Below are 72,089 nucleotides of genomic sequence, written 5' to 3'. Positions count from 1 at the left end.
GCTGACGCCATTGCGAAAAGATAAGTTGAAATAATTCATTTGATGGAACGGATGCTGAGCAGGCGTATCGCTCCCGGCCACTCAACCAGAATTGGCAGTGATGTTTACGGCGAATATTTAAATTCTTCAGCGTGTTGTGCAATACGACAGTGGGCAGTTGATGTTTACGGTTAGCTTGCGTGCACCGCTATTGTTTGTCTTCGTAGTACGTGGAACATACAGCGGAATGTATTTGCTTGAGGCGTGGTTCTGCGCCATCGTTAATAGCCTGCGGGTAAGGTTAGCACTATCATTACCACTAGCCGCGCATCGCATCGTGTCAGAAGCATTGATCAATATTCATAAAATGGGCTTTACGTGCAGCACCCTCAATGTGATTATGAGACATGAGGTAGGGGAATAAATTTGACCACGTGGAGTTATTTAACGTGCACCTAAATGTACGTACACGACTGTCGTCGCATTTCGCCCCTGGGGAAATGCCGCTATCGGGGTCGCGGTTCAACACGCTACCCCGAGCAACGACATAGCCACAATGCTACAGGGGCGGGTACAGAAATGTTCGTTTCATGGGCGGCCTCTTTGAAAGTGTCGTCTGCACGCTGCGGTGTTTTAATGCGGCTTTGTGTCTGCACGCCCTTTGTCTATTGTCCGCTTGACAAATTGGCACGAAGTTTGTTTATCAGAAATAGCAGAAACGTACCGTACCTTACGTTAAATATGAATTTATGCAGTTCCTTCGCCGGTCGCCGCCATGTCTAGCAGCCAGCGTTTCCTTGCTTTGATGCGTCGCCTTTTCCCTCTCCCGCGCTACCCCCATGTATGCAGGCTGCCACGAGCGGGGAGCGGCAAGGCTGTTACTGCGTCCCTTGTATCCGCCTCCTCTCTTTACCTGCTCTCTACTAGAAGCGGTATTGCGCAAGATTTTGACGCCACACACAGAAGAGAAACACAAAGCACGGCGCTCTGCTGTGTGTCCCGTCAAACTGCTACGCAGTCCCCATTTTTGTATGCTATACCAACACGCCTAGTCTTCAACCCTCTCTACCATTTTATGTGCCTCCCCTCTGGACTGTGGCGCGTTTGTACAAAGGAAAGCGTTGCAGCTGCTGCCGTGCTTTTTTGGCAGGGCTCACTGATCACTACATCCGTCGAGAGGATATCGTGACGACGCCTACGGAGCTCCAGAGGACATCGTGGCGACGTGGTTGAAAGGTCTAACGGAGTTTCTCACGTCAAAATACCGCAACAACCTAGCAGCAGCTGTAGGATGAGGAGGGAAGCCGCAATGAAAGCTTCGCTTAAAAAAAAAAGGGTCGGTAGGGCACTACCACTGACGCCTTAAACACAAATTCATGGCCAATTACGCTTTGGGGGTAAACGCAAGTCACTCAGAACGACAACAACAACAAGCTGTTCGACAGAAAGGCACGACCCGCGTGCCTTTCTGCTGAGCTGCCGTGACACTACATATTGTCACGTGGTAGTGACGTTAAAGAACACAGTAGCAGTACTGTGACAGAGAAAACTTGCTTTTATTGGGCGAACCTGTGCCCACAAAACAGGCTACACTTAAAGCGCAACGATAGCGGCCAACACAGTCGGCGATCGTCGAAAATCTGATATCAGCTGGTCAAACGCGACAGCTTTTATACAGTAGTCATCAAATTTTTTAGACTAATCGTCGAGACCCGCATGCCTTCTACAAATTTCTACACCATTCGCGTCAAGGGATGAATTCAGATAACCCAAGGTTCGGCGACAACAGACTGCGGATAGAAGCATCGATAACTTTCCAGAAAATTCGGATACATGCAGGCGCGTCCCGGGCTGTGCGATAACATTTGTTCGGCGGCGAAACGTGGTCGCCCGACAGAGATAAGTACACGTGTCAATACCCCCCTCTTAAAAAGCATCGACCCGATGCTACATACAAGCGAAATAAAAGCACCCGTAGCAAAGAAAGCAACAAAAAATAAGGAATTTCGCCAGCGTCCGTAAAAGGGTTTAAGGCGCACCACGTGGACCACTTCAGATCGTGCGCAGCACCGCTGCGAATGCGAAATGCCGTCTGCCACGACCTCATAGTCCAGAGCGCCAATACGTCGGATGACCTTGTAGGGTCCGAAATAGCGTCGGAGTAGTTTCTCACTGAGTCCTCGTCGGCGTATCGGGGTCCATACCCAAACACGGTCGCCGGGCTGGTACTCGACGAAGCGTCGTCGGAGGTTGTAGTGTCGGCTGTCGGTACGCTGCTGGTTTTTGATCGGTAGGCGGGCGAGTTGTCGGGCTTCTTCGGCGCGCTGAAGATAGGTAGCGACGTCAAGATTCTCCTCGTCAGTGACGTGCGGCAGCATGGCGTCGAGCGTCGTCGTCGGGTTCCTGCCGTAGACCAGCTTGAACGGCGTGATCTGTGTTGTTTCTTGCACCGCCGTGTTGTAAGCGAATGTTACGTACGGCAGGACGGCATCCCAGGTCTTGTGTTCGACGTCGACGTACATCGCTAGCATGTCGGCGAGGGTCTTATTCAGCCGCTCCGTAAGACCATTCGTCTGCGGATGGTAGGCCCTTGTCCTCCTGTGCCTTGTTTGACTGTATTTCAGTATGGCGTGGGTGAGCTCCGCTGTAAAGGCCGTTCCTCTGTCGGTGATGAGGACTTCTGGGGCGCCATGTCGCAGCAGGATGTTTTCGACAATGAATTTCGCCACTTAGGCTGCGCTACCTTTCGGCAGTGCTGTAGTTTCAGCGAAGCGGGTGAGGTAGGCTGTCGCCACGACGATCCACTTATTTCCGGTTGTTGACGTCGGAAAGGGTCCCAGCAAGTCCATCCCGATCTGCTGGAATGGTCGGCAAGGAGGCTCGATTGGCTGTAGTAATCCGGCTGGCCTTGTCGGCGGTGTCTTGCGTCGCTGACAGTCTCGGCATGTTCTGACATAACGAGCGACGTCGGCGGTCAGGCGCGGCCAATAATACTTTTCTTGTATCCTCGATAGTGTCCGGGAAAATCCGAGGTGTCCAGTGGTCGGATCGTCATGTAGGGCGTGCAATACTTCTGGACGAAGTCCTGACAGGACAACAAGAAGGTAGTTGGCGCGGACTGGTGAGTTCTTCTTCGCGAGTAGATTGTTTTGAAGCGTGAAGGAAGATAATCCGCGCTTAAATGCCCTGGGGACAACGTCGGTGTGCCCTTCCAAATACTCCACGAGGCCTTTTTAGCTCCGGGTCTGCCCGTTGCTGTTCAGCGAAGTCTTCCGCGCTTATCATTCCAAGGAAGGCTTCGTCATCTTGCGGCGGCGGGTCAATGGGGGCGCGTGATAGGCAATCGGCATCGGAGTGTTTTCGTCGGGACTTGTAGATTACAGTGATGTCGTATTCTTGTAGTCTGAGGCTCCACCGCGCCAGTCGTCCTGAAGGATCCTTTATACTCGCTAGCCAATGCAACGCGTGATGGTCACTGACGACTTTGAATGGCCTGCCATAAAGATAAGGGCGAAATTTAGCTGTAGCCCAAACGATGGCGAGGCATTCCTTTTCGGTCGTAGAATAGTTGCCTTCCGCTTTTGACAGCGACCGGCTAGCGTAAGGTATCACCTGTTCGACTCCGTTTTTCCTTTGGACTAGAACGGCACCGAGGCCTAGGCTACTGGCGTCAGTATGGATTTCTGTATCGGCGTACTCGTCGAAGTGCGCAAGTACCGGCGGCGACTGCATGCGTCGTTTGAGTTCTTCAAATGCGTCGGCCTGCGGTGTTTCCCACTTGAACTCAACATCACATATAGTTAGACGTGTCAACGGCTCGCCGATGCGTGAAAAGTCCTTCACGAAGCGCCTGTAGTAGGCACACATGCCAAGGAATCTACGCGCTGCCTTCTTGTCGGTGGGCTGCGGGAACGTTGCGATGGCAGCTGTTTTCTGGGGGTTGGGGCGTACTCCGGATTTACTGATGACGTGGCCTAGGAACAGAAGCTCAAAACTAGCTTTTATTGGGCGAACCTGTGCCCACAAAACAGGCTACACTTAAAGCGCAACGATAGCGGCGAACAGAGTCGGCGATCGTCAAAAATCTGATCAGCTGGTCAAGCGCGACAGCTTTTATACAGTAGTCATCGAATTTTCCAGACTAATCGTTGAGACCCGCATGCCTTCTACAAAGTTCTACACCATTCGCGTCAAGCTATGAAATCAGATAACCCAAGGTTCGGCGACAACAGACTGCGGATAGAAGCATCGATAACTTTCCAGAAAATTCGGATACATGCAGGCGCGTCCCGCGCTGTGCGATAACATTTGTTCGGCGGCGAAACGTGGTCGCCCGGTAGAGATAAGTACACGTGTCAATATCTACTATGGAAGCCACATAAACTGCAAAGAAACGATGAGTTGAACGGGAACGTAAAAACTGTACATTGCCCTCTATACCCCCCTTCATATTAGGTCCTTTTGAAGGAATTAGAATGGTATGCATAGCAGCCATTCAAGTGTGTTTGCTCGTTTCAAGAAAATATGTTTCAAGAGCTTTTTTACGATCCTTAAAGCCAATAACCGTCATGCATTAACAGGTTACGTGTAGCGTTAGGTATCTTTAGCGTAAGAAACTCCTAGGCACTATAATAACTTACGGCGTCTGGAGATAAAGGCACGGCTGTCGTGTTTGATCCTCATTGCATCCGCACAAAGTAAGAACGAACAGGAATAACACATCGACTGTCCATATGCTCCAACAGCCCATGACCGTGTGCGTCACAAGTCTAGCATCTATGATCGATGATGAGGCTAGTTTATATTGCTTTTTTCACTATAGGTCATTAGAAGATCTATGTCTGCTATTGCCCCTTGTTAAGACGGGGCTCACACCTGCATAAAACAATCCTGATGTCTTTTTGAAAATGTATGACTCAGACTATGTTCAGCAGCGAAGAGTGTAATGCCTCGTATTACATTTCTGAATGTACGAATAAACATTTTTTTACAAAACACGATCGTTCATAAGCTTAAGTGGGGAAAGGTAGAAAAAAATAAGCTGTCAAATCATTCTTGCCATGCCGGTCCCTCTCTCGCAAGAGATATAATACTGGCACAAAATATTTGTTAGCCGTTTTTTGAAGCCGAATTTTCTTTGCCTTTTGCCTCTGCATTGTGGGTGCTATCCCCGGCGCTGTTGGCGATTATACAACTTGAGCCAGTGTGTATTTGCCAATGCATGTGCCAATGCGCATGAGCCAATGCGAATGTGCAAATGGGCGTGTGGCACCGGGCCGTTCAACATCGTTGACCAATACCCAAGGATGAGTGTGTGCCTCTGGGTAGGTGCTGGAATAAATAGGCAGAACAAGAAGACATGAATAAGTCGGCAACAGAAAATTGAAGTCAGCTGCAGAGGAGAAAAGAGCGAATCGACGGCAGCCGAATTTGAGAAAGAAGTAAAGAAGTCTAGGGTTTGACGAAAACTCGTCTGGCGAGGAAATAACATGGCTGAATAAACGTACACTCGCCAACTGAAAAAATTTTCAAAACACGGATTGACGTTTCGGCGCCCAATACGGGTGCCTTGTTCACAATGAGCGAATGCATGGTGGTCTTTATTATATATGCATCGGAAGACGTAATGCGCTTGCGTACAACTCAGGGAGGGGTCCCCGTGTCCGGCTTATCGTGTTAATAGTAGGTTGTATGCAGAATGATTCAAGGAGCAATCGGGACGATAATTTTTTCTCTCTTTCGATGACAGAAGCCGGATTCCAGTTAATACTGTGTCCAGTCTTTTCGTGGTGCTCTGCCAGGGTGCTGGAGACCGTGTGTCCTTTGGCTACATCATTGCGATGCTGCTGTAGCCTTCTTTTAACGTTCGCCGTCTCGCCTAAGTAGCACGCATGGCAGTCCTGGCAAGGAATTTTTGTAGATGACGCCCGGAAATGTTTCTTTTTTGAGGCGGTCTTTCACTCGGACGAGTTGTTGTTTTAGCTTGCTTGAAGGGACGTGGCAGATTTGTACATCATAATCTTTGAAAATTCTTGATAATGACTCGCTTACGCCTCGTGCATAGGGGAGAGACGCCCGTTTTCTTGTTCTCATCGGCCTTACAGGGGGTTCAGCTGCACGCTTTTCTTCAGTCTTTATAATCTGGCCGGTGTAGCCATTGCTGACCAAATCCTGCGTCACTCTCTTCAACTCAGCTCTGCGTGCGTCAGTAGTCGAGCATAGTCGGAATGCACGGGTGAGCAATGTGGAGGCAACAGATCGTTTTTGTCTAAGGGGGTGGGCCGAATCAAAGTGTAGATATTTCCCTGTGTGTGTAGGCTTTCGGTAAACACTCGTGGAAAGGCCGGATGCAGTGCGCATGACTTCAACGTCAAGGAAGGTCAAGCGACCATTAACTTCTTCTTCAACGGGGAATTCTATTGTGCTTTGGAAAGAGTTCAGGTGCTGCAGAAAAGGTACGACGTCTTCGCGGCGGATAATAGAATAACAGTCGTCGACATACCGCAGCAACACCATTTATATCCTACTCACTCTATGTAGCTGATATACAGATAAGTTTTAAATCATGCAATCTGTCCATATGCGAGAGGCAGATTCAGCTGGTAGTGAACAGGCTTTCAATATGGGCGAACAAGAATGGCTTTCGCTTTAGCGAAGAAAAGACGACATGTGTGTTATTTTCTCGGAAAAGAGGCATACATCCTGAACCGAATATTACGATGAACGGGTATGTGCTTAGTGTAAAAAAGGAGCAGAAATTTCTCGGCGTTATATTGGATGATAAGCTCTCGTTTGTGCAACATATAAAAAGCATAAAAATGAAATGCTTAAAAACTATGAATATCCTCAAAATTATTTCGCACCAGTCGTGGGGAACTGACAAGAAATGCTTGCTCTCGCTGTATAACAGTTTGATTAGAACACGTATCGATTACGGGAACATTGTTTACCAATCAGCTTCACGTTCTGTTTTAAAAATTCTGGTTCCTGTACATAACCTTGGAATGCGGCTAGCCCTAGGTGCATTCCGTACTAGTCCTGTTCCAAGTTTGCACGTAGAAGCTAATCAGTGGAACCTAGACCGACAACGTAACTACTGTAGTTTTATGTACGCACTTAAGATTAGTTCCAACCGAGAACACCCGTGTTACAAAATGTTGAAGAGCACAGAAACGCGAACCCTCTTTGCAAAGCGCCCATCATTAGCAAAGCCACTTCCACTGAAAGCACCGTCGCTATGTCAAGAAAACAACATATTGCTGTCGGACGTTCATTGCATAACCCTAACGAGTTAGTAGCACCATGGGAATCAGTCACCATACATTGTAACTTCTCGTTCACCGAAATAAACAAAAAGCATACACCCCAAGAAGCTGTAAAACAACACTTCTTATCACTACAGAGTAAGTACAAGTGTCCAGAATTTTACACTGATGCTTCAAAAACTGCTGAAACAACATCATGTGCTGCAATTGGTCCAGATTTTGTAGCGCATTTAAGATTAAACAAATACACGAGTATCTTCACTGCTGAAGCTCACGCTATACTCCTCGCAGTTAAAGAAATAACAACCAAACAGATCAATCAATCGATAATATACACAGATGCCTTAAGTGTGGTCCGGTCAATACACATTGAAAAACAAAGAAAGAACCCGGTGATAAACACTCTCATCAGTAGCTTAACCTGAGCCTACAAGAGAGGGCTACATATTATAATCTGCTGGGTACCTGGCCATACTAGTATACTTGGTAACGAAGCAGCAGACGCAAATGCGGCCTTAGCAGGTCTAAGGCCCCAAATAGATTTAAGTTATGTACCATATACAGATATGAAACCTGTCGTTCGAGGAATACTGCGTCACGCATGGCAAGAAGCTTGGGACACAGAAAATAATAACAAACTTCACATCATCCAACCTTACATTACCCAAACACCTGTATACCGGCATAGACAGGAGGAAGTAATGATGTCGAGACTGAGGATAGGACACACACATGCAACTCACTCATACTTGCTAACCGGTACTGATCCACCGGTCTGCATTATATGTGGAAATCAACTCACAGTCATCCATGTTCTTATACAATGCCCTGGCATGGAAGCTACGCGAAAAAAATATTTTCCTGAACTTTACCGCACCAATTTACCTATGCATCCTGCATTTTTCCTATCGGCTAAGCTGATGTTCCCCCTCGACCGGCTGTTAAGTTATCTTAATGATGTGAACTTTTTGAAGAATATATCTTACCGCTTTTAAACTCATCTTCTCTACACTGCCTGAAATCCTACATGATCATTCTAAATTCTCCCAAGAAATGCAAGCCTCGTGTTTTTAATTCCTAGGCCTTTACAGCCACCGCAGTACATCACAGGCATCGCAAACCACTCTACCCGCTGGCATGTTTATAACATTCTACTGCACTACTAAACATCGTTGCTGGCGCTCTTTGGCCGTTGTAGCCCTTGCGCCATAAATACTAAATAATAAAATAACAGACGCTGCGGTGCACTCAAAAGGCGTCCCATTGAAGTTGATCACTCGTTCTGTGGCCCGAGAGAGTCTACGACTGTGTAAAGCACTGGCTTGAATTCACCCTGCCGAAGGACAGATGCAAGGTACTGCACACACGTTTATCTACTTCTCCAAATCCAAGTTGTAGTTGTGTCGTCGACCAAGTCGGCAACTACTTTAGTGAGTTGTACCTGTCCTATGACCGCAAGTGCCCAGCCTCACTCAAGAACAACATTTCATTGTTTCTTAGCAAGTAAAGATATTTTTCTGGGAATACGTTTGTTGTAACCCTTGTCCTTGGAAGTGATCACGGTGTTTTTATTTACTTATGCTATGCAGTAAAGTTTTCTCCGTCAAAGCGATGTCCGATTTCGTATTCAAAAGAAATCAAACATCGATTCCTTTTGCGCGCTGTAATTTATGCGAACTGTATTTCTTATCTTTCTAAATACGTCTTTGTCTAGCCTAGAGAGTTTGTTGAGAAGTCATTTATTTTTCTGCGTCTATTGAGTCGTACTAAGTCACAACGATAGCTTAGTGGCTATTGTGTTGCACTGCTAAGCTCGATGCCATGGTTTCGACCCCGGCCACGGCGGCCGCGTTTCGATGGGGGCGAAATGCAAAAACACTCGTGTACCTAGATTTGGGTACATGGTGAAGAACCTTAGGAAGTCATGATTATTCCGGAGTTCCTCACTACGGCGTGCCTCATAATCGGATTGTTGTTTTGACATTTTTGTAACTCGTAATGCCATTCGCTTCCTACATTTATTAGTCCGTAATTTTTCTTCACTTAAAGGGACACTAAAGTGAAAAGTGATTTCTTCTGCATCAGTAAATCACCGTTCTACAACACCAAAAACACCACTCTTACAACGATAAGACGTTTGGTAAGCCAGAAAAAGCGCAAGAACGAAATACGGGTGGCGACGCCTACTTAAGTTCCCGCACCTGGGGGCTGTGACGTCATGGATTTTGATGGCATCTTCTAGGGCCTACTAATTATATATAGCGGTACAGATTGACTACATTGTGTTCTAAAGGAACCAAATGTTAAACATGCCAAGTTTCGGGAACCTTTATTCAGCCAACGCGGCCCAAATGCGAAAACAAACTTTGGAATCCCTGACGTCACGCTGACGTACCGGCGCTGGTGTTTCGGCGCGAAATTCAAATACTGATACTTGGACCTTCATTTTCTCATCTAATATTCAAACTATTTTCTTTAAATGACTGCCTGCAGGGTTCTCAAGCAATGCTTTATTAGTCTAAACTGATTTATTGTTTCCCTTTAGTGTCCCTTTAAAAAACATAAGCGTTGACATTCAAGTCCTGTTTGAAGCTTTCATTTTCTGTGCGTAATATGGCTTGTTTTAATTTTTGTTTTGTTTTCGTCTCGCAGTGTGTTCTTCCACTATGGCATTTATTTGAGGACGAAGTATCGCGCGCGTCATGGCTGACTTTGATACGCAGAAGAATGTCAAGTTCATCATCAGGCATGTCAGGAGCATCATCAGGAATGTCAGGAGCATCATCAGGCAACTACATCAGGCAAGACTGATGTAGTTTATCCCGCTATTCCGGGAACTCTGCTTTGAATTCAGGCTTCTTCCGGAGGACAGACTTGCAGGAGGTAGCTAATGGACGTGTTCATAGAAACATAAATTTTCGTACAGTCATTACTAGACGGAACTCTGAGGCTATTGTCTACGGAAGCTGCGAGTGGGGCGGTTAAGCCAGCATGGAAATGATGGGTAGTAGATGGATTTGTCTAAAGTTCGTCTTTCTAGCTTCAAACGGCTTTGTGACTTTGCAAATTCATAATTTTCAACGAAGTACTTTGTAATAAATATTTAAATAAACGTTTTTGAAGATTTCTACTGGCAGGGTTCGGGCACAGGACCTCTAGCACAGAAACCCAATATTGAAAGCATTGCGCCCTAGGCGCATGCATTGATAAGCCTGACAAGTTGCATATGCAAACTCTGAGAAAGTAATTAACCGGCGCCTTATACGTTTTCTTGAAAGCAACAAAATTCTCGAACCCTTACAGTTTGGTTTCAGCGAAGGTAAATCCACACTCGATCACCTTGTCCATATTGATAAGAATATCCGAGATGCCTTTGTGCACATTTTTTTCTTGTGAGTGTTTTTAGACATGGAGAAGGCATTCGACAAAACACGGCATTTTGGAACTGTCCGTGACATGGCTGGAATGGGAGTTCGATGCAACTTGCTGATCATGGTTCAGAGTTACCGCTAGGTTACAAATCATGTAATCTAAGTACGAAAACGCTACGTCAGTGAGTTTTAGTGTCACAGCTGGAAATATCCCCATTCCTTGCCATAGATTTAAAGGCTTATATACGCCGGAAACTGAGGAATCATTGGCAAGGAGAGTGGGATATACAAGCATTAAATAAGCTACACATGACAAAAACGCAACTAGGCAACTAGATAAGTGAGAAAACTGCATGGTACAGGGAAGTACGCCTTTTCCAATTAAGAACAGGACACGCATACGGTACTAACTCTTGCCTCTTATCTGGGGAGAATCCTCCGACTTTTAAGTGCGGCAATAATCTCACCGACATCCACGTTTTTATTCAATGCCCTGCAATAGGTCGAAACAGAGAGGAAGAAGTGTTTCCTTTCTGCATATCGCGAAAATGTACCTCTTAACCCCGCATGTTTTCTTAACAATGAACCGCTTTTTACCATTAAATTGATCTTAGACTTTTTAGCTGAAAGAGACACGCTGCAAATAATTTGGCAGGGTAGTTTTTAGCACACGATTAGCAGCTCTTGTATGCAACGGCTCTATTGAAGCCCTTGTGTCACTGCTTGTTTTATTCTATCATGTTTTAACGAAACCAATTGTCATAGCCTACATCACTAGTTAGTCAGTCTCATTAGTTTAGTACCTATATATTTTACTCCATCTACGGCGACAGGTTTTAGGCCCTTTTCAGCCATGTCAGATCTACCATAAGGAGTTCACTGACCACATCATCTACAATTCATCAATAACATAAACATTTGTCATGGTGCTTTTTGGCCATACCTGGCCCTTGCGCAATTAAACACCACCTATCATACGTTACCATGTCTTGCATTACCACATACCATACGTTACCAGAACACATTGCTCTAGTTTTCTGTTTCACTCTACTGCTTTGTAACCACTCCTCTCTTCAATGACATATGGCCTTGAGGCAGTGGCGTAGCCAGAAATTTTGTTCGGGAGGGACAGAGGGGGGGGGGGGGGGGCTCACTTTGCAGCTCGGCCTCCTCGTTATAGAATTTTTTCGAGAGATCAAATACATTAAACATTGATAATAACTGCGTTGCCATTGCCAAAGGTGTTGCAATGGAATTCTTGAACGCTACGCACTGTCAAGACAAGTAAAATATTTATGTTTTCATAAAGCAATTTACTGGTATGCCTCAAAATTGTGCCCGACATTACTGATATCAATGCTTCCATGTTTTCTGTATATTTAATAAGTGAAGTGAATATCACACGAGCTTTAGAACTATATGAGTTTGAAACAAACAAAACAGTGCATGCCGCTGATATGAAAACTGTAAAGGCCATGAAATGAACAAGTTGACAAATATTTTATTAAAACTTTGTTAGCCTCCCTGCCTTTCTATCAATTGCATCTCTATCTCTCTCTTTCTCTCTCTCTCTTTCTGTCACTGAAGAGCCTTGTTTACATTTTTTTTGCTCTGCAACGATCAGAGAAAAATCTCAAGGACGCCCTTCTTTGTTAGCATGTATTGCGCAGAAGCAGCTGTCCCCGGTCGTGTATTTTGAGTAATTGCTTCGAAATTAGAGTCGCAAGAGAGAGCACATATAAAGAGCAGGCGTTCTGCGAAATATACAAGGGCGAGTCAAATGAAAGTGAGCCAATGCGAACATATGACAAACGGGGTACTTTATTTAAAACTAGTCTCCATGAGCATTTAGACATTTGTCCCACTGACTAACGAGTCGCGTGATTCCCTTTCATAAAGCTCCTTGGGTTGCTGCTTCAAAAAGTCTGTAACTGACTCTTTCACGCACTCGTTCGACACGAATCTGGTTCCCTTGAGGTGTTTTTACAAATGCTCCAAAATGTGGAAGTCGTAAGGCGACAGGTCTGGACTGTATGGCGGAGGTTGTAGCGTTTCCTACTTGAAGCTTTCCCATTTTCTGTTACCCACATCAGCGACGTGGGGACGGGCATTGTGGTGGAGCAAGATGACCCCATTCCTCAATTTTTCATGTCGTGTGTTCTTGATTGCGACACGCAACCGATCCGACGTTTCACAGTATCGGAAACCATTGATAGTTTCTCCAGGTTTACCAAGCTCGATAAATAATGGCCCCTGACGATCGACAAAAACGTCAACAGTGCCTTTCCGGCAGTAATGACGGCCTTTGCTTTTCTTGGGGGTGGTGAATACAAATGTTTCCGCTGTAAAGTTTGCCGTCGTGTTTCAGGCTCGTAGTAGCGGCACCATGATTCGTCCCCTGTCACAATTGCAGACAAAATGTCGTCACTCCCATTGTGATGCCGGATTAGATGAGTGAAAGCCGCGCCGAACCTCTCCCTCTTCTGGCGGTAGTTCAAATTGTCGGGCATTCATTACGCATACAAGAGCCGATAACCATGACATATGGTGTGACGTGAGCTGTGACTGAAGTTCACACGCCCTGCCAATTAATCGATGCTTATTCGTCGTTCTTTTCTAACCAGCCTAGGGAATTGTGTTGGGCGTGATTGCACGGTGGCTTTGGCCCGGTCTTGGATCATCTTTTTAATTTTCACGGCTTTCTTTGAACCGTTTGCTCCAACACTTCACAGTGGCCAATAAAATGCAATGTTCACCGTACACGGCAGCCATACGGCGACTAATAACTTTTTGGGAAACATCTTCATCCGTCAAAAACCTCACGACACCACGCTGTTCAACTTTTGGAGTGTCCATTATGTCACGCAACCATGTTCACCCCAGTGCATGAGAGCATTAGAGAACCTTGGTCCTCACACCTGCGTGTCAGTTTTGTAAATAAGAGATGCCTCCGTGTCACGCCCATGCCGCGCAGATAATGAACCGGACTATTATTCCGCATAGTGGGTTGGCTCACTTTAATTTGACGCTGTTACCAGTTGTAGGAGTTGTCGGACGATCTCGCCGCTTCCACCATATGTAAGATTTGGAGTCGGGCTTGTAGGACGATCGGAGGAACCTGGGGCGACATGACTAGGCGAGCAGGATTTATCTACATTATGTACATTTGGAACAAGAGATACATTCGACAGTCTATGCGTGGCTCCCAAATGGAGCACGCAAGACGAGCATACAGCACACAGCTTACGAGCACACAGCTCACGAGTACATTGACGAGCACAGAGCACGACGTCGAGCACGCTCTAGCAGCCGACAATCGCTGCTTATAAGCACTCCGTTCGACGTCATAATTCGACATCATCGCAGACTACACGCCTTTTTGGAGGAGGAGGGCTCACACACGTGCCGCACAGGTTTCAGTGCTCTCTCGAGGGCAGACGACCTTTGCAGCGCAGTATCCATTGTCCTGTGACCCCGTAGTCATGTGGTCACGCCCGACCCCAGCCGGCGCCTCTAAATTCCATAGTGAACCTAGGCCGCAGTTTTCCAAAGCGAGTTCATGGTTGGTTAGCGCTGTCCTCGCTGGTTCTCTGAAGGGCGCCACCAGCCCGGATCGATCGACGCATCTGCAGCGGGCTGAAATAGCTGCACGCCGATCCTAACAACATATACACAAAACCTCGCAAGAAGATATTTAAATATACGTATAAGTATTCAATAAATCTACGTATCTAAGAAAAAGTCACTATATATGATGTGCCAAAGAAGGCAAATAAACATGTGGCGCACCCACAGATTCACATATCACAGGCCCCACTATCTCCACTCCCCCGATGTATCGCGCGCGACGGAAGGTGGCAAGCTTCATCGCCGCTTTTCTCCCTTGCGCACACAAGACTGGGCAAACATTGTCGGCTCACCATCGTCGGCTAAGCGTAAGACCCCCTCCCTGCACCCTATGCTTTCGCTCGCACATACAGCATGCGGCGCGCGGTCACGATCTTACTACCCCTGGACATTATACGAAATATGAGTGCGATGCCGACGGCAGGAATGCTCCTGAAGTGCCCATATAACTATAACTGCTATCGAAATAATATAATAAGAGTATCCAACAACTGAAGCGTCACTTGGCCTATTGATTTCCTCTAAAAAGAAGTAATAAAATCGAACTTTCACCATGCGACAATTCGCTGTGCCACAACGTCTTTTTTTTTGTTGGGCTGGAGGGGTCGAACATGAAATAACGCGTAGGAAAGCATGTTGGCTACAATCGAGTGCCTACTTTGGGCACCTAGTGTGTCTACCAACGAATATCGAAGAAAACATGAGACGCTTGGTCCACAGAGAACCATACGCGCACTGCTCGGAATTCTACACCGGCAAGAAAAAAATTTCCGGAGAGGTTGTGCTCAAGTGAACGCACTGCCATCCGTCGAGTCCCCGTAGTGATGGCGGCGAGTGATCATGCATTGTTTCTTTTTCTCGTCTGCCAGCCAGAAAGCGTCCAAACGTCGCCCAGGCAAATACCCACTCGGCCAGAGAAAAACGAACGCACATCCAAGTGCGCCGCGCGGTGGTCGATGCAGCACGAGAAAAACGCATGCACTTTGGCTGGTTGGGCAGCCCGCGGGTAGTGAGAAAAGATAAAAAAGAAAAAGAAGAGACACAGCGTGTCCTCGCGAACGGAAGCCCCAGTAGAAAAATAAATAAGAACGTAGTTACATTTGCTGGCTTTAGTGTCTTGACAAGGATGCTTTGGCGCAGGTGAAAAAAAAAAGTTGATATTCGTTTCTGTGACATGACCGCACAAACACACCACTACAATGCTTCGTCTCATCGGACCTCACTGCATGCTTTGTGAACTTGTCTGACAGTGTGTTGATTTCGCTTGTCTCACTGTATGGTCCGATTTAGGACTTTAGAAAAGTCAATGCACCTTTGGCGTCAAATGCTTACAACAACATTAAAGCCACATAGTTCCGGAATTGAAAACTCAAATCACGACTTTGGACATGTCAATGCACCTTTCGCATCAAAAGTTTCAAAACTTTATACCCATAAAGTTTCAGAATTCACATCCAAGCGCTCCCTCACCCTAGATCCCCTAGATGCTAGATCCCCCTAGATCCCCTAGATCCCCTCCCCCTAGATCCAGCGGCCTTCGTGAGATGCTGCGACGAGCCCGCTGGTGATCCAAACGCCTTTTAAGCTTTGTGCTCGGATGGAGCTATATGGGGGGGGGGGGAGCATTACGATATCTGACTCCCGGTACATTGGCATCGCTGTGAAATCCTACACAGTTTCGCAAAGTTCGCGTTGAAGTGTCTTTCGGGGCGTAAAAAGGACATTCTAGACAAAATCAAGCATGATTTCCGGCGCCGGTGGTTGTTTTTGTCGGTGGCGCATGACAGCTCAAAAAAACTTCGGGGAGGGGGGGGGGGGAGGGCTGAAGTCCCGCAAGCCCCACCCCCTGGCTACGCCTCTGCCCTGAGGGTATCTTAAATAAAAAATATAATAATAAAGTGAAGAGTGACTGCCAGAGTTACAGTCAACATGAAGCATCATTTCTTCGAAATTGGATTGAGCGATTTTGAACGTTTTATTATTCTGTGCAGTTTCATGTAACAAATTAACGCTATGTGGGAACATGTGATACTTGTTGGTAATGCGCGTCAATCTGATTTGCAAAGAGCAGATGACAGAGTTTGTGCATTAGCAAGTACGAGCTTGCTACATAGTCTTTGTTCTGGTCACATGGCTATAATGACTTGAAAAGAAAGAAGTTGGGACTCAACATGTTACTTCTCCGATTGTCATAAAACGTCCCTTAAAAGCAAGTGAGCCTGTATGCCAAATTTTTGCATTCTCGCTCGGTACGGTACAAAACTGCAGACTACTGTATTCCTGATAGGGCTTACACCCCTCTCTGGCAAACTTGCAATCATTTCATGATTAGGCACTTAGTTCAAGAATACTTGTTGTCGTTGTGGTAACCGTTGAGATTCTCATGGCTTGGCCTGGGCAGCTTGCAAACCAACAATCTCTCTTTTGCCCTTCTTGCCGAAAAGAGAAATCATGAAACCATGACAAACATGCGATCAAAAAATGGGGAAACAAAAGTTAGTCGAATGAATGAACAAATGACGGTCCAGTTGAAGTGTTCAGAAACATACGTTGGGATGATTCTGGCTCTGTCTTGATCCATTCACTCTTGACTTGTACGTCCAGTGATAATAGATTCCAAAGGGTGAACAAACATGAGCAGCGCCTTGGAGACTGCAGTCGAAAGAAGAAAGAAGTTGTCCACTAGGAATTCGCAAACACTGGTCTTGACACATCTGCTTGGCCCATCGCCCTGTTACCCACCCGGCTTCTTTGAGTCCACCCCGTCCCGCATCTTATTACCCACCACGTTTCCGCAACCCTTCTGAATGGCTCAATGCTGACGACAAGCCCATTTGTTTTCACTTCCGTAAAATTTGGCACATTTCGAGGCACTGTCGCATTCGCTGGAGTTCCTCGACCTGGTATACTTATACTGCCTACTCTCGCCCCTCAGGTAGCCCTTCTCGTCCCTATGCCGCACGCTCCGATAATGCCGCCACTGATTCTCCTGCGCCGAACCGCCCCTAATCTCGTTCGCCTTCACCGCAACGACGGCAATCTCGCTCTCTCCAGCCTCGTCGCTCCTTTCGGACTCCCTTCGGACGCCGCTCCCAGCCGGAAAACTAGACGACCCAGCGCCTCGAGGTGACGCTGCATTGCTCCCTACGCCGCCAAATCCTCTACTGACGTTGCCCACTCATCTGAACCTTCTTGACGTGCAAGTCGACGGTGTTTCTGTGTCTGCTCTTATAGACATTGAGGCGCATTTGTCGGTAATGAGCGCTGACCTTCGTAACCGCCTGAAGAAAATAATCACGCCCGCCACGACGCCTGTTGTCCGCATCGCCGATGGCGGAACAGCGCCAATAATTGGCATGTGTGCAGCCCACGTCGCCTTCACCGATCGCTCCACTGTCGTGCTATTCACAGTCATCGCCCACTGTCCCCACGACATCATCCTCGGCTTAGACTTCCTCTCCACACATTCTGCTCTCATCAATTGTTCCACCAGTACTCTCCGCCTTGACTTGCCTGCTCTAGATCCCGCTGAAGCACACCCCAGTCGCCTCAGTTCAGTCGAATGCGTTCGCTTGCCACCTTCGGCACTGACTTACGTTGATTTAATGTCATCCCCACCAGTCCCCGATGGTCACTACATCGCGGCTCCTATGCAAGACGTCCTACTTATATACGGGATCACAGTACCTTATACAGTTTTATCTATCACAGCGAATTGCGTCTGCCTGCCAGTAGTCAATTTTGTCTTGACGACCCAAGTGCTGCCCCGCGGGATGTCTCTTGCCCTGCTTTGCTCATCACTCAGTAGCATCTATTGCAGTAGACGACAATTCAGCTGATCCTCCTCTACCATCGCAGTCGGCAACTTGTACCATCGCCGACTTACAGAAAATGATTGTGCCCGACATGCCGTCCGAGCACGCTCGTGAGCTCTACCCCGTTCTGTTTTCCTACCACGATATTTTTCACTTTAATGATCGTCCTTTGGCCCAAACTACAGCTGTTAAGCATCGCATTAATACCGGCGATGCCCCTCCTATGCATCGCCGCCCGTATCGAGTGTGGCCGGCTGAGCGTCAAGTTATTCGCGCGAAAGTTCGCAAAATGCTTGCCAATAATTAGTAAAGGCAAGGCGCAGCAGACCAGGACTCAAGACGAACACAAACGACAGGACCGGCGCCACTCACAACTAAGTTTATTTCCCCAACAAGCCTGCCTTATGTAGGTTAATCAAGCCGAATTAAACACAAACTTTAGAAGTAAAATACAGCAATCTATCGACCACTCAGTAATCATATCTGGCACAAGATATCAAATGAGCAAACAAGAACCACACGTGGAGCAGCACGGGAAACAATTCATCGAGCATAGTCTTTTTCAAGCCAACGGAGAAGAAAGGAGACATAAAAAGTACTGTGTACGCTTCACTATCACACTATCCACAACGTAACACACTTCAAACGCCTAAGGCCCAGACAGTGATAAACCCCGCACGACAATGGGAATAATGACCAACGAATAACACGGAAAAAACATGAATAAGTGTGTTTAAGTACAGCGTCTGCGTCAAAATTAAAATCTCTAATGGTCACTCACCTAAACAATTGATAAAACGCGCGAAAAATAAACCATGTGACAAACAGTGAAAAGGACAGAACAGTTGAACGACAAAGGACCTAAAGAACAGTGTCTGCGTCAAAACAAAAAAAAGCGCAAAAAAGTTTAAAAGCCACTAGAAAATTGTCAACAAAATAAATAAAAAAAAATGGCTGTGGCTTAGGTAAGGTTAAGCCCAGGATGCGAAGCATACTAGCCTTTATTTTAGTTGTTGAACCACTGTTTAGCCTGGTGAACTGCTGTTGCTTGGCTATATTTGGTTCGGCTAGACGAAGAAACAACTCATGCATTACTTCTTCGCCTTCAAGAGTGGAACGCGACAGCGTTCCCGTCGACCCGCCAAGGGGTGTAAGACAATGGGCTACAGGGCAGCGACTACGCGCCCCGCATTGGACGCGGTGAGCGTCGAGCAAAGCAGCGTTCGGCGCGGCAACGAAATGTGCGCCTGAGCAAGAGACGCACGCCTTAGAAACAGCGCGTTTCTAAGGCAACACCGCATTCACTAGAGGCGCTTTTGTACCGCTTTGAAGCGTTGTACTCGTGGCTCAGTGGTAGCGCTATTCCGAGCACGACAACGAACGCTTCCTGCGACCTTCCACGGCGACGACAAGATCACCACCGATGCCGCAGGGACGCTCGCGGCGTCTCTGAGCCGTAGTGCTCAAGCTAAGCCTCAGCGTGGTCAGGATCAGCGTCCAGGGACTGCCGACCTTGTCCAGCACCGCGAAAACCCGTTGACCACGATCATGGATGTGGAAGCTACCAACGGCGATGATCCAGCAACAGAAGGATATCCAGAAGACCCGGCGGATGGATCATGGCTCACTGCTCGCGGCCGGCGGAGACGCCGCGCCGACGATACGTCTGACCCAGCAGCCCGCCGCCAAGAGACGCAGCATTCGAACCAAACTGTACCACGACGACCCCAGAGACCACCACATCTGCCCATTGATGATTTTAAAGTCATCCTGCGCCCGAGAAACGGTCTCACATTCGGTGAGTGGCCTCGTCACACTCTGACTCGCGCCGTCGGCATCGAGGCGCGCCTCAAGGAACAAGAGGTCGACGAACTTCACCTACGTGTTCAACGTGCCCAAAACATCGCCCTCATCAGCACGCCAAGTGAAAGAATAGCGACCAGCCTTAACAAGATGACATCGCTTGCACTTGGCCCGCGTCGCTACCCCATCTCAACATACATCGCCTCCCCCGATAATTCCTGCAAAGGAGTCATCACGGGTCCCGACACAGGGACTACATCAACCGAACTTTTAGACCACCTGTTGGCACCTGGGGTGGAAATCCTCCATGCTCGCATGATGGGGCGAACAACACGGCCATCATAACATTTGCTGGCCTCAGGGTACCGCGCTACGTTAGGTATTATGGGGCCGAGTACCGATGCTACATACACACCCCGAGGGCCCAGGTATGCAGCGTATGCCTCACAGTGGGCCACCGTGCGGACGTCTGCCCCACGCCAAGCATCAAGCGCTGCACCACATGTGGGACTGAAAACCCATCCACCACCGAACCTCACCAGTGCCAGCCCCGGTGCCTGACGTGCAAAGGGGATCATCCGACAACCGATCCCAGCTGTCCGGGCCGGGCACGAAAGCCACCCAACAAGCAACGAGTGCGCCAGGAACTCGAGAAACAAAAACGGCAACAGCATCGTCCTATGGCCCAATCTGGAGAGCGACGAAGCCGATCGCGTTCCCGTTCCCGATCTCGGTCCCGATCCCGGTCACGATCTCGGAGCCGAGGCCCCTGCGAGTGTTCTAAGAACCGCGAGCGGGTACCGCCACCATCGTCATCATCATCCTCATCACCACCGTCGTCACCACCACCAGTGGCACCACCACCGGCCAAGAAGAAGCCGCCACCACTACCGCAACAGCTACCATTAGTAGCGCCCGAAGGGCCAGCCGGACCTAAAGGGGTAAGTTGGGCGGAGGGCCCGCCACCTTCACTGCGCAAATCTCCCTCACACTCATCCGAACCTCAGACCCTACCACAAACTCAATCCCAATCCCAGGCGCCTCGCGCGAAGATCCCTCCCCAGTCCACAACTTCATTGTGCCGCGACCTCCAGCAGGAGCTTTGAAGAGAATTACACCGAGCTATACAGGAGATGCGAGAAAGCATTCTCACGGAGGTTAAGGAAATGATCCGAGCCGCCTTTGTAGACTTCCAAACCACCGTGCTGAAACCAATGCTGCATGAAATTACTAACGAACTCAAGCAGAGCGTGAGAGAGCTCACGGCACAACCCCTTCCCCCTAAATCATCCTCCTCCTCCTCATCTTCACTAGTCGCACGCGCTACACTAACCTCAGCGCCGTCACTAGCGACAAGCGAGCGCGCTCACCCGTACGTTCGCCCAGCCCAGCTACAGAATGATGGCGCCTGCAATGCAAATGCAAAATAGAACGGCGGGACTGACGATGTGGCAGTGGAATTGCAGGGGGTACCGTTCTAAACGGGGCTCGCTGCAACAGTACGTTGCCGCATCGTCAGAACCGCCGGACATCATACTTCTCCAAGAGCCGGGCGCCACCCCTGTAACTATCAGTGGCTACGAGGCCATTAGGGGCTCGGACGAGGCGAAAGTGTGCGCGCTTGTGTCCAGGAAACTCACATATACCCATAGTACTCTCACGTCAGATATCCCTCATCAAATCATCGAGGTTGTCCCCGCGGACACGATACAAAATAGCCTGTACATCTTAAATGTATACAGTGCACCTCGGGCTCGGTGGGACAATTTTCAGTATCTACTCTTGGAACTCATCAAGTTGGGCCCGGTTTCCGTAGTGTGCGGTGACTTCAATGCCGCACACGTGGCCTGGGGCTATCGCAGTAACACACCAAAGGGCACGCGGCTTTGGGACCTCACACATAATCGCCGATTCACCCTCATAACAGATCATACCCAGCCTAGTCGCCAGGGAAATAGCGTCGAGAGAGACACTTGCCCGGATCTCACTTTCACCAGGGGGGTCCAGGGCGAGTGGCTGAACACTGGCGAGACGCTGGGTAGCGATCACCATATTCTCATCATCCGCATCAATCACACAAGTTACAAACGCCCTGAAAAGAAAATTTGCATCACAAATTGGACCAAACTTCGCGTAATCCGTAAGGATCGAGCCTCAGGAGATGACAGCCCCAAAACTTATGCCAGTTGGCTCAGTGATTTACGCAATGATCTAAACAAAACGACTAGCCGCATAACCACGACGACAGAGACCCCCGAGGTTGACCCGCATCTCCTACATCTGTGGGACGCGCGCCGAGGTCTCACGAAGCGATGGAAGCGGCAAAAGTTAAATCGAAAATTGCGCTGCAGAATATCCCAAATTACGAGAGCAGCTCAGGAATACGCAGACCAGCTAACCAGTGCTAACTGGCAAACGTTTTGTGGTAAGCTAAGTGGTACGCTGGGCACCGCGAGAACGTGGGCAATCCTTCGGTCACTAATAAATCCGACAAACACGACATCCCATAAAAACCGGCAGCTTCAAATTTTCCTCCACCAGTACGGAGGAGACGGAGACCAGCTCCTGAAGGACCTTGAACAAAGGTATCTCTCCCGTGGCTCTAAGCCAAGCTATCCGGACTATCCGTATAGAGAAGAAAGTGACCCGCTAGGCACTGACATAACTGTCCAAGAAATCAAAGCCGCACTCGCAGACATTCATAGGAACACCGCACCCGGAGAGGACGGGATACGCTATACTCTACTGCGAAATCTCCCGGATGAGGACCTGGAAACGCTCTGTGCTATGTACAATCAGCACTGGCACGCCGGCACTCTTCCTCTAGAATGGCGACATGCCGAGATCACTTTCATGCTCAAGCCCGGAAAACCCCTGTCGATCCAAAATTTACGGCCCATTTCCCTCACATCGTGCATCGGAAAGCTGCTTGAGTATGTAATCCTAAAACGGCTTCAACCTTTCTTGGAGATGCAAAATTTCTTTTCCCACACACAGTTTGGATTTCGCCCCCATTTGTCCGCTCACGATGTTCTTCTTCAGATAAAAGAGGACCTCGTTGACCCCCCCATCAGGGCTCAGACGAGAGCTCTTTTGGCGCTTGATGTCAAAGGAGCTTTCGATAACGTTTCCCATGGTCTCATCCTTGAGAACCTGGCCCACTCCCACTGTGGCTCCCGTATGTACAATTACGTGCGAGCCTTTCTCAAGGACCGTGTAGCCACAGTGGGAATGGGCCCATATCGGTCAACAGACATTAAAGTTACCGGAGCGGGGACACCTCAGGGGTCGGTGCTCTCGCCGACGCTATTCAACATAGCTATGGCGAGACTACCCCAGTTACTGGAGAAGGTTGAGGGGCTATGCCACGCGATATATGCTGACGATCTGACTCTCTGGACGTGCACCGGCTCGGATGGAGACATTCAGGACCGCCTACAGACGGCGGTGGATATAGTGCAGGCATACCTCGCGACTGGAGACCTTGAATGTGCGCCAAATAAATCAGAACTATTACTAATCCGACCGCTAAGCAGCTATGAAACGCCAATTCCAGTGATTGAAGTGAGAATACAAGGCATAACAATTCCCACTGCACAAAGGGTCCGAATCCTTGGTTATCACCTACAATCCAACGCCAAAGCTCACTTCACGGTAGATCTCCTTGGTCGACAGTGCGAGCAAATCATCGGTATGATGAGGCGCGTTAGTAACCGCCGCTCAGGACTCAAGGAAGCCGATATGCTGCGGTTGGTCAAGGCATGCATTATCAGCCGGCTAACCTATCACCTCCCATACCACAACCTGACGCTCTCTCAGACCAACCGTATAAACACAATTATTAGAAGAGCCGTCAAACAAGCACTCGGAATTCCTGTATATGCTTCCACGGAACGACTACTTGCTCTCGGGGTACACAATACCATCGAGGAACACATCGAAGCGCACAGAATGGCACAACTCGAGCGATTGAGACTGACCCCTACAGGCAGGCATTTGCTCGCACGGCTGGGCTACCCACAGCATTCACCCTCTACGCGAGAGCATGTCCCAGTCCCATCAAACATCCGAACCTTACTCACCATAGCGCCCATACCGCGCAATATGCATCCAGAGCATCATAATGGTCGCCGGGATGCACGTGTTAGATACCTTCGGAAACTCCTCAACGCCCAGCCGGAGGGCACCGTCTATTATACCGACGCTGCCCACTATGCTCTTGCGACCAGAAACAAAGAAAGACAAGTGTCGGTGGTGGCGGACGATCAAGGTAATATCGTCACCTCGTGTAGCGTCCAAACCAAAGCTACGCTCACAGGGGAAACGTTGGCCATAGCACTCGCTTTCAACCACATCGTCGGTCACATGGAAAGATCCCCAAACCACGACCACATCATCATTACAGACTCACAAGACGCATGTCGAGCCTACCTCAGGGGTCATATTCCTCAGGAAGCCAATCGCGCTCTCACCAGCACACGTAAGCTCCCCGCCATTCCAGATCCCTCAGTACCACGCATCAGGCTGATTTGGACACCTGCTCATGCCTCACTGTCGGGTAATGACCGCGCTCATGCGGCTGCCCGAGAGCTAACCTGCCGGGCACCTGGCAGTGAGGCGAGCAACCCATATCAAGCCTCCCAGAATTTGCCCAACACATACCGGGACACTCTAGACTTTTACAGACTAGGGCGCTTGCAATATCACCCTCCTCCCAAATCTTTCTCCCGGGATGAAGCCGTATCACTGCGACGGCTTCAAACCAACTCGTATCCGAACCTCCTCTTTCTCAACAAACTCTCCCCAACCTTATATCCCACCACCTGCCCAGGGTGCGGTGCACCACCGACGACGTTCCACGTCACGATTGAGTGCCAAAAACCACCTAAGGATATCCCTCTTCTACAATCCCCCCAACCAACATATGCGCAGTGGGAGGCAATCCTCCGTCGCTCCGAGCCTCAGGTCTGGCTGGCCCTGATACGACGAGCACGAGCGGTGGCGACAGCCATTGGGGCCCTGGACTGAGGGCCCCAACCACATAAATCCTTTCACTTTATAATAAAGTTTCTTCTCTCTCTCTCTCAGTGGTAGCGTCTCCGTCCAACACTCCGGAGACCCTGGTTCGATTCCCACCCAGCCCGTCTTGCAAGAGTTGAGCCAAAGCCACTTCTCCTCTGTCGTGACGTCACGGTGTCACGTGATTTCATGGTCACCGCCGCGCCTGAGGAGCTGGGTTGCGCCCTCGTAATATGCTTCGCATAAAAATTGGAGGACGCTTAAGCTTCGCCTTCAAGAGTGGAACGCGACAGCGTTCCCGTCGACCCGCCAAGGGGTGTAAGACAATGGGCTACAGGGCAGCCATCACTTACGAGGCGCCCCGCATCGGACGCGGTGAGCGTCGAGCCATATGGTCGAGCAACGCGGCGTTCGGCGCAGCAACGAAACGTGCGCCTGAGCAAGCGGAACGAACCAAAGAACTCGGTATCTCGGAGGGGGAAATGATGCACGCCAGCCAAACGTCGTGATCGGCACGGGCAGAGAGATAGACAGATAGTGATCTAAAGAAAGGAAGGACACTTGATTCTACAGAGGGAGCAAGGCGAAGCGTTGTCAGGGGAGAGAGTCCGGGCCGCAAAGCTCCAATGCGCGCGTGGCGCGCCATCTGTCGGGGCAGCTCCGTACATGGAGAGGAGGGGGTCTTCTGTGTTTGCCGCAAGATGGCTCTGCGTGTGCGGAAAGCGCAGAAGAAATGCAGCGGAAACGCACTTCGCTACTCGTGGAATTGCGACTTCTGTAAGTTACATGTTTATAATTACCGATATACACCGCAGTATAACTTTCCACGGCTCGTTTCGAAGGCAACACCGCATTCACTAGAGGCACGTTTGTACCGCTTGGAAGCATCCAACTCGGGGCTGAGTGGTAGCGTCTCCGTCTCACACTCCGGAGACCCTGGTTCGATTCCCACCCAGGCCACTTTGGAAGTTGCTTTTTATTTATGAAGTGCCTGCCGTGATTTATCACTCACGGTCAACGCCGCTGACGCCGACACCGACACCGATGCCGACGACACCGGCTTTTCTGCGACACGAGCTCCTTAACGCTATCGCGTTAAAAGGAAGACAGAGGGAAAAACCTAAATGATATCACTGTAATGTGGGGCCTAAATGAACCCTTCTAAAAAAGTTGTCTTCTTGTCACTAAGCACAATGGACGGCCTGCTGACGCATTTGTTTCCCTTTTTCGTGATGAAATAGGCTTCTGCAATCTCCCGCTGGAACCTGCCTTGTCCAAACTTCAAAAATTTAGTTTTGTCGAACTGAGGGTGGCAATTAGTGCAGTCTCTGCAAAGCTTTGCAAGGAAGCTCCCTTCATTGTTGCGCACATTACGACAATGTTCCATGGCACGCTCATTGAAACATCGACCTGTTTGTCCGATATAGCTGCGACCACAGCTCAGAGGGATTTGGTAGACGACAGGTGTCCTCCATTCAGTGAACTTCTTCTGATGCTGAATTGAACAAGCAGGGCGTTTGTCTTGGTTCATGGCACAAAGCTTAGACAACTTGCAAGGCGCCAAGAAGACAACCTGAACGTTATGCCTGCTTGCCACTTTCTTAATGTTGTGCGATACCTTATGAAGGTACGGAATTACCGCAACAGAACTGCGTGAAACTGGCTCCTTGATAAGAGGCGGGTGCTTCAGTTTTTGGAGCATCGTTTCGCAGACAGCTGAAATCAGACATGGCGGGAAGCCTGCCTGTTGTAGTCGTTGCACTTGAGCGCTAAGGCTACTTGACACCAAATGTTTACAAGACTTAGTTAAAGATGTTTGCAGTTTGCAGTTAAAGAAGTTTGCATTAGCAATGTCATTTATACATAGATTTAATAGCAAGGGCCCCAATATGCTGCCTTTTGGGACACCACAAAGCAGTGGAAGAACTTGTGACCGTGAGGTATTGATTTGGACAACTTGTCGCCGATGCGATAAATATGACCGCAATAAATGTAACCCACATCCACGTATACCATAAATATACAACTTATCTAGCAAAACTTCATGATTCACCAAGTCAAAAGCCTTGGAGAAGTCGCCAAATAGGCCAATCACTATTTTCTTGCTTTCAAATTGTGTTGCAATGCATTCCTTTTGGTAAAGCAAAGCTAATTCTGTTGACATGTTCTTCCGGAACCCAAATTGGTGTGGTGTTAAGAAATTAGAGCTTCCAACGATGTTCAAGACTCTACGGTGAATTATTTTCCTGAGAGCCTTTGAAAAAATTGGCGAGATAGATACCGGTCGGTAATTACCCAAATCATTTTGATTTCCCTTTTTGAAGAGCACTACTACTTGGCAATTGCATTTTTATTGGAAATTTTGATGCCGTTAGACAAATATTAAATATATTCTCAAGACCTGGGGCAATTACGTCTGCGACAAATTTCGCAGGTTTTATTTGAATTTCATCGATATCTCAACTGCTGCTGTTGTTTAAATTTGTGATTATTGCAATCACTTCTTGTTGTGGGACTGGCTGCAGAAATAAAGATTTATCATTCCTCATGTTCACATATTGACATGCATCTGGGGAAGTACCCGATGTACTCACGTTTGTAAAGAATGCATTGAAAGCATAGGCCACATCCGCCCCATGCAAATCGCTACCCTTAATGTTAAGTTTGGATATGCAGCTCGGACCGCTACCTCGACGTAGTAATGTATTTATTTGTCCCAAAGTAGTTCGCTCAGCGCATTCTTGACATCCATGAAAGAGGAGAAATACTCTTTACCTGCAATGCGCAGTTTCTTGGTTAGCTTGCTTCGATATTGTTTGAAAATGGTCAAATCGTCAGGATTATGAGCGTTGAGAAATTGTCTGTAGAGCCGATCTTTTGTTATCATTTGTTGATAGAGGTCGCGTGTTACCTGTGATTTTGGAATTTTTCTATTTCGTTGGCGGTAACTTGGTAAAAACCTTTAAATATATCTGAAAATGCATTCTAAGCGTTGTCAGTATCGCCTGAATTGAGTACCCTGCACCAGTCTACTTGAAGCAGCTCATTTGTGAACGCGTTAACAGCTGTGTCAGTCACTGGGTGGTGAAAGCTTTCAGCAGGCGAATGTTTAGGAATGCAGGCATCATCTAGGCAAAAAAAAGAACAAAATAAGAAGATCATCACTAATAGAGCATAATAAGGCACCCGCTTTTATCTCTAACAGCGAAAAATTTGTTGTTAATATATCCAATACTGACTGATATCCAGTTGTTGTTCGTGTTGGTTCATATATAACATTATTAAACCCATTTGAGAGTCATCATCATCATCATCATCATCATCATCATCAGCCTGGTTACGCCCACTGCAGGGCAAAGGCCTCTCCCATATTTCTCCAACCACCCCGGTCATGTACTAATTGTGGCCATGCCGTCCCTGCAAACTTCTTAATCTCATCCGCCCACCTAACTTTCTGCCGTCCCCTGCTACGCTTCCCTTCCCTTGGAATCCAGTCCGTAACCCTTAATGACCATCGGTTATCTTCCCTCCTCATTACATGTCCTGCCCATGCCCATTTCGTTTTCTTGATTTCAACTAAGATGTCATTAACTCGCGTTTGTTCCCTCACCCAATCTGCTCTTTTCTTATCCCTTAACGTTACACCTATCATTCGTCTTTCCATAGCTCGTTGCGTCGTCCTCAATTTGAGTAGAACGCTTTTCGTAAGCCTCCAGGTTTCTGCCCCGTAGGTGAGTACTGGTAAGACACAGCTATTATACACTTTTCTCTTGAGGGATAATGGCAACCTGCTGTTCATGATCTGAGAATGCCTGCCAAACGCACCCCAGCCCGTTCTTATTCTTCTGATTATTTCTGTCTCATGATCCGGATCCGCAGTCACTACCTGCCCTAAGTAGATGTATTCCCTTACGACTTCCAGTGCCTCGCTGCCTATTGTAAACTGCTGTCCTCTTCCGAGACTGTTAAAGATTACTTTAGTTTTCTGTAGATTAATTTTTAGACCCACTCTTCTGCTTTGCCTCTCCAGGTCAGTGAGCATGCATTGCAGTTGGTCCCCTGAGTTACTAAGCAAGGCAATATCATCAGCGAATCGCAAGTTACTAAGGTATTCTCCATTAACTTTAATCCCCATTTCTTCCCAATCTAGATCTCTGAATACCTCCTGTAAACACGCTGTGAATAGCATTGGAGAGATCGTATCTCCCTGCCTGACGCCTTTCTTTATTGGGATTTTGTTGCTTTCTTTATGGAGGACTGCGGTGGCTGTGGAGCCGCTATAGATATTTTTCAGTATTTTTACATATGGCTCGTCTACACCCTGATTCCGTAATGCCTCCATGACTGCTGAGGTTTCGACAGAATCAAATGCTTTCTCGTAATCAATGAAAGCTATATATAAGGGTTGGTTATATTCCGCACATTTCTCTATCACCTGATTGATAGTGTGAATATGATCTATTGTTGAGTAGCCTTTACGGAATCTTGCCTGGTCCTTTGCTTGACAGAAGTCTAAGGTGTTCCTGATTCTATTTGCGATTACCTTAGTAAATAATTTGTAGGCAACGGACAGTAAGCTGATCGGTCTATAATTTTTCAAGTCTTTGGCGTCCCCTTTCTTATGGATTAGGATTATGCTAGCGTTTTTCCAAGATTCCGGTACGCTCGACGTTATGAGGCATTGCGTAAACAGGGTGGCCAGTTTCTCTAGAACAATCTGCCCACCATCCTTCAACAAATCTGCTGTTACCTGATCCTCCCCAGCTGCCTTCCCCCTTTGCATATCTCCCAAGGCTTTCTTTACTTCTTCCGGCGTTACCTGTGGGATTTCGAATTCCTCTAGACTATTTTCTGTTCCATTATCGTCGTGGGTGGCACTGGTAGTGTATAAATCTCTATAGAACTCCTCAGCCACTTCTACTATCTCATCCATATTAGTAATGATATTGCCGGCTTTGTCTCTTAACGCATACATGTGATTCTTGCCAATGCCTAGTTTCTTCTTCACTGTTTTTAGGCTTCCTCCGTTCCTGAGAGCATGTTCAATTCTATCCATATTATACTTCCTTATGTCAGCTGTCTTACGCTTGTTGATTAACTTCGAAAGTTCTGCCAGTTCTATTCTAGCTGTAGGGTTAGAGGCTTTCATACATTGGCGTTTCTTGATCAGATCTTTCGTCTCCTGCGAGAGTTTACTGGTATCCTGCCTAACGGAGTTACCACCTACTTCCATTGCACACTCCTTAATGATGTCCACAAGATTTTCGTTCATTGCTTCAACACTAAGGTCCTCTTCCTGAGTTAAAGCCGCATACCTGTTCTGTAGCTTGATCTGGAATTCCTCTATTTTCCCTCTTACCGCTAACTCATTGATCGGCTTTTTATGTACCAGTTTCTTCCGTTCCCTTCTCAGGTCTAGGCTAATTCGAGTTCTTACCATCCTGTGGTCACTGCAGCGCACCTTGCCGAGCACGTCCACATCTTGTATGATGCCAGGGTTAGCGCAGAGTATGAAGCCTATTTCATTTCTAGTCTCGCCGTTCGGGCCCCTCCACGTCCACTTTCGGCTATCCCGCTTGCGGAAGAAGGTATTCATTATCCTCATATTATTCTGTTCCGCAAACTCTACTAATAACTCCCCCCTGGTATTCCTAGTGCCTATGCCATATTCCCCCACTGCCTTGTCTCCAGCCTGCTTTTTGCCTACCGTGGCATTAAAGTCACCCATTAGTATAGTGTATTTAGTTTTCACTCTACCCATCGCCGATTCCACGTCTTCATAGAAGCTTTCGACTTCCTGGTCATCATGACTGGATGTAGGGGCGTAGACCTGTACAATCTTCATTTTGTAGCTCTTATTAAGTTTCACAACAAGACCTGCTACCCTTTCGCTAATGCTATAGAATTCCTGTATGTTACCAGCTATACTCTTATTAATCAGGAATCCCACGCCTAGTTCCCTTCTATCTGCTAAGCCCCGGTAGCACAGGACGTGCCCGCTTTTTAGCACTGTATATGCTTCTTTTGGCCTCCTAACTTCACTGAGCGCTATTATATCCCATTTACTGCCCTCTAATTCCTCCAATAGCACTGCTAGACTCGCCTCACTGGATAACGTTCTAGCGTTAAACGTTGCCAGGTTCATATTCCAATGGCGGCCTGTCCGGAGCCAGTGATTCTTAGCACCCTCTGCAGCGTCGCAGTTCTGACCGCCGCCGTGTTCAGTTGCTTCGCAGCTGCTGGGGACTGAGGGCCGGGGTTTGATTGTGTTGTTCATATAGGAGGTTGTGGCCAAGTACTGCACCAGGGTGGCCAATCCTGCTCTGGTGAGGGAGTGCGTTACCGGTTCTGGTCACCGGGATCAGGCCACACTCCAGGCCTGTTTATCCAATTTTATCAACACGCGGATTTTTTTTTTAATCCGGTGGAAAAGTGCTGGCACCGGGATTCGAACCACGGACCTCTTGCACGCGAGGCGGGTGTTCTACCTCTACGCCACCGCTGCAACCCTTTGAGACCATTTGAGTACCACCATTTGAGAGTACAACCATTTGAGAGTACAATATTTTTAAAATTTGTGCTAACAGGAGTATTGACTCCCCTTTTAATGTAATCGCCTGCGGCAACGAACATGCTCCTGCTCTCTACAACAAAGGAAAGAAATCTTTCATAAAATTCTAGAAATGTTTGGATATGCCCACTCGGCGGTCAATAACAGACAGAATATAATGCTTTATCTACACATAAAGATAATGCTTCGTAATCGGGCGTCACAATACCTAAAGCATCTACTAGTTCGCCGTTCATTTGTTCTAAAGTTAGAAGTACAACACCACCTCCACGACCGGAAGCAAAGTCGATTGAGATAATGTATATTATAGCCTACCATTCTGAAGACGTCACTCTTGTTCTTGCTGCATCTTTCACTGAGCATGATAACAGAGAAATTGAAAGAAAATTTACTGAAGAAATGCTTTATTCCGAACAGATCTGACGTTTAGGCGCACACATTTCAGTGCTTGAGGTCTAATTATAGATACTGCGCTGTTCAAGTGATCTGGTGAGTAGAAATCGTGGTCATTCATCCTTGCATTTATTTGGTCAAGAATAGTACAGGCTGGGCAAATCACTTGGGCTGAATGCGGTCAAGGTCCTCGCGGCATCTAACGTGAATTGCGTTGGCCCCATCAGACATTCGCAATAGAACATTTCCATGCAGATACCAAACATATTTAAATCCAGCTTCTTTGGCCCAGTTTTTTGTTGCTTGTAGCAGGTCTCTTTTGTGAAGCGTCAAGTTTTCCTGAATGAAGATGCGCGGATGGCTATCTTTTAGTTTTCTCTTCTTGTTCAACCACGATTCCCTGACTGCCTGCTTTGTGAAACGCACTATATTCCAGGTATCTTATCTTTCTGTGCGGGCACCCTGTGTACTGAGGCAATGTCATGCTAAAAAAAAAACGAGGCGTTTCCACCTGGTCAGCAGATTCGTTTATAATTTTGTGCAAGTTGTCACCTTGCACAAAAGTCCCCTCATGAATTTCCACATTCCGCTGCCTATTTCGAAATTCTAGCTTATTCACTTTTCGCCGAAGCTGAGCCTGAACTGATCGGTTCCCATCTTCCTTTTCCTCTAGTTCCTGCACCTTCTCTCCAAACATTAATTTCATTTCCTTGCACACGGATTGTATTTCCTAGTTCTTCAAAAATGACCGACAGACTGACAGACTCTTCCATAGCTTCCACCCGAGCTATGAGGGGAGGTAGGCTTTCTGGATTTACATTATTAGATTCAAGGTTAGCTTTTATTTCCATGTCTGTCTTGTTTTCGCCAACGCAGCTAACACTTGGTACCAAGCTCTGGCAATTCTGGCATCGCCATGTTTTCTTCGCAGCTTCAGACTTCCCTTTGTACGACTTCTCTGCTATTCCCGGGCACTTTACAATATGGTATTCGTGCGCGCACTCGGAACAAGTTACATGCCCTTCATTTTCATGAAATGCCTCATCACAAGTGCAGCAGGCATGAGATATTCCTTTCGCCTCCGCAAAAAACAACAACAACCACAAACCCAGCAATACGGTAAGATATGCGTCTTTGGCAGCGACAGCAGCGCAAGCACCCTTACACTACAGAATAGAGGAAGAAACTAATCCGCACGATTGTAATCGCAAGGTAAGTGATGCTCGTTAGATGCTTTCACCGCTGCCGAATGACCGCCCCTCCAGGTGCTCGTGATTTATACGTGCTCGATTGCCTAGTCAGCTGCGCACACGCAGTTGGTGCCAGGTGATTCCGCGCGCAGGTTATTGCGGCGGTGATTGCGTACGCAGCTAGGCACCAGGTCGACACAGCCCTCGGAAGTGCTGTGCAGCACGACAGTCCCAGCGGTAGGAAAAGCCATCAACCCGCAACGTCCGATGGCTCCTTCACCGGGTAGCGTTTCACGATCCGGAATATAGTGCAAGTCGCTGTAGCTGTACAATTGTAATAGCAAGGTAAGCGATGCTGACTGGATGCTGCCGCCGCTGCCAAGATCAACATGAATCATCATTATCATCATCGTCGTCCTCGTCGTACCATGTAACTTGCCTTGCCATGTGAAATGCGCGCTGCCTAGCGTCCATGCGTGCGCCATTTGCATTGCCGCTGCATATTATTAAACTAGGTGGCACGCCGTGTTGCAGTTGCATTGGTAGCGATACAAGGTAGATAGGGAAGTCTTGAGAAAGAAAAAGATTATGATGATGCGTAAATATTGATGTAATGAAAAATACATATTGCGTATCGATTAATCCAAGCGGGCTAGGCGACGTCATGTCACTGTCCCGCTTAATAGGGAATGCGATTTAATCATCATCATCATTAACATTGTGTCGTGCTTTTTGACACGCGATGTGACAGGCGCACCACGTAGAGTCGATACGTACAACATTTGCATTGCAGTTGCGTTATATTCCACCACGTTTCCCGACATGTAGCAGTTGCATGAGGCGATTGCATGCTGCATGTAGCTGGACCTGGTTAACTCAATCAAGCTAGATGACTATTTGTCACCACTCCGCTTCGAAGGGGATGCCCCAAGACCATTATTATCATCACCATCGTCACCAGGAACGTACCGTGCCACGGGTCAAGGGATGTAGCATGTGCGACACTTAGTCTGGGTACGTGTGTTTACTCTTCGGTACGCGTTATGGCGCCTCCTCGCAAGGTACTAACCCCTGATGAAGTAATGAATCGTAGAGCTATGCGCGCCGCTGCAACCAGGCATCATCGGGCTCAGCAGACAGCGGTGCAGAGAGCAGGACAAACCACAGGGCATGCTGCAGCGTGTGGTCTAAGCCGGGCGGACAGTTCAGATTCTTCTCGTGAAAATGACGCGAGGACCCCATGTGCGTGGTGCCGAAAATGGAGTTCCTGTGGAACTGCTCCTTCAGCTTATGCTCGAAGAGCAGCGCACGCCTGCGACTCTTTGGACCGCACCGATTCGGCGATCCCTTCTGCCTAGGTGCCGACGTGAAAAGCGAAAATTGCTGCTTTCCAGGAAAGCCGATGACAGAGTATTACAGCATAACTCGAAAGATGTTTGTAGTTTGTGGACAATATAAATTGCAGTAAATATTTTCTTACTAACAAAACAAGAAAGGTGATACGCGTTCACAGGAACTCACGAACACATTTCACTCATTGACCGTGAGCACTTGCCGTAACGACGCTGGTGTATTATGCGTCCGTTATACTCCCTTCACAATTTTAACCATACCACATCTCTAAAGCTGAGATCACATGGCCCCCAACACTGCGCGCACGAAAGACGGCGTGCATGCAACCATCAGCCTTTTGGGTCCCCCTGCCTTACTCCCGAAACCATGTATGAAAATAAAGAACATGCGCCGATCACGAGTAGCGGCTACGATTACTCGCTTTCTGAGTTTCAGCCAGATGACGAAGGAGTCAGACGTCCATAGCTAATCACCGTCATCTTTTAGCGACGCATGTGACCTCTAACCCACGGCACGTAGACTAGGAGGGTTAGGTAGAGCATGCGTCTCACGTCTCGGGACAGCCGGACAATGGGGATATTGCACATCGAGTGTGCCAACAAAACGTTCAATGCGCGTTCTTGATATGTTTGTCCGTACGCATTCAATGCGGCCCGCGCAATGGGAAGGGCGAGTTTGTTCATAATTGTTGCGTATTTAAGACGTTCGTGCGAAAATGTGGAGACAGACTGTTTTGTTTCCGATTATTCATGGAAAAGTACCAAGTACACGTGTTCCAGGTACAGGAACTGCAATGAAAGCTTAAAATACACAGCCAAATTCTTTCAGTGCACTTAGCATTCAATAGTTTTATTGCTTTTCATATGTCAGTGAGGTGAGAGTAAAGGCGCAAGTGTTAGCCTTTGTGAACGTTGATAATGATTGACCCCCAACCACATCCAAAGAAGTATTGTGGACCAGAACTTAGTGTAAAGTATGTCTAAGTTATGCGTCACGATGGCTCATCTGTCCACTTCAGTTTGTTTTCCCTCACAAGTCTCAGAAAGCGACTGTACAGTTCGCTTACCGGGAGTGACCTATCCAACGAGATGTCATGGCCTCCCCAAAGTACGTTGCTATACTGAAGTGTCCCAACCACGCGCTCGTAACCGAGGAGAGCAAGAGAGGGATTTTCTTCTCTGTACCATTTGTTCCGTCTGGCGTTGCTAAATTGCTCAGAACCACGCCATCGCAGTTTCTTGAAGCACTGTTCAATATTCACTTCGGGAAAAACGGCGTCGTACTGAGCCGTGTAGAAGAGGACGGCCGTACTGTCGAGCAAGAACTCTAGTTTCCTTTTAATGTCTACGAAGAAATCTCCTGAACCTAGTTGCTTTGTGAGCTCTGGCCTGGAACCGTCGAGGATCCGGGAAATGTTAACGTGAATTATCTTCTTAAATTCTGGGCTATTCGCATAGTCCATGTACTGTCTAGCTTCTTCCGGTTCCTGCGGTCTTGCTATGCTTCCGTGGTGTTGGAAGCCGGTTAGAAGTTGAAATATCGTCTGAGTTCCGGCAGGCGCCATGTTCAAAACAGTTTTGCCGAGTTCTTCTGCAGCCTGTGAGTATAGCCCTTTAGTGACGAGACCGCGTATCATGTCGAACCACCCAGCAAGCGTTTTTCGGCCGAAGTCATTTAACAGCCCGGAGTAATACAGGTAGTTCGTGGAGTCGATGATTTCGAGCAGTGGGAACACGAATCCTACGCCTAGCATTATGCCTTTGAGTTTGACGTTGATTTGCTTAGCTTTCTTCAGAACCTTGTAGGCCACTCCAGCGGCTGACCTTGCTGAAAGAGACGACAGAGAGAAGTAAAATATCTAGAAAAACAAGAACAAAGGAGGAAAGAAAAGGTGCGGCAATGCAAGATATGACAAAGGCATCTTAAAGGCGAACTTCTACAGCTGTGTCGCAGAAGTTCAGTTGCGGCATTAGGCTGTAGGTAGGAAACAGTTCTTATACCCAGCTGCAGAGAAAATTTGGTCATAGGACTTAGTTTGCCGGTCGGCCAGCACGCGGCGCCCTGCGAGCTGCGAAGACGCAGATGTGTACCTAAAGGACTAGCACAACCAATCGGTTCATTTAATCAGCGGTGTGGTGAAAAAATGTTGCACTTTCACACGAAAAGCGAAGCATCGATTGCGACATTAAATTATTCGACAGCTATACGAAGTGAGGATAGTATTTTTATCGGCCGTGTAAACTTATAAGCAGTTATACTAACTAAATTAACAAGCATTGTGTCAGGCGCGCACAAGCCAACATGAAAACATCTCACTCGATGACTGCGGAAACTCGTGGTCAAAACACTGCAATGAGGAAACGCGGTAGCAGCAGCGAGCGAATTTACCTCCGTGCAGCCGTTCACACCAACGCGAACTGCGCCACGGCAGTGCGGACTCTGTACCCGTCGCAGATGACTTTCAGATACAGCGGCCCAGCCGGGTGCACGCAGCGCGAATAATCGTCCCCCCCTCCCCCCCCGCTCCCTGTTCTCTCCCGTAGCCTTTCACGTGATGGAAGGCGGCACGCTTCCTGCCCGCTTTCGACTGCTGCGCGAGCAACATTGAGCCGCGCTCGCCTGCTCACCCTCTCACACTTTCGCTCGCACACACAGGATACGGCATGGAGCGACGATATTATCACCCTTCGACTTTATATGGAACCTCACAGCGACGCTGACGGCATAAGTACGCCTGGAGTATCCATATAATTGCTGTGGCAATAGAACATCAGACAAGAGTACCGCATTCGAACCAGCGAACTTTCTCGCTGGTCTATGTAGAGCTGCGATATTGGAGAACCCGGTCGGCCGCCACCTGAGCAGATGTGCACATGTTTATATATCTGCATTACTACTGCATGTTGTCACCGTTTCTTCTCAAGACAGATAACGCATTCTTTTAAATGGTTACTTTGGAATTGGAATTCACGCAATTCACATTTCTGCTCAAGATATGACAGTTGTCACAGGTTGGCAAGGTCGCTGAAGGCGCCTTTCATTTCTGCCCAGAATTTTTATCTGTAGTTAAGTATGTGAATGTTAACATATATGTTTTATGTGAAAGGAAATAATGCCCAGTATACGGGAACTAATGTTGGGAGCGAAACATACTTTTGAAGAGTACGGTGTATCTGTATATTTTGTCCTGCCATTATAAAAGCATATCTTGTGTTTCCCCGAAAGATTTGTTATTTTGGTTCATATTTGCGCTGGTCATACACTCTGTGCTACTTTGCTTCTTTATCGTGACTTTTTGGCCTTGTAGAGTGTTTTCGCTGTCATGTTGCTATTCGCGCGCTTTCAAGGAACTGGAAAGCACCAAATGCCGGAGCCTTTTCATTTCATTCTACGTGGGTTGCCGGAACCGCAGTTACATTTCAATGACTGTTCCCGCTTTTTTGCAGAGGAAGCCAATGAGTACAAATAAGACATGCCTTTGTTTCCATGAATAAATTTAATTGAATCGGGGCATAGTGTGCCCGGCTTCGCACGAATTACCTGGTAATTCTTATTTCCAAAAGACGATGTGGAGCACTTCCAGAAGAGACATTGAACGGTAGCACTAATTCAGTTTATATTGTTAAAGTTTTGTTTCCAAATCTCATTTTCATGAATTTGGTTGATTACATTGACGGTTGATAACATTGACAGTTAAAACAAATTAAGAGCCCCCCCCCCCCCCCCCCCAATTTCTTGTCTTAACCTTAGAACCAGCATGTCACTACAACGTCTCGGATTTCGAGGTATTTTCTCGTATTCTGGCTGTTTTGTTGAAAGAAGCAAATTTGTTAGTTTGAGTCTCCAGAGACTTTAGAATTCGACGTTTTCAGTTTTTATCGATAAACAATTATTTACACAGACACTGTCTAATTCGATGACTTCCCGGTGAACGGGTGTAGGAACTTTACCTTTGCTACCCACAATCTCTAAACATAAAAAGTAGGAACAATTTGGCCGCAACGGCATTATTTCGACGGGGGGGGGGGGAGGGGTGCGAATTGCAAAGAACGCCCGTGTACCGTGCATTGGGTGCACCTTAAAGAGCGCCAGGTGGTCGAAATAAATCCGGCGTCCTGTACTACGGCGTGCATCATGATCATATCGTGATTTTGGCACGGAAAACCACAGGAGTCTATATCAATTCAACCGTTTGGGGCTTATCTTGTTGCCGAACAATAATCGCCATATACCAAGTGTGCTTTTGTTTTCTATAACGCTGCGTGCCCGATACTTGCATGTCATCGACGGCATGCGCGTTATCAGCGTGACATCATTCTTGACAGGCAAATATAGCGAGCGCACAGTTTTCGAGCAAGAAAGGAAATTAAAGAAACACGGACCACAATGTCTTCGGGGCAAGATTTAGGTAAACATTTTTTTTCTAACAGTGTATGCTTCATTTTTACACTTCTTTTCTGACTCTCGCGGTGAAATGGTCATTTTCTCATCGCAGAAGCGTAACCTTAGAAGGCGCACCTTGTATGCCGTTATTATACAACTTTGGCATTCAGCGCTTCAGAAAGAAGTACTACCTCCATAGGACTCTCCCGCAATGTATAAGTCCGGCCTGTGGTACTCCGAGAATATTCTCAGAAAGCGCTTGAGGAACGTCATGACTTGCTCAGATGCTTCATCAAGCGTTGCGGGGTATCGGCCGTTGTCGTCAAAGCTGTATCCCGATCCAACAGGTTGGTCGAGGTATATTACATCGAAATCCTTTATCAGACTGTGGTCTCTGTAGTAAAGCTTCCCCATGGCGTTAATGCCCAGGGGTCCATTTTCAAGGAACTGGCTGTATAAGGAAGATTTCCATGGGCCACCCTGTGTCCATAGAAGGAGCCGCTTCTTTGGCTGCTCGCTCTGCACATAGGACGAATGCTAGAAAATCAGGTCTCGCACACTCGGTACAAATGCAAATAAATGCTCCGAAAGCGACAGAAATGAAAGCAATCTTGAGTTGAAGGGTTCTCAAAATTGAAGGTCTTTGGCTAGCGTTTTCTTTACGATTAAATTTTTTTGTTTGCTGTTATGCGTATAATGAAACACAAGCTTTTTCAACATATACACGTACGCTGACACTCTTACGTAAGCCGTGCGAGCAGACACAGTAATAGCGTCAACGAGAGAAAATGCACGTGCATAATCGGCACTGTGCGCAGGCGAAGCTGTTGCCTATAGGAGGTGGAGAAACACCAGGGGCGCTATAACGTAAAACTATTCCAAACGATGTGTGCCAGGTGCACACATCGTCTGCTTAGGCGCTACTTAAAGGTTGCTAACAAGAAAAAAATGAGACAATCACCAGTCCTGCGGTCTGGCCAAGGTTGCTTTGATAGTATGTGCTGTGCATTTGTAGCAAATTGCAATTATAGGTTATGCAATTATGGCCCAAGTGAAATTTCGTTGCAGTTTATCTTTATACCGGCAGGAGAGAATGAACGTTTCCTTATTATAATCACTACAACACTGAGCATGTGTATAAGCACTTCTCTGTCATAAAGAACCATTTTCATTCATTGTGCACATAAAGATTAACTGCCTTCTTCTCAAAGTATGTTGCCATGCATGTCACGTCCAATGTGCCAGCCTTATTTGAGGCTTTAGAAAAACCCTCATGCATGGTGCACCGCTCTTTTTGTGTTTTGCCACCACCAAGGTATACTTCGTGGACTTAATTGGTTGAACATTATTCCACCATGTAAATGTTAAAACAATCCGTAAACGCAGAAAATTCTTGCCTGTGACTTGATGTGCAAGAAGAACAGGTACGAGGAATCACTTTCGTTGTCAACCGGTATAAAGCCAGAGTAGGCTTCCAGCTTCTCGCAGGGCGCCGGCAAGCACACCCGGCTGTTCTGCTTCATCGCCTTCAGTTTTTCGGGTAACACACGGTCGCTCGTCGCTGATAGCACGGTGTCATCCAGGAGTACCCTGAACGAGACAGGGAATGCATTTTGAACAAACTTATACTCGCTCGTAAGTCGTATAAAATTAGGAGAAATATATCTGGTTGTTGCAAAAGGCCTGCGTGATACATCACATTGGGGTTGTTTGGCTTTACCACATATCAGCAAATTATTCAGTCAAACCTAGAAAAATGAGTGCGCTTACATAAATTATCCTTTCGTAGTGACAAGCAGAGCATAAATTCTCCTTTAGATAATGTGTAAAATCATCATGGAAAGATAAAACTTCGGCTCAAATGTTCCCTCTAGACGCTTTGCACAGGTTTTTTGAGCATTTTCACTTACTGTCTGTAGTTCTTGAATTAAAGGCGCAGCTGAACACTTTAGCAGAGTAAGAAAATGGCCACGATTGGTAGACCATGCTGCCGTGAGAATGCCACTGTGAACAATTTGAATCAAACGTTATCCCGCTGCACACAGCAGGATAATCACAGAATACTTAGCTTAACCTTTACAGTGGCTTTTAAGGCCCGTTAGTTCTTTTTCAACACAATATGCAGGGTCAGAGACGACAACGTTCGAGCCTGCACGATGGACGGCAGAAGCCAACGTATTGGAAATCCTTTTGGACCATACGATACTCTCCAGAAAAGGCTTGAGTATGCGCGTACATCCTCCCATATTGTCATGGAAACGGCAACGCAGTGGTTGTTAACGAGTCCCGCTCGGTCTTGTCAGCGCTTCTTTGTCTTTGCGGGCAGCTTTGTAAGGTGTCAATGTCGAAGTTTTGTTGTTTTCGTTCACCTGAGAGGGTCGTGGCTCATACCTAGCATGGTGATGGACCATGAATCTGGCGGTTAAATTAGGCGTAGACAAATCAAGTAACAGTTTGGAAGTGGGAACTCAGAAATAAAAAAAAAAAATATGCGCGAGAAAGAAAGTAAAGTACATAGACAGAAATCGCAATAAACCACAAAAGAAGGAAAAAGTTATGGCTCTCCCGTAATCGAGAGTAGACGTAAGCATGAAATGGCTACCGGCAAAGCAGATTGGTTGGAGATGGTTCTAGCCACAATCCTAAAATAGGTATAGTGCATGTTCGCAAAGGCACACCGCACTCCACCACACCACAGCGCACGAACCCGTTTTGAACCGAACCTCATTGCAAGTGTATTCTGGGCCAAACAGCCATCCGTGGTGCACCGAACGCTGCCGGATTAGTTATGCAGCGTGGCGCCATCTCTCGAGCCGCGGAACTCACGGACCGCTGGCGTTGAACAGGCGACCCTATCTCAGCGCCAAAAGATGACAATCAAGTGTAGGGTGCAATGTATGTGCCTTTTGAACGTCACTATTGGAAATGACAAATAAAACTTCAGCGTGCTAGAAGTTAGAGCTTGAGTGATTTCGTGAATAAGCATTAGGAATAACGCGGAAGCAATATTTTTTGTAACTTGTTCGGTCAGTGCATGTACTGTGGTCCTGCACAAATGGTTGGGGGCCAGAGACCACATTTATAAGTTTTGACTGGTTACGCGGATGATCTCGTTTTTTTTTCGCAACTTTCCCGGATAATGGCGCTGGCTTTTGGTCTAAGGTCACTTTAAGGCCGCTGACAACGGCACCTAAAACCTTGTCATGCTTAAAAATGTCGCAGTTTCGCCCGAAAGGCGAAGCACGGATTGCGATAGCAAATTAGTAGATAGGCATACGTAGTAATGGTAGTAGCTCTATCGGCCGTGTAAACTTGTAAACATTCGCTTACTAACTAAATCAACAAGCACGGTGTCATGCGCGCACAGGTAAACATGGAAACATCTCGCTTGGGGACCGCAGAGACTCCCTGTCAAAATGCTGGAGTGAGGAATCGTGGCAGGAACAGCGAGCGAATTGACCTTCGTGCATCTCTCGCTTCAAGGCAAACGAAGTGTCGAAAGCACAGCCCATACGAAGCTACCGGCACTACGCGCACTTTGCAAGCATCGCAGATAGCTTTGAAAATGAGGCCCGCACGGACGCGCACTTTGGCCACGTCGCAGATCGCTTTCAATGTACGACGCCAGCATGGCCCCGCCGTAAGCTGCAGCCGCCAGGAAAGAACGCCCCTCTCGCTCGCCTCATCACCGTGCCTCGAGGTCGACAGAAGAGGGCGTGCTTCCGCCCCGCCTTCCTCGCTTGGGCGCGCGAGATTGAGCTTTGTTCACTGGTTCGCCCTGTATGCTGTCACTCACACATGCAGCATACGGCGCGCGGCGAGGATGTTGTCGCCGTTGGACTTTATACTTTAACTCACGGCGATGGCAGAAATGCGCCTATGTCCATAATTGCTATCGCAATAAAACTGTTGGGGTTTGATAGGAAAGGGGGGATGATTAGCTTAGCATGGTAATCGATAAGATTCAGTGAGGTACCTAGACCGGACTTTTGTTCACATTGTGAAGCATCTGGGGCAATTGCTATGTTATTTGGACTGCATGCTCGGCAGATTATCTCGTAATAGACCGTCTAAAATACGATGAGGAAGTAATTTTGCATTATTAGAAAAAAAGTAATCTAAATGCATCACAGTAGTAACAGAGCTGTCGGGAGCCGGAAGTACATTGCAGCAGCGCTCACCTAGGTGGTGAAGCAAATGTTATTAGAATGTAATTTTCGGATTATGTGGTCGCAGCCAATTCATGTCAAAAGAAAAACCCGAGCTTGGAAACAAAGAAGGTTGGAGAATGTCTTAAAGGTGATACATAAACTCTCAAGGTGAATTGCACTGTCAAAAGACGGAACCTGCTGGGAAGACAAGAAACTCGTGATTCCAGATAAAAAACAGCACTTGCAACTAATTTAGGATACCATACGCACAAACGCAATGCTTCGTGTTATAAGAGGCTCAGGGGGCAAGGCTTGTAGGCTGGAGCGCCGGAGAGCAGTACGCAATCAAATCCTAATACAGGACGAACGTACCCGCGATATATGATCAGGAACCAGAATCAGAATCTGTTTTTATTGAGATGATTAGAAATATTACAAGACATTAATATACAGAAGGAGGTACCGAAGTCAAAGACTGCAATGGGACCTCCTTTACAAGAAGTGTGCATCTCTTCTCAATCATATTCGTTGATTGCTCGGCATACACAAAATGCGAATAGCGCGGGTAGCTTTTCCTATCACATAATCTATGTGTGGGAGCCAGTTGATTGAGTAAACTTTATTGAATTCCTGTAGCACGCGCGTTACAGCGCAACGGGCGTCTCCCACGCAGGGGCCGACAGTGAGTACCTGGCGGGTGCTGCGCGGGCCTGCTGGACAGATATGCGTCAAAAATCACACCAAGGTATTTAAGACTCTACCTGAGCTATTTCATGAAGATGGTAAGACAATGAGATGGGCACTGGATTATGTATAGGAAAACACGAGAGTGGCACATTTCCTGTTCTCTACCATGTCGCTGCCACTTCAGTTGCGATACAAGGTACTGAGGACTGCAGCGATTCCGTAGTGGCCTGCAGTATCTGCATAATCGCACTGCAAACGATTTGCTTGATCTGCTTAAAACGTTAGACAGGCTGAATTATAATTTATCCGTAGTTTAGCCACTGTCTTTTTCCCAGCAGAGACGATTGCTTCAGAGGAATTAATAGCTAGGACGGAAGTGTTGCGCTCTGTACCACTACGGTACCCATAGACATCTGCTCGAGAGCGGTGGCAGGGGCCGAATACTGCTAGTATTTGCACTTCTTGAGCGTGAGTCTAGCGTTTCAGCGACACTTAAACGGGCGTCTATGCCCCTTAGGAGAACCTTGTTGCACGCGAGGTGAGGTGGGACAAAAGCACTCCTCGGAATGGAAGCGAATGATGTGCATTTCAGTAAGACTTCAAGAAAGGTCTGGCCCGGCGAAAGCACCCTATACCTCCCAGTCCGAATTCTTCAGCGTAACTGACGTTGTGGAAGTGGTTGAGCATTCAATTAGGTTTATTATGGACAGCTTATGTGCTGGTAGCCTGGTGAAACCTCCATTCGTGGACACCTGCACAACAGGGGCTGACGCCATTGCGAAAAGATAAGTTGAAATAATTCATTTGATGGAACGGATGCTGAGCAGGCGTATCGCTCCCGGCCACTCAACCAGAATTTGCAGTGATGTTTACGGCGAATATTTAAATTCTTCAGCGTGTTGTGCAATACGACAGTGGGCAGTTGATGTTTACGGTTAGCTTGCGTGCACCGCTATTGTTTGTCTTCGTAGTACGTGGAACATACAGCGGAATGTATTTGCTTGAGGCGTGGTTCTGCGCCATCGTTAATAGCCTGCGGGTAAGGTTAGCACTATCATTACCACTAGCCGCGCATCGCATCGTGTCAGAAGCATTGATCAATATTCATAAAATGGGCTTTACGTGCAGCACCCTCAATGTGATTATGAGACATGAGGTAGGGGAATAAATTTGACCACGTGGAGTTATTTAACGTGCACCTAAATGTACGTACACGACTGTCGTCGCATTTCGCCCCTGGGGAAATGCCGCTATCGGGGTCGCGGTTCAACACGCTACCCCGAGCAACGACATAGCCACAATGCTACAGGGGCGGGTACAGAAATGTTCGTTTCATGGGCGGCCTCTTTGAAAGTGTCGTCTGCACGCTGCGGTGTTTTAATGCGGCTTTGTGTCTGCACGCCCTTTGTCTGTTGTCCGCTTGACAAATTGGCACGAAGTTTGTTTATCAGAAATAGCAGAAACGTACCGTACCTTACGTTAAATATGAATTTATGCAGTTCCTTCGCCGGTCGCCGCCATGTCTAGCAGCCAGCGTTTCCTTGCTTTGATGCGTCGCCTTTTCCCTCTCCCGCGCTACCCCCATGTATGCAGGCTGCCACGAGCGGGGAGCGGCAAGGCTGTTACTGCGTCCCTTGTATCCGCCTCCTCTCTTTACCTGCTCTCTACTAGAAGCGGTATTGCGCAAGATTTTGACGCCACACTGAGAAGAGAAACACAAAGCACGGCGCTCTGCTGTGTGTCCCGTCAAACTGCTACGCAGTCCCCATTTTTGTATGCTATACCAACACGCCTAGTCTTCAACCCTCTCTACCATTTTATGTGCCTCCCCTCTGGACTGTGGCGCGTTTGTACAAAGGAAAGCGTTGCAGCTGCTGCCGTGCTTTTTCGGCAGGGCTCACTGATCACTACAGCCGTCGAGAGGATATCGTGACGACGCCTACGGAGCTCCAGAGGACATCGTGGCGACGTGGTTGAAAGGTCTAACGGAGTTTCTCACGTCACCTATCCTCTCTATGGGCACCCTGCAATGCAGTTTGCCTGTACGTGTCGCGCCACCTGGCAGCGGCGGTGAGCACCCGCGGGTAGGCCCTCACCGCTCAGGCCCGCCTGCAAGCCTGCTTTTCCAATTTTCCGATGGATTCTCCGCGGCCTCTTGGCAACTCCTTCGTGAGAAGTTTGAACAAAAAGAACAAGCGCAGATACTGCTGCGTTAAGGACTGTCACAACCGCGAAGTGGATGTCGGCATCAAACCGTACCGCTTTCTTTTAAAACCGGGGGAAGCAATCCGGCGGCTGAAGTGGATCGTCGCGGTTCGTGTCGGTCTTGCGAATTGCTGTTAAACAACTAAGACGTAAGTGCAAAAACAAGAAGAAAATATTAAAAGAACCAACAGCGGCATCTGTAAAAACACACAATAAAGCGTCAACTGCATAAAAACGCTTGAACTGATTCCGGCTGTTGTAAATCAGTTTTGATAGTTTAGCTCGTCTTGCTCCAAAACAAACGCGCAGTGGTTGTTAAGTGTCAAATCTAGCTTCGTAAGCGCTGTGCTTCTTCCTGCGCCAAGATCAAGACGTGAACGTTGGAACCGAGCTCATTCGTGCCGATGTTTTCTCGTGCTTAGAACAACAGAACTAAGGTTGCAGTACACTGCAGGACACGTCGAGTATTCGAAAATTAGCATTTTCCTCGCGCACACAAGCGCATATTTGTTCAGTCTTGACGTTGTTTAGTCTCAGCTGATTGCTCTCGAGTCTTCAGCGGTAATGCCCTCTCACATTCGAGCCCGAACGGCAATACCAGAATATGCTCGAGGCACTTTGTCAACGGAGAAAAAAAGCACTTACCTGCCAATTCGCCAAAACCTCTACAATGTGAGGTGCAAGACACGCTCCAAGTAAGGAAGCGACAAATGACAGTTCAAAGACGTCCACGGCCGTATTTGCTCACTAAAATGGCATAATATAATGATTTGTTAACGCATCGATCGACGTCGTAAGCACACTTACTTTGTTGTGACAAATAATTCGCGACCTGCGGTGGTTGCTTAGTGGCTACGGTGTTGGGCTGCTGAGCGCGAGGTCGCGGGAATAAATCCCGGCCACGGCGGCCGAATTTCGATGGGGTCGAAATACCAAAACACCCGTGTAATTCAGGTCCACGTTAAAGAACCCCATGTGGTCCAAATTATACCGTAGTCTCCCACCACGGCGTGTCTCCTAATCAGATCGTGGTTTTGGCACCTAAAACACCACAATTTAAGCACCTCACTGTGATGTCCGTGCTGTTTACTTCTTTGACACGGTATATGTGGTTGTAGTCGTAAATTTGATGTCCTTTCGCAAGCGTCGGTGGTCAAAAATGGGCATCGACGTTTTCGATTGCCTTAAAACCGGAATTTAGAACGTCCGAAAGGTTTCAAACGAGCGCCGCAAAAGCCCGTCTCCGCAGCAGTGGCCGCCTCGGTGTTTCGCGCAACTGACACGGTGGCGCTGACGGCTGAGCCGATCGCCGCGCCGCCTGACCATTGCAGAGAGCCTATCGCGCTCAAATACCGCAACAACCTAGCAGCAGCTGTAGGATGAGGAGGGAAGCCGCAATGAAAGCTTCGCTTAAAAAAAAAGGGTTGGTAGGGCACTACCACTGACGCCTTAAACACCAAATTCATGGCCAATTACGCTTTGGGGGTAAACGCAAGTCACTCAGAACGACAACAACAACAACAAGCTGTTCGACAGAAAGGCACGACCCGCGTGCCTTTCTGCTGAGCTGCCGTGACACTACATATTGTCACGTGGTAGTGACGTTAAAGAACACAGTAGCAGTACTGTGACAGAGAAAACTTGCTTTTATTGGGCGAACCTGTGCCCACAAAACAGGCTACACTTAAAGCGCAACGATAGCGGCCAACACAGTCGGCGATCGTCGAAAATCTGATATCAGCTGGTCAAACGCGACAGCTTTTATACAGTAGTCATCAAATTTTTTAGACTAATCGTCGAGACCCGCATGCCTTCTACAAATTTCTACACCATTCGCGTCAAGGGATGAAATCAGATAACCCAAGGTTCGGCGACAACAGACTGCGGATAGAAGCATCGATAACTTTCCAGAAAATTCGGATACATGCAGGCGCGTCCCGGGCTGTGCGATAACATTTGTTCGGCGGCGAAACGTGGTCGCCCGACAGAGATAAGTACACGTGTCAATACCCCCCTCTTAAAAAGCATCGACCCGATGCTACATACAAGCGAAATAAAAGCACCCGTAGCAAAGAAAGCAACAAAAAATAAGGAATTTCGCCAGCGTCCGTAAAAGGGTTTAAGGCGCACCACGTGGACCACTTCAGATCGTGCGCAGCACCGCTGCGAATGCGAAATGCCGTCTGCCACGACCTCATAGTCCAGAGCGCCAATACGTCGGATGACCTTGTAGGGTCCGAAATAGCGTCGGAGTAGTTTCTCACTGAGTCCTCGTCGGCGTATCGGGGTCCATACCCAAACACGGTCGCCGGGCTGGTACTCGACGAAGCGTCGTCGGAGGTTGTAGTGTCGGCTGTCGGTACGCTGCTGGTTTTTGATCGGTAGGCGGGCGAGTTGTCGGGCTTCTTCGGCGCGCTGAAGATAGGTAGCGACGTCAAGATTCTCCTCGTCAGTGACGTGCGGCAGCATGGCGTCGAGCGTCGTCGTCGGGTTCCTGCCGTAGACCAGCTTGAACGGCGTGATCTGTGTTGTTTCTTGCACCGCCGTGTTGTAAGCAAATGTTACGTACGGCAGGACGGCATCCCAGGTCTTGTGTTCGACGTCGACGTACATCGCTAGCATGTCGGCGAGGGTCTTATTCAGCCGCTCCGTAAGACCATTCGTCTGCGGATGGTAGGCCCTTGTCCTCCTGTGCCTTGTTTGACTGTATTTCAGTATGGCGTGGGTGAGCTCCGCTGTAAAGGCCGTTCCTCTGTCGGTGATGAGGACTTCTGGGGCGCCATGTCGCAGCAGGATGTTTTCGACAATGAATTTCGCCACTTCGGCTGCGCTACCTTTCGGCAGTGCTTTAGTTTCAGCGAAGCGGGTGAGGTAGGCTGTCGCCACGACGATCCACTTATTTCCGGTTGTTGACGTCGGAAAGGGTCCCAGCAAGTCCATCCCGATCTGCTGGAATGGTCGGCAAGGAGGCTCGATTGGCTGTAGTAATCCGGCTGGCCTTGTCGGCGGTGTCTTGCGTCGCTGACAGTCTCGGCATGTTCTGACATAACGAGCGACGTCGGCGGTCAGGCGCGGCCAATAATACTTTTCTTGTATCCTCGATAGTGTCCGGGAAAATCCGAGGTGTCCAGTGGTCGGATCGTCATGTAGGGCGTGCAATACTTCTGGACGAAGTCCTGACAGGACAACAAGAAGGTAGTTGGCGCGGACTGGTGAGTTCTTCTTCGCGAGTAGATTGTTTTGAAGCGTGAAGGAAGATAATCCGCGCTTAAATGCCCTAGGGACAACGTCGGTGTGCCCTTCCAAATACTCCACGAGGCCTTTTTAGCTCCGGGTCTGCCCGTTGCTGTTCAGCGAAGTCTTCCGCGCTTATCATTCCAAGGAAGAATTCGTCATCTTGCGGCGGCGGGTCAATGGGGGCGCGTGATAGGCAATCGGCATCGGAGTGTTTTCGTCGGGACTTGTAGATTACAGTGATGTCGTATTCTTGTAGTCTGAGGCTCCACCGCGCCAGTCGTCCTGAAGGATCCTTTATACTCGCTAGCCAATGCAACGCGTGATGGTCACTGACGACTTTGAATGGCCTGCCATAAAGATAAGGGCGAAATTTAGCTGTAGCCCAAACGATGGCGAGGCATTCCTTTTCGGTCGTAGAATAGTTGCCTTCCGCTTTTGACAGCGACCGGCTAGCGTAAGGTATCACCTGTTCGACTCCGTTTTTCCTTTGGACTAGAACGGCACCGAGGCCTAGGCTACTGGCGTCAGTATGGATTTCTGTATCGGCGTACTCGTCGAAGTGCGCAAGTACCGGCGGCGACTGCATGCGTCGTTTGAGTTCTTCAAATGCGTCGGCCTGCGGTGTTTCCCACTTGAACTCAACATCACATATAGTTAGACGTGTCAACGGCTCGCCGATGCGTGAAAAGTCCTTCACGAAGCGCCTGTAGTAGGCACACATGCCAAGGAATCTACGCGCTGCCTTCTTGTCGGTGGGCTGCGGGAACTTTGCGATGGCAGCTGTTTTCTGGGGGTTGGGGCGTACTCCGGATTTACTGATGACGTGGCCTAGGAACAGAAGCTCAAAACTAGCTTTTATTGGGCGAACCTATGCCCACAAAACAGGCTACACTTAAAGCGCAACGATAGCGGCGAACAGAGTCGGCGATCGTCAAAAATCTGATCAGCTGGTCAAGCGCGACAGCTTTTATACAGTAGTCATCGAATTTTCCAGACTAATCGTTGAGACCCGCATGCCTTCTACAAAGTTCTACACCATTCGCGTCAAGCTATGAAATCAGATAACCCAAGGTTCGGCGACAACAGACTGCGGATAGAAGCATCGATAACTTTCCAGAAAATTCGGATACATGCAGGCGCGTCCCGCGCTGTGCGATAACATTTGTTCGGTGGCGAAACGTGGTCGCCCGGTAGAGATAAGTACACGTGTCAATATCTACTATGGAAGCCACATAAACTGCGAAGAAACGATGAGTTGAACGGGAACGTAAAAACTGTACATTGCCCTCTATACCCCCCTTCATATTAGGTCCTTTTGAAGGAATTAGAATGGTATGCATAGCAGCCATTCAAGTGTGTTTGCTCGTTTCAAGAAAATATGTTTCAAGAGCTTTTTTACGATCCTTAAAGCCAATAACCGTCATGCATTAACAGGTTACGTGTAGCGTTAGGTATCTTTAGCGTAAGAAACTCCTAGGCACTATAATAACTTACGGCGTCTGGAGATAAAGGCACGGCTGTCGTGTTTGATCCTCATTGCATCCGCACAAAGTAAGAACGAACAGGAATAACACATCGACTGTCCATATGCTCCAACAGCCCATGACCGTGTGCGTCACAAGTCTAGCATCTATGATCGATGATGAGGCTGGTTTATATTGCTTTTTCCACTATAGGTCATTAGAAGATCTATGTCTGCTATTGCCCCTTGTTAAGACGGGGCTCACACCTGCATAAAACAATCCTGATGTCTTTTTGAAAATGTATGACTCAGACTATGTTCAGCAGCGAAGAGTGTAATGCCTCGTATTACATTTCTGAATGTACGAAATAAACATTTTTTTACAAAACACGATCGTTCATAAGCTTAAGTGGGGAAAGGTAGAAAAAAATAAGCTGTCAAATCATTCTTGCCATGCCGGTCCCTCTCTCGCAAGAGATATAATACTGGCACAAAATATTTGTTAGCCGTTTTTTGAAGCCGAATTTTCTTTGCCTTTTGCCTCTGCATTGTGGGTGCTATCCCCGGCGCTGTTGGCGATTATACAACTTGAGCCAGTGTGTATTTGCCAATGCATGTGCCAATGCGCATGAGCCAATGCGAATGTGCAAATGGGCGTGTGGCACCGGGCCGTTCAACATCGTTGACCAATACCCAAGGATGAGTGTGTGCCTCTGGGTAGGTGCTGGAATAAATAGGCAGAACAAGAAGACATGAATAAGTCGGCAACAGAAAATTGAAGTCAGCTGCAGAGGAGAAAAGAGCGAATCGACGGCAGCCGAATTTGAGAAAGAAGTAAAGAAGTCTAGGGTTTGACGAAAACTCGTCTGGCGAGGAAATAACATGGCTGAATAAACGTACACTCGCCAACTGAAAAAATTTTCAAAACACGGATTGACGTTTCGGCGCCCAATACGGGTGCCTTGTTCACAATGAGCGAATGCATGGTGGTCTTTATTATATATGCATCGGAAGACGTAATGCGCTTGCGTACAACTCAGGGAGGGGTCCCCGTGTCCGGCTTATCGTGTTAATAGTAGGTTGTATGCAGAATGATTCAAGGAGCAATCGGGACGATAATTTTTTCTCTCTTTCGATGACAGAAGCCGGATTCCAGTTAATACTGTGTCCAGTCTTTTCGTGGTGCTCTGCCAGGGTGCTGGAGACCGTGTGTCCTTTGGCTACATCATTGCGATGCTGCTGTAGCCTTCTTTTAACGTTCGCCGTCTCGCCTAAGTAGCACGCATGGCAGTCCTGGCAAGGAATTTTTGTAGATGACGCCCGGAAATGTTTCTTTTTTGAGGCGGTCTTTCACTCGGACGAGTTGTTGTTTTAGCTTGCTTGAAGGGACGTGGCAGATTTGTACATCATAATCTTTGAAAATTCTTGATAATGACTCGCTTACGCCTCGTGCATAGGGGAGAGACGCCCGTTTTCTTGTTCTCATCGGCCTTACAGGGGGTTCAGCTGCACGCTTTTCTTCAGTCTTTATAATCTGGCCGGTGTAGCCATTGCTGACCAAATCCTGCGTCACTTTCTTCAACTCAGCTCTGCGTGCGTCAGTAGTCGAGCATAGTCGGAATGCACGGGTGAGCAATGTGGAGGCAACAGATCGTTTTTGTCTAAGGGGGTGGGCCGAATCAAAGTGTAGATATTTCCCTGTGTGTGTAGGCTTTCGGTAAACACTCGTGGAAAGGCCGGATGCAGTGCGCATGACTTCAACGTCAAGGAAGGCCAAGCGACCATTAACTTCTTCTTCAACGGGGAATTCTATTGTGCTTTGGAAAGAGTTCAGGTGCTGCAGAAAAGGTACGACGTCTTCGCGGCGGATAATAGAATAACAGTCGTCGACATACCGCAGCAACACCATTTATATCCTACTCACTCTATGTAGATGATATACAGATAAGTTTTAAATCATGCAATCTGTCCATATGCGAGAGGCAGATTCAGCTGGTAGTGAACAGGCTTTCAATATGGGCGAACAAGAATGGCTTTCGCTTTAGCGAAGAAAAGACGACATGCGTGTTATTTTCTCGCAAAAGAGGCATACATCCTGAACCGAATATTACGATGAACGGGTATGTGCTTAGTGTAAAAAAGGAGCAGAAATTTCTCGGCGTTATATTGGATGATAAGCTCTCGTTTGTGCAACATATAAAAAGCATAAAAATGAAATGCTTAAAAACTATGAATATCCTCAAAATTATTTCGCACCAGTCGTGGGGAACTGACAAGAAATGCTTGCTCTCGCTGTATAACAGCTTGATTAGAACACGTATCGATTACGGGAACATTGTTTACCAATCAGCTTCACGTTCTGTTTTAAAAATTCTGGTTCCTGTACATGACCTTGGAATGCGGCTAGCCCTAGGTGCATTCCGTACTAGCCCTGTTCCAAGTTTGCACGTAGAAGCTAATCAGTGGAACCTAGACCGAGAACGTAACTACTGTAGTTTTATGTACGCACTTAAGATTAGTTCCAACCGAGAACACCCGTGTTACAAAATGTTGAAGAGCACAGAAACGCGAACCCTCTTTGCAAAGCGCCCATCATTAGCAAAGCCACTTCCACTGAAAGCACCGTCGCTATGTCAAGAAAACAACATATTGCTGTCGGACGTTCATTGCATAACCCTAACGAGTTAGTAGCACCATGGGAATCAGTCACCATACATTGTGACTTCTCGTTCACCGAAATAAACAAAAAGCATACACCCCAAGAAGCTGTAAAACAACACTTCTTATCACTACAGAGTAAGTACAAGTGTCCAGAATTTTACACTGATGCTTCAAAAACTGCTGAAACAACATCATGTGCTGCAATTGGTCCAGATTTTGTAGCGCATTTAAGATTAAACAAATACACAAGTATCTTCACTGCTGAAGCTCACGCTATACTCCTCGCAGTTAAAGAAATAACAACCAAACAGATCAATCAATCGATAATACACACAGATGCCTTAAGTGTGGTCCGGTCAATACACATTGAAAAACAAAGAAAGAACCCGGTGATAAACACTCTCATCAGTAGCTTAACCTTAGCCTAGAAGAGAGGGCTACATATTATAATCTGCTGGGTACCTGGCCATACTAGTATACTTGGTAACGAAGCAGCAGACGCAAATGCGGCCTTAGCAGGTCTAAGGCCCCAAATAGATTTAAGTTATGTACCATATACAGATATGAAACCTGTCGTTCGAGGAATACTGCGTCACGCATGGCAAGAAGCTTGGGACACAGAAAATAATAACAAACGTCACATCATCCAACCTTACATTACCCAAACACCTGTATACCGGCATAGACAGGAGGAAGTAATGATGTCGAGACTGAGGATAGGACACACACATGCAACTCACTCATACTTGCTAACCGGTACTGATCCACCGGTCTGCATTATATGTGGAAATCAACTCACAGTCATCTATGTTCTTATACAATGCCCTGGCATGGAAGCTACGCGAAAAAAATACTTTCCTGAACTTTACCGCACCAATTTACCTATGCATCCTGCATTTTTCCTATCGGCTAAGCTGATGTTCCCCCTCGACCGGCTGTTAAGTTATCTTAATGATGTGAACTTTTTGAAGAATATATCTTACCGCTTTTAAACTCATCTTCTCTACACTGCCTGAAATCCTACATGATCATTCTAAATTCTCCCAAGAAATGCAAGCCTCGTGTTTTTAATTCCTAGGCCTTTACAGCCACCGCAGTACATCACAGGCATCGCAAACCACTATACCCGCTGGCATGTTTATAACATTCTACTGCACTACTAAACATCGTTGCTGGCGCTCTTTGGCCGTTGTAGCCCTTGCGCCATAAATACTAATTAATAAAATAACAGACGCTGCGGTGCACTCAAAAGGCGTCACCATTGAAGTTGATCACTCGTTCTGTGGCCCGAGAGATTCTACGACTGTGTAAAGCACTGGCTTGAATTCACCCTGCCGAATGACAGATGCAAGGTACTGCACACACGTTTATCTACTTCTCCAAATCCAAGTTGTAGTTGTGTCGTCGACCAATTATAAGTCGGCAACTACTTTAGAGAGTTGTACCTGTCCTATGACCGCAAGTGCCCAGCCTCACTCAAGAACAACATTTCATTGTTTCTTAGCAAGTAAAGATATTTTTCTGGGAATACGTTTGTTGTGTCCCTTGTCCTTGGAAGTGATCACGGTGTTTTTATTTACTTATCCTATGCAGTAAAGTTTTCTCCATCAAAGCGATGTTCGATTTCGTATTCAAAAGAAATTAAACATCGATTCCTTTTGCGCGCTGTAATTTATGCGAACTGTATTTCTTATCTTTCTAAATACGGCTTTGTCTACCCTAGAGAGTTTGTTGAGAAGTCATTTATTTTTCGGCGTCTATTGAGTCGTACTAAGTCACAACGATAGCTTAGTGGCTATTGTGTTGCACTGCTAAGCTCGATGCCATGGTTTCGACCCCGGCCACGGCGGCCGCGTTTCGATGGGGGCGAAATGCAAAAACACTCGTGTACCTAGATTTGGGTACATGGTGAAGAACCTTAGGAAGTCATGATTATTCCAGAGTTCCTCACTACGGCGTGCCTCATAATCGGATTGTTGTTTTGACATTTTTGTAACTCGTAATGGCATTCGCTTCCTACATTTATTAGTCCGTAATTTTTCTTCACTTAAAGGGACACTAAAGTGAAAAGTGATTTCTTCTGCATCAGTAAATCACCGTTCTACAACACCAAAAACACCACTCTTAAACGAAAAGACGTTTGGTAAGCCAGAAAAAGCGCAAGAACGAAATACGGGTGGCGACGCCTACTTAAGTTCCCGCACCTGGGGGCTGTGACGTCATGGATTTTGATGGCATCTTCTAGGGCCTACTAAATATATATAGCGGTACAGATTGACTACATTGTGTTCTAAAGGAACCAAATGTTAAACATGACAAGTTTCGGGAACCTTTATTCAGCCAACGCGGCCCAAATGCGAAAACAAACTTTGGAATCCCTGACGTCACGCTGACGTACCGGCGCTGGTGTTTCGGCGCGAAATTCAAATACTGATACTTGGACCTTCATTTTCTCATCTAATATTCAAACTATTTTCTTGAAATGACTGCCTGCAGGGTTCTCAAACAATGCTTTATTAGTCTAAACTGATTTATTGTTTCCCTTTAGTGTCCCTTTAAAAAACATAAGCGTTGACATTCAAGTCCTGTTTGAAGCTTTCATTTTCTGTGCGTAATATGGCTTGTTTTAATTTTTGTTTTGTTTTCGTCTCGCAGTGTGTTCTTCCACTATGGCATTTATTTGAGGACGAAGTATCGCGCGCGTCATGGCTGACTTTGATACGCAGAAGAATGTCAAGTTCATCATCAGGCATGTCAGGAGCATCATCAGGAATGTCAGGAGCATCATCAGGCAACTACATCAGGCAAGACTGATGTAGTTTATCCCGCTATTCCGGGAACTCTGCTTTGAATTCAGGCTTCTTCCGGAGGACAGACTTGCAGGAGGTAGCTAATGGACGTGTTCATAGAAACATAAATTTTCGTACAGTCATTACTAGACGGAACTCTGAGGCTATTGTCTACGGAAGCTGCGAGTGGGGCGGTTAAGCCAGCATGGAAATGATGGGTAGTAGATGGATTTGTCTAAGGTTCGTCTTTCTAGCTTCAAACGGCTTTGTGACTTTGCAAATTCATAATTTTCAACGAAGTACTTTGTAATAAATATTTAAATAAACATTTTTGAAGATTTCTACTGGCAGGGTTCGGGAACAGGACCTCTAGCACAGAAACCCAACATTGAAAGCATTGCGCCCTAGGCGCATGCATTGATAAGCCTGACAAGTTCCATATGCAAACTCTGAGAAAGTAATTAACCGGCGCCTTATACGTTTTCTTGAAAGCAACAAAATTCTCGAAGCCTTACAGTTTGGTTTCAGCGAAGAAAAATCCACACTCGATCACCTTGTCCATATCGATAAGAATATCCGAGATGCCTTTGTGCACATTTTTTTCTTGTAAGTGTTTTTAGACATGGAGAAGGCATTCGACAAAACACGGCATTTTGGAACTGTCCGTGACATGGCTGGAATGGGAGTTCGATGCAACTTGCTGATCATGGTTCAGAGTTACCGCTAGGTTACAAATCATGTAATCTAAGTATCCGCGAGCGAGAAGTGTAGCTCTGCTTGAATAACTTGTCTAAGTGGGCGGAAGAGAAGGGTTTGAAACTAAACCCACAAAAAAGTATGTGCTTCTTTTTCTTCAACAAAAGAGGTGTGCTACCAGACCCCGTTATAGACCTTCATGGAGAACGACTATCTGTGAGCTCTGAACGTAAATTCTTAGGTATTATCATAGACAATAAACTAACCTTTATCTCCCATCTGAAGTATCTTTAAGTGAAATGCCTGAAGACTATGAACCTCTTGAAGCTCCTGGGACGCGCATCATGGGGAAGCGACAGAAGATGCCTCCTCAGCCTATACAAAAGCCTTATACGGTCGCGCCTTAACTATGGAGCCATAGTATATGCTGCTGTGCCTAGTGCTCTAAAGATGCTAGATCCTATCGACCACTTGGTTATATGCCTTGCTACAGTCGCCTTCCGGACAAGTCCTGCACAAAACTTTTACGTTGAATGTAACGAACGGTCTCTACACTTCCAAAGGACATATTTTAGCTTCTCCTATGCCTTGAAGGTACAATCAAATGTAGATCATTCGTGATATTCGATTATTCGCGACTTGACCACGGCCAGGCTGTTCCATCACCGCCCAGCCATCAGGCCCCCTCTGTCCCTCCGATGAGAAGTACTGTCAGAATAAACAGGCATCTCTGTTTTAGGTGAAGTACTAATGGCTCCTACTCGGTTTCCACCGTCCTGGGAAATGGCAGACTACCCAGTGTAACATCTCTTTCTTAGAGATATCAAAACGACCACCTCAGGCACATATACACCCGCATTTTCTTGAGCTTAAGAACTATTCCAGAGCTGAATTTTACACAGATGCTTCAAATTCTCCTGCTGGTGTTGCTTACCCAGCTCTCGAACGCTCTTTTTGAACATCTGGGGCAATAAATCCACAAACCACTATCTTTGCAGCGGAAGCATACTCTGTACTCTAGGTTATGCAACCCATAAAGCTCACAAATGTCGCTAAGGCTGTTGCCTTGACGGAGTCATTAAGTGTAGTGATAACCCTAATTAGTCTAGGAAAACACAAGAACTCTGTTGTGAATGAACTATACAGCTTGTTGTGCTCCGCATGTATGAGCAACCAAGTGATTGTCTCATGCTGGGTACCTGGCCATAGGGGTATAAAAGGCAACGTACCTGCTGACGAAAACGCTACGTCAGTGAGTTTTAGTGCCACAGCTGGAAATATCCCCATTCCTTGCCATAGATTTAAAGGCTTATATACGCCGGAAACTGAGGAATCATTGGCAAGGAGAGTGGGATATACAAGCATTAAATAAGCTACACATGACAAAAACGCAACTAGGCAACTAGATAAGTGAGAAAACTGCATGGTACAGGAAAGTACGCCTTTTCCAATTAAGAACAGGACACGCATACGGTACTAACTCTTGCCTCTTATCTGGGGAGAATCCTCCGACTTTTAAGTGCGGCAATAATCTCACCGACATCCACGTTTTTATTCAATGCCCTGCAATAGGTCGAAACAGAGAGGAAGAAGTGTTTCCTTTCTGCATATCGCGAAAATGTACCTCTTAACCCCGCATGTTTTCTTAACAATGAACCGCTTTTTACCCTTAAATTGATCTTAGACTTTTTAGCTGAAAGAGACACGCTGCAAATAATTTGGCAGGGTAGTTTTTAGCACACGATTAGCAGCTCTTGTATGCAACGGCTCTATTGAAGCCCTTGTGTCACTGCTTGTTTTATTCTATCATGTTTTAACGAAACCAATTGTCATAGCCTACATCACTAGTTAGTCAGTCTCATTAGTTTAGTACCTATATATTTTACTCCATCTACGGCGACAGGTTTTAGGCCCTTTTCAGCCATGTCAGATCTACCATAAGGAGTTCACTGACCACATCATCTACAATTCATCAATAACATAACCATTTGTCATGGTGCTTTTTGGCCATACCTGGCCCTTGCGCAATTAAACACCACCTATCATACGTTACCATGTCTTGCATTACCACATACCATACGTTACCAGAACACATTGCTCTAGTTTTCTGTTTCACTCTACTGCTTTGTAACCACTCCTCTCTTCAATGACATATGGCCTTGAGGCAGTGGCGTAGCCAGAAATTTTGTTCGGGAGGGACAGAGGGGGGGGGGGGGGCTCACTTTGCAGCTCGGCCTCCTCGTTATAGAATTTTTTCGAGAGATCAAATACATTAAACATTGATAATAACTGCGTTGCCATTGCCAAAGGTGTTGCAAAGGAATTCTTGAACGCTACGCACTGTCAAGACAAGTAAAATATTTATGTTTTCATAAAGCAATTTACTGGTATGCCTCAAAATTGTGCCCGACATTACTGATATCAATGCTTGCATGTTTTCTGTATATTTAATAAGTGAAGTGAATATCACACGAGCTTTAGAACTATATGAGTTTGAAACAAACAAAACAGTGCATGCCGCTGATATGAAAACTGTAAAGGCCATGAAATGAACAAGTTGACAAATCTTTTATTAAAACTTTGTTAGCCTCCCTGCCTTTCTATCATTTGCATCTCTATCTCTCTCTTTTTCTCTCTCTCTTTCTGTCACTGAAGAGCCTTGTTTACATTTTTTTTGCTCTGCAACGATCAGAGAAAAATCTCAAGGACGCCCTTCTTTGTTAGCATGTATTGCGCAGAAGCAGCTGTCCCCGGTCGTGTATTTTGAGTAATTGCTTCGAAATTAGAGTCGCAAGAGAGAGCACATATAAAGAGCAGGCGTTCTGCGAAATATACAAGGGCGAGTCAAATGAAATTGAGCCAATGCGAACATATGACAAACGGGGTACTTTATTTAAAACTAGTCTCCATGAGCATTTAGACATTTGTCCCACTGACTAACGAGTCGCGTGATTCCCTTTCATAAAGCTCCTTGGGTTGCTGCTTCAAAAAGTCTGTAACTGACTCTTTCACGCACTCGTTCGACACGAATCTGGTTCCCTTGAGGTGTTTTTACAAATGCTCCAAAATGTGGAAGTCGTAAGGCGACAGGTCTGGACTGTATGGCGGAGGTTGTAGCGTTTCCTACTTGAAGCTTTCCCATTTTCTGTTACCCACATCAGCGACGTGGGGACGGGCATTGTGGTGGAGCAAGATGACCCCATTCCTCAATTTTTCATGTCGTGTGTTCTTGATTGCGACACGCAACCGATCCGACGTTTCACAGTATCGGAAACCATTGATAGTTTCTCCAGGTTTACCAAGTTCGATAAATAATGGCCCCTGACGATCGACAAAAACGTCAACAGTGCCTTTCCGGCAGAAATGACGGCCTTTGCTTTTCTTGGGGGTGGTGAATACAAATGTTTCCGCTGTAAAGTTTGCCGTCGTGTTTCAGGCTCGTAGTAGCGGCACCATGATTCGTCCCCTGTCACAATTGCAGACAAAATGTCGTCACTCCCATTGTGATGCCGGATTAGATGAGTGAAAGCCGCGCCGAACCTCTCCCTCTTCTGGCGGTAGTTCAAATTGTCGGGCATTCATTACGCATACAAGAGCCGATAACCATGACATATGGTGTGACGTGAGCTGTGACTGAAGTTCACACGCCCTGCCAATTAATCGATGCTTATTCGTCGTTCTTTTCTAACCAGCCTAGGGAATTGTGTTGGGCGTGATTGCACGGTGGCTTTGGCCCGGTCTTGGATCATCTTTTTAATTTTCACGGCTTTCTTTGAACCGTTTGCTCCAACACTTCACAGTGGCCAATAAAATGCAATGTTCACCGTACACGGCAGCCATACGGCGACTAATAACTTTTTGGGAAACATCTTCATCCGTCAAAAACCTCACGACACCACGCTGTTCAACTTTTGGAGTGTCCATTATGTCACGCAACCATGTTCACCCCAGTGCATGAGAGCATTAGAGAACCTTGGTCCTCACACCTGCGTGTCAGTTTTGTAAATAAGAGATGCCTCCGTGTCACGCCCATGCCGCGCAGATAATGAACCGGACTATTATTCCGCATAGTGGGTTGGCTCACTTTATTTGACGCTGTTACCAGTTGTAGGAGTTGTCGGACGATCTCGCCGCTTCCACCATATGTAAGATTTGGAGTCGGGCTTGTAGGACGATCGGAGGAACCTGGGGCGACATGACTAGGCGAGCAGGATTTATCTACATTATGTACATTTGGAACAAGAGATACATTCGACAGTCTATGCGTGGCTCCCAAATGGAGCACGCAAGACGAGCATACAGCACACAGCTTACGAGCACACAGCTCACGAGTACATTGACGAGCACAGAGCACGACGACGAGCACGCTCTAGCAGCCGACAATCGCTGCTTATAAGCACTCCGTTCGACGTCATAATTCGACGTCATCGCAGACTACACGCCTTTTTGGAGGAGGAGGGCTCACACACGTGCCGCACAGGTTTCAGTGCTCTCTCGAGGGCAGACGACCTTTGCAGCGCAGTATCCATTGTCCTGTGACCCCGTAGTCATGTGGTCACGCCCGACCCCAGCCGGCGCCTCTAAATTCCATAGTGAACCTAGGCCGCAGTTTTCCAAAGCGAGTTCATGGTTGGTTAGCGCTGTCCTCGCTGGTTCTCTGAAGGGCGCCACCAGCCCGGATCGATCGACGCATCTGCAGCGGGCTGAAATAGCTGCACGCCGATCCTAACAACATATACACAAAACCTCGCAAGAAGATATTTAAATATACGTATAAGTATTCAATAAATCTACGTATCTAAGAAAAAGTCACTATATATGATGTGCCAAAGAAGGCAAATAAACATGTGGCGCACCCACAGATTCACATATCACAGGCCCCACTATCTCCACTCCCCCGATGTATCGCGCGCGACGGAAGGTGGCAAGCTTCATCGCCGCTTTTCTCCCTTGCGCACACAAGACTGGGCAAACATTGTCGGCTCACCATCGTCGGCTAAGCGTAAGACCCCCTCCCTGCACCCTATGCTTTCGCTCGCACATACAGCATGCGGCGCACGGTCACGATCTTACTACCCCTGGACATTATACGAAATATGAGTGCGATGCCGACGGCAGGAATGCTCCTGAAGTGCCCATATAACTATAACTGCTATCGAAATAATATAATAAGAGTATCCAACAACTGAAGCGTCACTTGGCCTATTGATTTCCTCTAAAAAGAAGTAATAAAATCGAACTTTCACCATGCGACAATTCGCTGTGCCACAACGTCTTTTTTTTTGTTGGGCTGGAGGGGTCGAACATGAAATAACGCGTAGGAAAGCATGTTGGCTACAATCGAGTGCTACTTTGGGCACCTAGTGTGTCTACCAACGAATATCGAAGAAAACATGAGACGCTTGGTCCACAGAGAACCATACGCGCACTGCTCGGAATTCTACACCGCAAAGAAAAAAATTTCCGGAGAGGTTGTGCTCAAGTGAACGCACTGCCATCCGTCGAGTCCCCGTAGTGATGGCGGCGAGTGATCATGCATTGTTTCTTTTTCTCGTCTGCCAGCCAGAAAGCGTCCAAACGTCGCCCAGGCAAATACCCACTCGGCCAGAGAAAAACGAACGCACATCCAAGTGCGCCGCGCGGTGGTCGATGCAGCACGAGAAAAACGCATGCACTTTGGCCGGTTGGGCAGCCCGCGGGTAGTGAGAAAAGATAAAAAAGAAAAACAAGAGACACAGCGTGTCCTCGCGAACGGAAGCCCCAGTAGAAAAATAAATAAGAACGTAGTTACATTTGCTGGCTTTAGTGTCTTGACAAGGATGCTTTGGCGCAGGTGAAAAAAAAAAGTTGATATTCGTTTCTGTGACATGACCGCACAAACACACCACTACACTGCTTCGTCTCATCGGACCTCACTGCATGCTTTGTGAACTTGTCTGACAGTGTGTTGATTTCGCTTGTCTCACTGTATGGTCCGATTTAGGACTTTAGAAAAGTCAATGCACCTTTGGCGTCAAATGCTTACAACAACATTAAAGCCACATAGTTCCGGAATTGAAAACTCAAATCACGACTTTGGACATGTCAATGCACCTTTCGCATCAAAAGTTTCAAAACTTTATACCCATAAAGTTTCAGAATTCACATCCAAGCGCTCCCTCACCCTAGATCCCCTAGATCCTAGATCCCCCTAGATCCCCTAGATCCCCTCCCCCTAGATCCAGCGGCCTTCGTGAGATGCTGCGACGAGCCCGCTGGTGATCCAAACGCCTTTTAAGCTTTGTGCTCGGATGGAGCTATATGGGGGGGGGGGGAGCATTACGATATCTGACTCCCGGTACATTGGCATCGCTGTGAAATCCTACCCAGTTTCGCAAAGTTCGCGTTGAAGTGTCTTTCGGGGCGTAAAAAGGACATTCTAGACAAAATCAAGCATGATTTCCGGCGCCGGTGGTTGTTTTTGTCGGTGGCGCATGACAGCTCAAAAAAACTTCGGGGAGGGGGGGGGGGGAGGGCTGAAGTCCCGCAAGCCCCACCCCCTGGCTACGCCTCTGCCCTGAGGGTATCTTAAATAAAAAATATAATAATAAAGTGAAGAGTGACTGCCAGAGTTACAGTCAACATGAAGCATCATTTCTTCGAAATTGGATTGAGCGATTTTGAACGTTTTATTATTCTGTGCAGTTTCATGTAACAAATTAACGCTATGTGGGAACATGTGATACTTGTTGGTAATGCGCGTCAATCTGATTTGCAAAGAGCAGATGACAGAGTTTGTGCATTAGCAAGTACGAGCTTGCTACATAGTCTTTGTTCTGGTCACATGGCTATAATGACTTGAAAAGAAAGAAGTTGGGACTCAACATGTTACTTCTCCGATTGTCATAAAACGTCCCTTAAAAGCAAGTGAGCCTGTATGCCAAATTTTTGCATTCTCGCTCGGTACGGTACAAAACTGCAGACTACTGTATTCCTGATAGGGCTTACACCCCTCTCTGGCAAACTTGCAATCATTTCATGATTAGGCACTTAGTTCAAGAATACTTGTTGTCGTTGTGGTAACCGTTGAGATTCTCATGGCTTGGCCTGGGCAGCTTGCAAACCAACAATCTCTCTTTTGCCCTTCTTGCCGAAAAGAGAAATCATGAAACCATGACAAACATGCGATCAAAAAATGGGGAAACAAAAGTTAGTCGAATGAATGAACAAATGACGGTCCAGTTGAAGTGTTCAGAAACATACGTTGGGATGATTCTGGCTCTGTCTTGATCCATTCACTCTTGACTTGTACGTCCAGTGATAATAGATTCCAAAGGGTGAACAAACATGAGCAGCGCCTTGGAGACTGCAGTCGAAAGAAGAAAGAAGTTGTCCACTAGGAATTCGCAAACACTGGTCTTGACACATCTGCTTGGCCCATCGCCCTGTTACCCACCCGGCTTCTTTGAGTCCACCCCGTCCCGCATCTTATTACCCACCACGTTTCCGCAACCCTTCTGAATGGCTCAATGCTGACGACAAGCCCATTTGTTTTCACTTCCGTAAAATTTGGCACATTTCGAGGCACTGTCGCATTCGCTGGAGTTCCTCGACCTGGTATACTTATACTGCCTACTCTCGCCCCTCAGGTAGCCCTTCTCGTCCCTATGCCGCACGCTCCGATAATGCCGCCACTGATTCTCCTGCGCCGAACCGCCCCTAATCTCGTTCGCCTTCACCGCAACGACGGCAATCTCGCTCTCTCCAGCCTCGTCGCTCCTTTCGGACTCCCTTCGGACGCCGCTCCCAGCCGGAAAACTAGACGACCCAGCGCCTCGAGGTGACGCTGCATTGCTCCCTACGCCGCCAAATCCTCTACTGACGTTGCCCACTCATCTGAACCTTCTTGACGTGCAAGTCGACGGTGTTTCTGTGTCTGCTCTTATAGACATTGAGGCGCATTTGTCGGTAATGAGCGCTGACCTTCGTAACCGCCTGAAGAAAATAATCACGCCCGCCACGACGCCTGTTGTCCGCATCGCCGATGGCGGAACAGCGCCAATAATTGGCATGTGTGCAGTCCACGTCGCCTTCACCGATCGCTCCACTGTCGTGCTATTCACAGTCATCGCCCACTGTCCCCACGACATCATCCTCGGCTTAGACTTCCTCTCCACACATTCTGCTCTCATCAATTGTTCCACCAGTACTCTCCGCCTTGACTTGCCTGCTCTAGATCCCGCTGAAGCACACCCCAGTCGCCTCAGTTCAGTCGAATGCGTTCGCTTGCCACCTTCGGCACTGACTTACGTTGATTTAATGTCATCCCCACCAGTCCCCGATGGTCACTACATCGCGGCTCCTATGCAAGACGTCCTACTTATATACGGGATCACAGTACCTTATACAGTTTTATCTATCACAGCGAATTGCGTCTGCCTGCCAGTAGTCAATTTTGTCTTGACGACCCAAGTGCTGCCCCGCGGGATGTCTCTTGCCATGCTTTGCTCATCACTCAGTAGCATCTATTGCAGTAGACGACAATTCAGCTGATCCTCCTCTACCATCGCAGTCGGCAACTTGTACCATCGCCGACTTACAGAAAATGATTGTGCCCGACATGCCGTCCGAGCACGCTCGTGAGCTCTACCCCGTTCTGTTTTCCTACCACGATATTTTTCACTTTAATGATCGTCCTTTGGCCCAAACTACAGCTGTTAAGCATCGCATTAATACCGGCGATGCCCCTCCTATGCATCGCCGCCCGTATCGAGTGTGGCCGGCTGAGCGTCAAGTTATTCGCGCGAAAGTTCGCAAAATGCTTGCCAATAATTAGTAAAGGCAAGGCGCAGCAGACCAGGACTCAAGACGAACACAAACGACAGGACCGGCGCCACTCACAACTAAGTTTATTTCCCCAACAAGCCTGCCTTATGTAGGTTAATCAAGCCGAATTAAACACAAACTTTAGAAGTAAAATACAGCAATCTATCGACCACTCAGTAATCATATCTGGCACAAGATATCAAATGAGCAAACAAGAACCACACGTGGAGCAGCACGGGAAACAATTCATCGAGCATAGTCTTTTTCAAGCCAACGGAGAAGGAGACATAAAAAGTACTGTGTACGCTTCACTATCACACTATCCACAACGTAACACACTTCAAACGCCTAAGGCCCAGACAGTGATAAACCCCGCACGACAATGGGAATAATGACCAACGAATAACACGGAAAAAACATGAATAAGTGTGTTTAAGTACAGCGTCTGCGTCAAAATTAAAATCTCTAATGGTCACTCACCTAAACAATTGATAAAACGCGCGAAAAATAAACCATGTGACAAACAGTGAAAAGGACAGAACAGTTAAACGACAAAGGACCTAAAGAACAGTGTCTGCGTCAAAACAAAAAAAAGCGCAAAAAAGTTTAAAAGCCACTAGAAAATTGTCAACAAAATAAATAAAAAATTGGAGGACGCTTAAGCTTCGCCTTCAAGAGTGGAACGCGACAGCGTTCCCGTCGACCCGCCAAGGGGTGTAAGACAATGGGCTGCAGGGCAGCCATCACTTACGAGGCGCCCCGCATCGGACGCGGTGAGCGTCGAGCCATATGGTCGAGCAACGCGGCGTTCGGCGCAGCAACGAAACGTGCGCCTGAGCAAGCGGAACGAACCAAAGAACTCGGTATCTCGGAGGGGGAAATGATGCACGCCAGCCAAACGTCGTGATCGGCACGGGCAGAGAGATAGACAGATAGTGATCTAAAGAAAGGAAGGACACTTGATTCTACAGAGGGAGCAAGGCGAAGCGTTGTCAGGGGAGAGAGTCCGGGCCGCAAAGCTCCAATGCGCGCGTGGCGCGCCATCTGTCGGGGCAGCTCCGTACATGGAGAGGAGGGGGTCTTCTGTGTTTGCCGCAAGATGGCTCTGCGTGTGCGGAAAGCGCAGAAGAAATGCAGCGGAAACGCACTTCGCTACTCGTGGAATTGCGACTTCTGTAAGTTACATGTTTATAATTACCGATATACACCGCAGTATAACTTTCCACGGCTCGTTTCGAAGGCAACACCGCATTCACTAGAGGCACGTTTGTACCGCTTGGAAGCATCCAACTCGTGGCTGAGTCGACGACTTCCGGCCACCGAGCGTGACGGACGTGTGCTTCATGGGCTCCCAAGGAGCGGCTTTAGCGGCCCAGCCGGGTCGCGGTATCAGGAGCACTGAAATGCCTGCCCAGGATTATGAAATGGTTGTTCCCCATCTGCCATCAGGTTCGAGTGTTTTGAACACAGTATTTTTGCATGGTGATGTCACCGCCAGGCCATATCGCGTCGAGCATTTTCGCGACGCCCTAGCGCGTCTGTCATTGCTGCCGGATGTGGTTGCCCTTGGGGCATATCAGATGAACCACCTGTGGGCCGTTACTTTCAACAGCGAAGGAGCGAAGGCAAAGATTCTGCAGGCCGAAGCTTTCAATGTAAAAGACCACCGCTGCGTGGTTATTGACCCGACCAACCGAGGTGTCAGGCTGAAGCTGTTTTGGCTGCTCCACGGTGTGCAAGACGACGACGTGCGAGTGGCATTAGCAGCGTTCGGAAAAGTGACTGAAATAACCCGCGATAAATGGAGGGTTAAAGGCTGCGTTGACAAGGCTTCAACAACACGGTCGGTTACACTGAAACTGAAGGTGGGTGTTACCATCGAGGACTTGCCCCATCAGTTGCGTGTTGGTGAGGACGTTGCTCTCGTCCATGTTCCTGGCAGGGCTCCGCTCTGCCTTCGGTGCCGTGGAAAAGGACATATACGCCGTGAGTGTCGGGTGCCACGCTGCGGGCTATGCCGGCGTTTCGGCCACGATGAGAGCCAGTGCGTGCGTAGCTACGCTAATGTTACGGGCCAGGCACGAAATGATGAAGTGGCCGAACACATCATGGATGAAGCAGACGCGGTTGAAGCAACCCACGGAAGTGAGGGAGATGATGCCACCAAGGAGTCAACATCCAAGGAAACCGCACCCGCACCCCTTGCAGATACCAGCCAAGCCGGTAAGGACCAAACCCAGCCGGCCGTCGCATCAAAGCCAGCGTTCCTTCCGGAAAAAGCGGATAGCGTGACAGCTGTAAGCCTGGTTACGACTGGGCAGCAGGGCGACAACCAGGAAGACGCCGATACCGAGATGCCCGCCGCGTCAAGTGTAGCAGTGAAGCGGGCTCACGAGGATTCGGATAATCAGGAACCGAGATTGGTCGGTGAACGCGGCGAGGAGCCTCCGCCGAAGGCACCTTCAACTCGCCGCGGACCGTTCAAGCCCAAACCGAAATTGCCACCGGAACGCAGTACTGCGTCTGCTCTCCCTCCGCCTTAGCGGAGGCTACCTTTGCCACAACGGTTGAAGCCCGGTCTTTGATCGGGTCAGTACTAAGCTCAAACGCCTTAATGGATATGGTTTCACCCTGTTTGATGTGTGAGCAGACTGATCGGCGTCTCCCTTTTCCTTAGATGGCTACCAACCTCACGTCCAGCCTACGTGTTGCTACGCTTAATGTAAGGGGCCTGTCGGCGCGTAGAAGGCAACTGCAACTGAACCGCCTTCTGCTAGAAAACGAAATAGATTTGCTCGCGGTTCAGGAAACTAAAATTGAAGACGAAGAACAAACAGACAGAATGGTAGCGGTCTATCGTAGCAGATACAGCATTTGCGTATGTCATGCTGTTGGAAGAGCGGGTGGATGCGTTATTTTTTTAAGAAATGGTATTGGGGCTGTTGATACTGTGTTCTCGTGTGAAAGTGGGCGCCTTGTAATGTGTGATTTTGAATCGGATGGAGTGGCTTGGAGAGCTGTGTGTGTATACGCTCCGAATGCAATTGCTGAAAGGGAGAGTTTCTTCCGACAGGTGAAGCCTGTCCTGCTTACTGAGAGGCGGGTGATCTTGCTTGGTGATTTCAATTGCGTCTGTAGACCAGAGGATAGGACAACAAGCCGTTCCTTTCGAGATTGGAGCGCCGAGTTACTGTCCGAAATTGTAGGTGAGCACGACCTTGAAGATGTAGGCTTGATATCGACGCATGAAGGCCAGGCAATGTACACTCACTTTCAGGGAGGCAGTCATGCTAGATTGGCCCGTATATATGTTCCTGTCGAATGTTCGCTGTTATGTTCTGACTACCAGACGATCTATGTCTCTTTTAGTGATCACTGCCTAGTCATGGTTACAATCGGTACGAAGAGAATAGCTGCGAAATTTAATTGGGACTTGTGGAAGTTTAATGATAAATTACTGGAAGATGAAGAGTACGTGACTAAAGTCAAGGATTATATAGCGAACATGCTGCGAAGTAACTCCGGAAGTTTTATGCAAGTATGGGAGCAGTTCAAATGCGATACTAAAATAGCCGCTATTGATAGGTCATGTGCGCTCCGGCGAAAAGAAAAACAACGAGTTAAAGAGCTGCAGAGTGCTCTAGATTTTATGCTAAGTACGGAGTGCTACGAGCCGGGATTGTTCACAAGGGAAATTAAAGAGACTAAAAGTAAGCTCGAGGCAATAGACGAAGAAATGTACCGTGGCGCAGTGATAAGGGCGCGTAACGAGAAACTGTGGTCCGGAGAGACGCCTACCAAACGCGCGCTCAGTGATGAAAAAAGGCACGCTTTGTCGAAAGAGATAACGGAAATATGCTATCAAAACGAAATCACAAATCGAAGAGAAATAATCAAACAGGCATTCGTCGAACATTACACAGATATTTTCAGCCTTAATACTCCGGACACTGACTACTTCAGAACAGAATTCCTATCGCTGATGCCGAGATTAGAGGATGACCTTGTGCACGCTCTAGAAGCCAGTATTACGGCTGAGGAAATTGAATCAGCGATTCTGGAGCTTAGTTCTAACAAGTCACCTGGGCCAGACGGTCTCGGTGCATCTCTATATAAAGCCTTTAGAACAGAAATGGCAGTCGCACTTGAAAGACTAATTAGTGAATTCTATGAAACGAAAACAAGTCCTCCATCCTTCCGAGCGTGCCACGTAGTACTAATTCCTAAAACGACTGATCCGATTAAGTTACAGTCTGTTGAATCATACCGTCCCATCAGTCTAACAAACGTGGACTATAAGATATTCATGAAGATTTTAGCTCGTCGCCTTCAAAGTGTTATTAAGTCACTTGTAGGGCCACATCAGACATGCGGCATAAAAGGCAGGTCAATCTTTACCAATGTTCACACAGCTAGAACTGTCCTTGAATGCTGTGACGGAACGTATGGGCGCGTGGCCATGTTGCAATTAGATCTCCACAAGGCGTTCGAAAAAGTCGTACATGAAGTTCTGTTCTTGATCCTAGACCATATCAATGTTGGAAATGTTATTACAGAAGGTGTTAAAATGATGTACAATGGTTGTATAGCGAAGCTGATAATTAATAGGCAGCTAAGTGATGGTATTCCTGTGCTGTCGTCTGTGAGACAAGGCTGCCCTTTATCCCCCCTGCTTTTCGCTCTCTACCTCGAGCCCTTTTGTTTGCGGCTGCTGAAGAGCCCAAACATTCGGGGTTACACTTCTCATAAAACTGAAGTTCGAGTTTTAGCATATGCTGATGATGTAGCAGTGTTTTGTACGGACCATGACAGTGTTAAAGCGGTTGTACAGGAGGCTGTAAAATTTTGTACTGCAAGTGGAAGTGCTATTAACTGGAACAAGTGTCTTGGTTTTTGGCATGGGAATTGGCAATACAAGCCCGAGACTTTTTGTAACATGAAATGGGCAGTAACTCCAGGCACCTACCTAGGTGTCCCCCTCGCACATTATCGAGATAGCAAAGAATATTGGGACAATGAAGTAGTGCGAATGAAAACCCAGACCGGCAAATGGGGAGGGCATAAATTTTCAATGTTTGCAAGAGCCACAGTGTGTAATTTGTTTTTAGTCGCGAAAATCTTTTATGTGATGCAAGCGTTATGTCTGACGAGGATGTCTGTGCAAAAGCTACATAGAGTATTTGCGATGTTCATTTGGGCCTCAACATGGGAACGTACAAGTCGTAGTAATCTGTTCCATAGAGTGTTGAATGGGGGGCTGGGGTTGTCACATTTGTTCCTCACACAGATTGTAAGCAGGTTTCTTTTTTTGCGTGATCAAAAGGATGCTTTTCTGAGAACAATGATTCAAGCTAGACTGCGTGATTCATTGCCTGATTATGTAGTGTCGTCCATGCATACGGCGCCAATGCCTTTAAGTGCTTTTTTGCGTGAAGTGGTCGCATCTTTCCGAATACTAAAAGCAAGATTTTCCAGTGAATATTTGGCCGTTGTTACTAGTAAGAAGTTGTACAAAGATCTTGTTGATGTATTCTTGCCTGTACCGTTGTATCGTACAGTATTTGTTTTAGGTTCAGAACGAGATGTTCTTAAGAGAGTTAAACGAATGCCGGTAAGAGCTTCTGTTAAATCTTTCTTTTTTCAACTACATACAGGCACTCTCCCAGTGAAACCGTGGCTGCAAAGCAAAGGCATTTTTGTACCTTGGTCTGTGAATTGCTTTATATGCAAAAAACCGGAGACGATTGAGCATATCTTTTTGGACTGTCATGACGCAGTGTTTTTGTGGGATATTCTAAAACGTAGCCTTAAAAAGGAGTTGCCCTTAAGTGCTTTCGGAATACGCTTCCTGCCATGCGCGGAACCAGAGGGAGTGCCTGTCGATCTGTTAATGCTTTTGTGCATGCACAGTGTGTGGCGAACGCGTATGGATATTAGACATGAGCGCATTGTTCAGGCCCCTGCACATGAATATTTCATTGAAAGTGTGTTATATATACGCGAATTTTTCTGTGCACAGAGTGACCCTCCTGATTGGCTAAGTGCTTTGGACAAAGTGACTAGCCTACATCGTTCTTATCACACCACACTGATCCGGCATTGACTAGTTGTTTTTATGGCCATGTAATACTCACATTGTACCTTCTTTTGCCAAGCCGGTAATAAAGAAAAAAAAAACTCGTGGCTGAGTGGTAGCGTCTCCGTCTCACACTCCGGAGACCCTGGTTCGATTCCCACCCAGGCCACTTTGGAAGTTGCTTTTTATTTATGAAGTGCCTGCCGTGATTTATCACTCACGGTCAACGCCGCTGACGCCGACACCGACGCCGACGACACCGGCTTTTCTGCGACACGAGCTCCTTAACGCTATCGCGTTAAAAGGAAGACAGAGGGAAAAACCTAAATGATATCACTGTAATGTGGGGCCTAAATGAACCCTTCTAAAAAAGTTGTCTTCTTGTCACTAAGCACAATGGACGGCCTGCTGACGCATTTGTTTCCCTTTTTCGTGATGAAATAGGCTTCTGCAATCTCCCGCTGGAACCTGCCTTGTCCAAACTTCAAAAATTTAGTTTTGTCGAACTGAGGGTGGCAATTAGTGCAGTCTCTGCAAAGCTTTGCAAGGAA

General features: G+C 47.4%; 3 protein-coding genes across 3 annotated transcripts in view; 1 reads left to right on the top strand and 2 right to left on the bottom strand.

The window, feature by feature from the left end:
- The window catches only part of LOC139061186 (probable serine carboxypeptidase CPVL), a 15,650-nt gene extending 10,931 nt beyond the window's left edge, over positions 1–4,719 (bottom strand). The window contains exon 1 of the mRNA XM_070540838.1: positions 4,620–4,719. The gene's annotated coding sequence lies outside the window, so the exon portion shown is untranslated. The remainder of the gene's footprint in view (positions 1–4,619) is intronic.
- Positions 4,720–35,270: 30,551 nt separating this feature from the next.
- LOC139046914 (probable serine carboxypeptidase CPVL) lies at positions 35,271–50,662 on the bottom strand. The gene is made up of 4 exons (XM_070520845.1): positions 50,544–50,662; positions 40,167–40,359; positions 38,961–39,288; positions 35,271–36,213 (listed from the first exon to the last, which is right to left on the bottom strand). Exons 1-4 carry the CDS (start codon positions 50,651–50,653, stop codon positions 35,378–35,380), a joined length of 1,467 nt encoding a protein of 488 aa, XP_070376946.1. The 5' UTR covers positions 50,654–50,662; the 3' UTR covers positions 35,271–35,377.
- Positions 50,663–66,774: 16,112 nt separating this feature from the next.
- Positions 66,775–68,686, top strand: LOC135904040 (uncharacterized). Its single transcript, XM_070520844.1, has 2 exons — positions 66,775–68,051; positions 68,140–68,686. The coding sequence occupies exon 1, from the start codon at positions 66,806–66,808 to the stop codon at positions 68,003–68,005; it is 1,200 nt and encodes a 399-aa protein (XP_070376945.1). The 5' UTR covers positions 66,775–66,805; the 3' UTR covers positions 68,006–68,051; positions 68,140–68,686.
- Positions 68,687–72,089: the final 3,403 nt, after the last annotated feature.

The sequence above is a fragment of the Dermacentor albipictus genome, chromosome 6, assembly GCF_038994185.2.
Source record: "Dermacentor albipictus isolate Rhodes 1998 colony chromosome 6, USDA_Dalb.pri_finalv2, whole genome shotgun sequence".
In the NCBI taxonomy this organism is placed as follows: domain Eukaryota; kingdom Metazoa; phylum Arthropoda; class Arachnida; order Ixodida; family Ixodidae; genus Dermacentor; species Dermacentor albipictus.
Note: the sequence above shows the minus strand (reverse complement) of the source record. Positions and strands in the feature narration are given on the sequence as shown.

Excerpts from the sequence above, each read along its gene's own strand:
- LOC139046914 (XM_070520845.1), bottom strand. The coding sequence starts at position 50,653 with ATGGGCTGTTGGAGCATATGGACAGTCGATGTGTTATTCCTGTTCGTT. Across the intron at positions 40,360-50,543 it reads TGCCTTTATCTCCAGACGCC|GGTACTCCTGGATGACACCG; the intron begins GTAAGTTATTAT and ends TGTCTCGTTCAG. Across the intron at positions 36,214-38,960 it reads TGCGGGAGAGTCCTATGGAG|CAAGGTCAGCCGCTGGAGTG; the intron begins GTAGTACTTCTT and ends CGTCTCTTTCAG.
- LOC135904040 (XM_070520844.1), top strand. The coding sequence starts at position 66,806 with ATGGGCTCCCAAGGAGCGGCTTTAGCGGCCCAGCCGGGTCGCGGTATC.